At 42.9% G+C, this 65,383-nt stretch overlaps 1 protein-coding gene across 3 annotated transcripts; it reads left to right on the forward strand.

The window, feature by feature from the left end:
* Positions 1–1,333: 1,333 nt before the first annotated feature.
* On the forward strand, positions 1,334–60,303 carry LOC115155020 (integrin alpha-X). 3 transcript variants are annotated; one of them, XM_029701804.1, is made up of 30 exons: positions 1,334–1,511; positions 1,689–1,821; positions 7,739–7,833; positions 8,264–8,319; positions 8,708–8,822; positions 9,029–9,159; positions 9,384–9,529; positions 9,956–10,109; positions 10,390–10,522; positions 10,749–10,822; positions 11,088–11,217; positions 13,476–13,624; positions 13,783–13,932; positions 16,321–16,521; positions 28,378–28,514; positions 41,197–41,357; positions 41,513–41,670; positions 46,129–46,257; positions 47,018–47,085; positions 47,176–47,308; positions 48,337–48,450; positions 48,529–48,608; positions 48,779–48,865; positions 48,960–49,020; positions 49,162–49,263; positions 49,572–49,643; positions 49,762–49,869; positions 58,722–58,820; positions 59,239–59,349; positions 59,558–60,303. In XM_029701804.1, the coding sequence occupies exons 1-30, from the start codon at positions 1,457–1,459 to the stop codon at positions 59,690–59,692; spliced, it is 3,477 nt and encodes a 1,158-aa protein (XP_029557664.1). In that variant the 5' UTR covers positions 1,334–1,456; the 3' UTR covers positions 59,693–60,303. The 3 variants fall into 3 exon arrangements, with proteins under 3 accessions (XP_029557664.1, XP_029557663.1, XP_029557665.1); XM_029701803.1 differs by having other exon boundaries at positions 1,336–1,511; positions 59,555–60,303; XM_029701805.1 differs by lacking the exons at positions 1,334–1,511; positions 8,264–8,319 and having other exon boundaries at positions 1,699–1,821; positions 59,555–60,303.
* Positions 60,304–65,383: the final 5,080 nt, after the last annotated feature.

Genomic DNA, 65,383 nt, shown 5'->3' on the forward strand with positions numbered 1-65,383 from the left:
GCAAATACTGATACAAATGGTTATTGGAGGGCACAAAGACAAGGAGTTCAATCAAGTGACTCAGAGTTTTCCATGACCAGTCAAACTGCATTTTTCACCGTTTAACATAATGACATGGTGGGTGTCAGAGTGTGTGTGAGGTCATCACCAGTGACGTTGGCTGGATTCTCTGTCCACAGTGACTCAGGCACAACGATGTGCTCAAACATGCCAGCGCACAATGTGTGTTTTACACTCTGTTTTGTTACACAGAGAAAATGGGGAAGGAGGAGGGAAGAGAGAGAAGAGGGGGGATAGTGTGGGTTGTTTGAGTAGTTACTAACTGTAGCCTGTTTGGTTTGTTATACAGGAGATTAACAGGGACAATAGATTTGATACCTGGCAACCTTTGACTGCGTCTCTCCACAGACAGTTACAATATGAGGTTGAGAAGGAACCTGCAAGTAAGCATTTCGTTGGACGATGTACACCATGTGTATCCCGTACATAGTTAAATAAAGGTAAAAAAATAAAATTAAAATAAAAAAACAAGACTAATAATACTTGAAACTTGAAACTGAAACGTGAATTAATAGACGCTACAGTAACTGACCCAACTGGATAGGACTGGAGACCTCTCTGGTTCAGTTTAAGCTACGTCTCACTGAGGAGAAAATTATTTGAGAATAAACAGTATTTTGTAAGATGGGAAGCAGACCACTGTTAAATATGATTTCACTTCAGTTTTTACTTGTGCTCATGAAGTAAGGAAATAGTATATTCAGCAAAACTTTCCCAGCATGTTGTAGTCTTTGTCACGCTAAGACAGCTAGTGAACTCTCTGGTGAACTCTCTTTAGTGATTATCATTTATTTTCATATCACAACAACAATATAACAGAAAATATACTACAAACTTCTGCAAGCAGGGATGTCCTCCAGTCCTGGCGTCAGCTATTTATTTCAAGAAAAGGAGACACCGCCCTCTAGTGCACAACAGGTCAAGTCACACTGTTGCACTTGAGGACGGGAGCTGTCCAACCAATCAATCAATCAGTCAACCAACCAACCAACCAACCAACCAACCAACAAACAAACCGATCAATTGATCAATCCATCAAATCACATTGGATGGCCCCTTTTACAAGATAAAGTGCTTTAGAGTAGACCCAGAGCTGGAGCTATGCACTGGGCACCCTTGCCCTCCCCTCCCCTCCCCTCCATAGAACAAAGTCACGTTTTTTACTCCCATCCTCTCCTCAGTCTCTCCTGCACCAGTCAGCTCTCACCACCGGGTGGCGGTCACAGACAGTTGTAATCCTTTTAGAACGTCCCTGTAAAAAAAAAGGCGCATTTACGGAGCGAATCACTCCATTATCGTGAAAGGTTTCACCACATGATATTCTTCGAGCCGGTGCTCTCCTCATCTTCTCTGCGTTCACAACTATGCGAGGACTGTAGCGCGGACTTCAGTCGACATGGACAACAAACTGGAACACATCCAGTTTTGGTGTTTACTGGGACTTTTGCAATGTAAGGTTATATAGCCAAATCTACATTGTATTAGTAGAATACATTTATAGTAGAGTTATAGTTAAGCGTTTCACCTGGCCTGCCTGAGTAATTGACTATCATACTTGCTGTAGACACTTTTGTAAAAAAAAAAAATGTATAAATTAAAATGTGTTTGTTCGTTTTTTGTTGTTGCAGTAGCACCATTGACAGTGGGGTTCAGCTTCGACATTCGCTATCCCAGAACATTAAGTGTCCCGGACTCGGAGGCAGCAGGGTCCCATTTCGGTTATCGTGTCTGTCAGTTTGGACCGGCGCAGGGAGACAGCAGGCAAGTTACTAATCATTAAACAGTCAAACCACTGGGTTCAGATCTCACAATTGGATATTAATCATCATAATATCACTGTGGTTGTATGACACCAGGATAAGATTTAGACTATTAAACAGTGCTCTGTTCAATATGTTACTCATCTGTTTTGAGAAAAAGGAGGAATTGATGGTGAAGACACTCTCCCACTGGTGGGAATGTTCATCAGAAAATGGTTTACACTTTCATACTGCACATTTCTCTCATGACTAAGGACTAGACAAGTCTACCAAGGTAAAAATGTGTTTATATTGGATATTCAGTTTTCTCTCATCAATAGCTATTGAACCAAGACTATGGTCTTGGACTATGAAGATGGTGTATTCTGAATCAGGGGTGGATGGAGAACAAACCACACCTTTTTTTGTGAAAAAAAGGACATAAGAATAATCTTACGGCTTTCAATCTTCAATAGCTCTTACACAAAGCGTGCCACGACTATGATAATGATATATCCTGAACCGGTGTAGGATCGACACAGATCCACGTTTACTTTATTTATTTTATTTTTAAAGAAGAAAAACATTTTACGGCTTTCAATCTTCAATAGCTCTTACACAAAGTGTGCCATGACTATGATTTATTTTTTTTATATTTAAAAAAATGTAACTAGGCAAGTCAGTTAGGAACACATTCTTATTTACAATGACGGCCTAGGAACAGTGGGTTAACTGCCTTGTTCAGGGGAAGAATGACAGATTTTTACCTTGTCAGCTCAGGGATTCGATCTAGCAACCTTTTCGGTTACTCGGCCAACGCTCTAACCACTAGGCAACCTGCCACCCCATATATACAGTGCCTTCAGAAAGTATTCACACACCTTTACTTATTCTACATTGTGTTGTGTTACAGCCTGAATTCAAAATGTATCTACACACTATAACCCATAATGAAAACATTTTTGTAGAACTTTTCTGAGTCAGTACATGTTAGAATCCATTTTGGCAGCGATTACAGCTCTGAGTCTCTCCGAGTAAGTCTCTAAGAGCTTTGCACACCTGGAATGTACGATATTTGCACATTATTATTTTTTTAATTCTTCAAGCTCTGTCAGGTTGGTTATTGATCATTGCTGGACAGCCATTTTCAATTCTTGCCATAGATTTTCAAGCCAATTTAAGTCAAAACTGTAACTAAGCCACTTAGGAACATTCAATGTCATTTTAGGGTGGCAGGTAGCCTAGTGGTTAGAGCGTTGGGCCAGTAACCGAAAGGTTGCTAGATTGAATCCCTGAGCTGACAAGGTAAAAATCTGTTCGGCTCCTGAACAAGGCAGTTAACACACTGTTCCTAGGCTGTCATTGTAAATAAGAATTAGTTCTTAACCGACTTGCCTATTTAAACAAAGTTAAAAAAGCAACTCCAGTGTATATTTCACCTTGTGTTTTAGGTTATTGTCCTGTAGAAAGGTGAATTTGTCTCCCACTGTCTGTTGAAAAGCAGACTGACCCAGGTTTTCTTCTAGGATTTCTTTGCCTGTGCTTAGCTCTATTCGGTTTCTTATTATCCTTAAAAACTCCCTAGTCCTTGCTGATGACAAGCACATCCATAACATGATGCAGCCACCACCATGCTTGAAAGAGTGGTACTGAAGAGTGGTACTCAGTGATGTGTTGGATTTACCCCAAACATAACGCTTTGTATTTAGGACTACCGTAATTTTCGGACTATTAAGCGCACCTGAATATAAGCCGCACCCACTGAATTAAAAAATATATATTAGTTTGAACATAAATAAGCCGCACATGTCTATAAGCCGCAGGTGCCTACCGGTACATTGAAACAAATGAACTTTACACAGGCTTTAACGAAACACGGCTTGTAACAAAAATAAATAGGCTTTAACGAAACACGGCTTGTAACAAAAAATTTAAAATTAGCAGTAAGCTTTAGTTGTCTTTTTGCACTGAGTCAATTCCTCACGCTGCTGTTTTCAACGTCTTATCATCGACTCATTAAGACCAAGCTCCCGTGCAGCAGCTCTATTTTCTTTTCCAACAGCCAGATCAATCGCCTTCAACTTGAAAGCTGCATCATATGCATTTAACATTTTAGTCATTTAGCAGACGCTCTTATCCAGAGCGACTTACAGTAGTGAATGCATACATTTCATACATTTTTTTTTTCCTGTGCTGGCCCCCCGTGGGAATCGAACCCACAACCCTGGTGTTGCAAACACCATGCTCTACCAACTGAGCTACAAGGAAGGCATTTCTCCGTGTCTTTGCCATGATGAGGGTGACAAAATGACTACCGTAATCAGAATGATGGGAAGTTTGAGAGCGCTCGATTTAATCTAAACAGTAAACAAAAAAGTTGTTTGACCTTAACCCGTTCGGCAATTTCATTGGTCCAATGAAAGCTTAATGCCGCCAAAAAACTGAGCACGTCACAGAATGTGTTTTTTTGGAGAAAAAAAAATTGAAAGCGGGAAAAATCCATATATTAGCCGCGTCATTGTTTAAGCCGCGAGGTTCAAAGCCTGGGAAAAAAGTTGCGGCTTATAGTCCGGAATTTACGGTAAGTTAATTTTCTCTGCCACATTTTTTTGCAGTTTTACATTAGTGCCTTTTTGCAAACAGGATGCATGTTTTTGAATATTTTTTTATTCTGTACAGGCTTCCTTCTTTTTACTGTCATTTAGGTTGATATTGTGGAGTAACTACAATGTTGTTGATCCATCCTCAGTTCTCTCCTATCACAGCCATTAAACACTAACTGTTTTTATGTCACCATTGGCCTCATGTTGAAATCCCTGAGCGGTTTCCTTCCTCTCCGGCAACTGAGTTAAGAAGGACGCCTATATCTTTGACTAGGTGTATTGATACACCATCCAAAGTGTAATGAATAACTTCACCATGCTCAAAGGGATATTCAAGTCTACTTTTTTACCCATCTATAAATAGATGCTCTTCTTTGAGGCATTGGAAAACCTCGCTTTTTGTTTGTTTAATCTGTGGCTGAAATTCCCTGCATAGTCGTGGCACACTTTGTGTAAGAGCTATTGAAGATTGAAAGCCCCCATGGCGCTTCCATGGGGCAGAAGTCAGTGTATTATTGTTATTCTGGATTGCCAGATTGCTAGCAAGAATGAGAAGAAACTGCGATGTGGGGAATCGTAGGTGGCTCGTTTCATCTTGTTCTTGATACCTTGTCTTGTTTTCAGGTGTTTTGACTGATTTCATGTTAATGCTAATATGGCTAAAATTCTAGCTAACCAACAACCGAGGTCTAGATTGAATATAGGCCTAAAACGTCAACAAACAGTATTTTATCAGTATTTCATCACTGTCCTCTAATGATTTTGTCCAATGTAACTTTATTGATACCAGTGATGTCCGCTGATTGGCTAAATACCCAGGGTGTGAGGTGGTTGGATTTGTCAACAAAGCAGCATGACAGATATATGATGCCAAGTTTTCAAACTACCGGTAGATTCTTTGAAAAGATATATAAAGTGATCTGTGCGTTTGAACAACAGCATAAAAAGACATTTCACTTTTCCATGTAAAAAAACAAATGACAACTGCTACACATGCTGCCAATGTTTTGAACAGATTATAGTATACTACATAGAACGAGCAGCCAGAGAGAACCGTCGTCACCAGTTACCACAGCTACAAAGTCATAAAGCTTGCCTATTTCTAAAATGTATGTTCTTAAAATGTGAACACCTCTTCTTTGTCTACACCCATTCAGCATCGTTCACACCCTCTTAAGCTTTAGCCCCACCCATCGCGTTTCGCTCTAGGAGCGTTCAGAGCGCACACTTGACGCTCTGGCCAATGATTTGTTTATGTTCAAAAATGTTATGGAGGATCAATATGATGTTGTCTGTGATTGTTTCTGTTGAATTGTGTCTTTGTTTTGTATGTTTGAAATGTTCTTGTCTGTATGCCTAAAACTGTACATGTCAACATGTTTACACAGGGCACAGCCGTAAAAGAGATCCAGGTCTCAGTCTGTTTTCCCTGTTAAAATAAAGATTAAAAAAAAAAAAAAAGGTCTGGATAACATGAAAACAGTCTAACCAGCTCTGCTGGCAACAATTTCATTACATTTTTTTGCAGATGTGTACTGACACCGGCCATATTCAACGGGTGTTGTACAAACGTCACATAACGTTAGCTAACGAGCCAGCCAGCCAACGTTAGCTAGTTAAACAGCAATGAACACAGTACCAACAATGCCACAGTGCTGGGAGCTAACCAACTAGGTTCAATGTTAGCTAGCTAACATTAGGCTCTAACTAGAAAAGCAAACGGCTCTTGGATACGAATAATAACGTCAGCTAGGGAGCCAGCCAGCTAACGTTAGCTAGCTAACAGTACACTTTAGCGTGAAATGAAACCACTTAGTCAAAATGTAATATGTGAAAATGTAGCTAGCTAACACTATACTATCTTACACGTATACATCATGCATGATGGAGGCATCTCCCTGTCATGAAGACCATGCCACGGTTGCCCTTAGTTTGAAGATGTAATCTGGAGACAGGTGTTTCCTCCATCTATTTAGCTATCATACTCAAATTCCACTGATTTCAAAACTTGATCCTCCAGAAAGTGGAGAGTAACACTTATGCGGCTCCACTACACAATTTTTTTTTAATAGCCGCGTTCGACATTATTACCAACACAGACTGACCACAGAAGCCTTCTATATAGCAGACCAATCCGAACTCCTCTCTCGGCATGTCCAGCCCACTCATTATCTCAGCCAATCATGGCTAGTGGGAAGGTTGCTGGCTTTTTCTGTGGTTTAACCAACAAGGTTCATAATTTAACAATTGTATTCATATTTACAGATGGCATACGAGTTTGTTATTAAGGCACATGAAAGTTCACATGTTCCAGAAGGCATTTCTGGCAACAACTTCTGATTAAAACATTTTTTTAAGTTCAAACGGCTCTCCTGTGAAGTAGTGACTTGCGACATACGCCTAGTTTCCTGAATTCGGTCACAAATGTGATTGATTTTCAACCTAACCCTAAGCTTAACCCTAATATTAACAACACTGCTAATCTTAAGCCTAACCCTAACCTTAAATTAAGACCAAAACGTACATTTTTGTTTTCAGGAATTTGTACGATATAGCCAATTTTGACTTTGTGGCTGTGGTAGCTAGTGGAAACCAGGGAGATCAAAACAAACATGTTGATGCAATAAGTGAAAACACATGATCTAACTGGGGATTGCTAGCTATCATAGTGTCACAAGACTTTCATTTTGAAATAACTTCATATTTCCCAGTTAGACGGATATTGGTTTCGAAAGACTTGAAATTGGAAGCTAACTAACTAGCAAGCTACCAGTGAGCCATAGCTAGCTGCTTATCAAAGGTAGATAACTGGTTAATTTGCCCAGAAAATCGGCCAAACAATTTCTCAATGTTTCTCAAAATTACTGTAGCTGGTTAATTCATTTCATCATGCTTTGTGATACACCTGGTTGCATGCTGTTTTAGTCCTCACAACATGTCGCCCTGTCACCTACAGTAGAACTTGACTAACAAAATGGGGGGAAACAAAATTGGCCATGCTTTTTTGTCCTACCAGATACACGATGAGAAGGTTCTAGCTAGTGTATTGCTCAGCAGACCCAGAAGTTCTGACTTAACAGACGCACATTTACTTTGTGCTGTTATAATTTATGCTCTAAAATCCTACAATCCAAGCAATGTTAGCACGGTCTATGAGCCCACAGAAGCAGAGCTGCTACTGCTAGCAGTCACTGAACAATATATTCTTAAAACAGGAAATGTTACACATAACACACTTTCATGAGCATTTAAAACATAACCAATTAACCTCTCCTCTATTCTCTCCACCCCTTCTCTCTGTCTCTCTATTCTCTCCATCTCCTCTTCTCTCTGTAGTGTGTTGGTCACAGCTCCTTTTCAAGACAATGGGACAGGAGTGGTTTACAGATGTTCTTATGACAGTGGCACTTGCAAAGCTCTACCTGTACAAGGTAAGATGCATGCTCACTATAACCAGTTTGTGTGGACCAGTCAGAGTCAGAGTTCTCTCTCTCTTATATATATATAAAGCTCTGCTCTACATATATATAAAGCTCTGCTGTTGTGTTATGTTCAGTTATAGTAATTCTCAAGTCCAGAATACATTTCCTCTTTTCACACAACAATTGCTTCACTGGTTAGTCTCACATCTTGTGGGAGTGTGGGTGTTGTTATTTTGTGTTGTGTGTTGTCATTTTGTCTCATGTCATGATTTGTGGGAATGTTTCACTTACCTCATGTGCTTATGTCAAGCTGAGGTTCAGATTTTAGTAGGCTTGTATTGACAAATTGGTGCAAAATTATTTTTGATACAAGATTTTTTTATGTTCGTATAATTGTATGTTAAATCCATCTATATTCACTTATTTTGTTTTATTTTAGTGGAGCCAGGAGTTTCATTAGGATTGTCACTAGCTTGTAATGCTGACAGAGCTATGGTGAGTTGCACATCCTTGACTCGCTGTCTAAGTCGGAGTGCTATTTCAGTTCTGACCTTATGAATTTGGGCTTGAAAACTGGCCCTTTCAATTTCCCTTCCCCTCTGCAATTAGAATCAGGAACTAGCTGCTCTTCACAAACATCCTGTGCTACGTGCTTACCCTCTTGTGCCATTTACAGTAAATACATTGTGACCCATAGTATGACCTGACTCAGATACATTGTGAGCTATGACCAATGACCTGACACATGAACTGAGTAATGCTAATTAACTCACTTGATTCGCCATGTGGTTGCTTCCACTGATCTCTATGTATTCTTTGTTTGGGCCCAGCCATTCCTGAGATGGCATTGTTGTAAAGTCTCCTCTCCATTTCTCTGAGCTAGGTGTGTGGACCACGTCGGATCCATGGCTGTGATACTCTAAACTACCTCCAAGGACTTTGTGTTGAGCTGGGACCACAGCTTATGGTCTCACAAACACTGAAGCCTGCCTTTCAAGGTTATACTATTTGTTTTAGAGGATGACGTGGTCTGTATTCAATTGATTAAATGATCAATGTCTACTTCAGGTTTTGTGATAATAACTGTAACTGACATCAAAAACGAACATGTTTGCATTACACGGGACAAGATGTTTCTTTCTGTGAAAGTGCTATATAAATCCAATCTATCAACCAACCAAAATCAATCTGTTCTGTGCTGCAGAGTGCCGTGAGTTTGGCTTGGATGCAGTGATTCTGTTTGACGGATCTCAGAGTATCATAACCAGAGACTTTGTCACCATGATCAACTTCATCAAAAACATTATTCGGATGTTCACTGCCCCCCGTACACAGGTGGGTGTATGGACCTTCTCTGTGCCCATGTCTGTCCGTTCTGTGACGCAGAACTACTGATTATACCACCCTCTTTCTTATCGGTATCTATTGACTCTGTTCCAATATCCACACTAGTAGAATGCATGCCCAATACACTAGCTTTGTTCTAAATAGTATGCTAGTATTGACTCTTTGGACATTGGTCTCAATGGGAACCATAAATGTGTGTCCACTCCTCCCAGGTGGCAGTTGCTCAGTATTCGACAGACACCAGTGCTGTCTTCCACTTTGAGGACTTTGTGTCTGACCCTAACCCTGACACCCTGATGCGATCCGTGGACCATTTCCAGGAGGCGACATACACCCCATCAGCCATCCGCTATGTTCTGTGAGTCAGCGGTTGATCTCTTTGGTAAATGCAGAGGTGTTAGCGAAAAAATGGCTCATATGAACGATTAATAAAACTGTAGTATCCAATTTGTATTTATTTATCCTTAATTTAACTAGGCAAGTCAATTAAGAACACATTCTTATTTACAGTAACGTCCTACCAAAAGGGGGAGCAGTCATTGGTAAAGTCAATCAATAATCAATCCAATTTATTACAAGTTGCAACAGGGAGACACTACCAGCACAAAAGCAGAGTAATGTCTAACTGGCCTCTTTGAGACAGGCCTTTTATATTTGTGCTGCTCACGATTGCCAGGAGGGTCACTAATTTAATCAGTCTACTCTAAAGTACTCTAAAAGTCCCCGTCTCACTCCCCTCCCTCTACACTTTCTCTACTCTGTCCTGTACTGTCCCCGTCCTCAGAGAAGAGATGATGACAGAAGAACGGGGGATGAGGAAACATTCCAGGAAGCTGTTGGTTGTGATAACAGACGGCAAATCTAACGACCCTAAAGAGACCTTTAACTCTGTCATACCATTGGCCGAGATGAAGGCCGTCATCAGATTTGCCATTGGGGTGATTTCATTAATCTTTTACTTGTGAGCTGCATACAAAATGTCACCCTATTCCCTATATAGTGCACTACTTTTGACTAGAGCCCATAGGGTCAAAAGTAGTGCACTGTGTAGCGAATACGGTGCCATTTCGGACGAAGCCGTGGTGTTCCTCTGGCCCTTCTGGTAAGATGATATGGCTGTTAAGTGTTAGATTGGTCTTCATTTTAAGTGCCATCTTTCTCTTTTTTGCTCTCTCTCCCCTCCCCCTCTTTCTCTCCCTTCCTCCTTCCCCCTCCCAGGTTGGGAAGCAATTCTCTAGACAAGAGCTTGAGGAGATTGCGTCTTTCCCATACTTTGTATTTGAGACAAACAGTTTTGATGCTCTGAAATCCATTCAGAATGAGCTTAGGGAGAAGATCTTTGCAATTGAAGGTAGAAAAGGATTTGTATTTAAAAAACACAACCTATCCATTGAAATGATAACTACAGTATTTGCTATATCTTAATTTAAACATTGGATAAGGAATGTGTACCTTTTACATAGACACCTAATTTGGAAGTTTGTGTAATATGTCAATTCTAACAGTTTGAAAATGCTTTGTGTCTAGGAAACTGGTATATTGGTTTGTTGATTATTCTCCTTGTTTTGCATGTTCAGGAACTAACTCGACCAACTCCAGGTCTTTTGAACAGGAACTGTCCCAGGGAGGCTTTAGTACCACTCTCTCTGGGGTTAGTGACTGCTCTCTGTCTAGAAAGTGTCTACTAAAGGCCAATATTATTGTTTTTGATTATTACAGAATATCCTTTCAATGTTAATGTCATGTTTAACCAATGTAATGCTTCCCATTTCAGCAGGGTCTGGAGAGTTCTTGCTTAAGAGCATTTGTACTTACTTCCATGAAATATTTATATCACTTTAAATCATATTACAGTTTAAATGTAAAGTATGGTTAAGTAAAGTAACACATGAAGTACTTTTCTCTCTCCTGTGAAGGATGTGTCTCTGTTTGGGGCAGTAGGGTCATACTCATGGTCTGGGGGCATTGTGGAGGCAGCCAGAGGAGTGAATGCCACGTTCATCAATGCCTCTGCACTGGAGACAGACATGCAGAACTCATATCTGGGTGAGAATGAAGGACTATGGGAAATACACTACTCAAGCTTTTACAAAAGACATCACCAATTCCAGTATACCAACATCACCAATTATAAAATCTAAATAATACCGGCACTTAGACAACAGATAATCGTGAGAGGAGTGTATGCCTATATTGTCAAAAAGACATGCAGAACTATGCCTACAGAACTATGTACTGTATGTATACAATCTCCCACCACTACTGAGCAAAAGAGCAGTGTAAGGAGTGGGAGAAGCATGTGGTGAGGAAACATGTATTCACTACAAATATGACATGTCAGCAACTTATTATATAGATATACTGGAGATGTTCAGAAACTGACACCAGATAGAGAACCTACTAACGTATCACCACTCAAAATGATTGCTCATATCTCATCTCTATTTTGTGTTGGTGTGGGACAGAGACATTTGTTTTTATGAAACTGTAATGTATATCACTATAGTCACTATTTCTATAGGCACTTCTTTCATGTTCTGTTCAGTGTTGGTTCTGGATGGTTTGTGAATAGCTCACTGTTTGTGGAGATTATAGAATGATAGCCTGTTTATGTGGTGCCTATTGTAACTGTTCACAGATGTGTGGGCACAGTGCTCTACTGTACTCTGATGTACTCTTTACTCACCTCTGACTGTGTTGCCCAAAGTGACAGCAATCAGATCATAAAGTTTGCAGATGATATTACCATCATAGGGCTTATCACTAACAGTGACAAGACAGCATATAGACAAGAAGTGTCTAACAGCGTGGTGCAGTGAAACAACCTTGAGCTAAATGCAAAGAAAACGAAGGAGATGATTATGGATTTCAGGAAGCATGGGGGAAATCACATTGCTATGAGCATTAATGGCACTGACATGGAGCTGGTGGACTGTTTCAACCATCTCGTCCAATATGACATGGAGCTGGTGGACTGTTTCAAGCATCTCGTCCAATATGACATGGAGCTGGTGGACTGTTTCAAGCATCTCGTCCAATATGACATGGAGCTGGTGGACTGTTTCAAGCATCTCGTGAAATATGGCATGGAGCTGGTGGACTGTTTCAAGCATCTCCTCCAATATGACATGGAGCCGGTGGACTGTTTCAAGCATCTCGTCAAAGCACTTCATGGCTACTGACCTGAGTGCTACGGGGCGGTAATAATTTAGGCAGGTTACCTTCGCTTCCTTGGGCACAGGGACTATGTTGGTCTGTTTGAAACATGTAGGTATTACATACTCAGTCAGGGAGAGGTTGAAAATGTCAGTGAAGGCACTTGCCAGTTGGTCCGCGGAATGCTTTGAGTACATATCCTGGGAATCCTTCTGGCCCCACTGCTTTGTGAATGTTGACCTGTTTAAAGGTCTTGTTCACATTGGCTATCGAGAGCGTTATCACACAGTCAACCAAACAGCTGGTGCTGTCGTGTATGGTAGCATTTAGCTCGTCCGGTAGGCTCACATCACTGGGCAGCTCGTGTCTGGGTTTCCCTTTATACTCCGTAATAATTTTCGAGCCCTGCCACATCCAACAAGCGTCAGAGCCGGTGTAGTAGGATTCAATCTTAATCCTGTATTGACGCTTTGCTTGTTTGATGATTCATCTGAGGGCATAGCAGGATTTCTTATAGGCGTCCGGATTAGTGTCCCGCTCCTTGAAAGCGGCAGCTCTAGCCTTTAGCGCGATGTGGATGTAATCCATGGCTTCTGGCTGGGATATGTACGTACGGTCACTGTGGGGACGACGTCACCAATGCACTTATTGATGAAGCCAATGACTGAGGGGGTATACTCCTCAATGCCATTGGATGAATCCCGGAGCATATTCCAGTCTGTGCTAGCAAAACAGTCCTGTAGTGTAGCATCCGCGCCATCTGTCCACTTCCGTATTGAACTGATTTAAGTTTGCCTGCATTAAAGTCCCATCTCAAGGATGATCAATGGAAACAGGATACACCTGAGCTCATTTTTGAGTCTCACAGCAAAGGGTCTGAGTACTTATTTATTTATTTCTGTTTTAAATTTGTTATACATTTGCAAACATTTCTAAAAACCTGTTTTCACTACACCATTATGGGGTGTGTATTGATTGAGGAAAAAATTATATAAAATCTGTTTTAGGGTGTAATGTAGGGTGTAATGTAACAAAAAGTCAGGGGTTCTGAACACTTTCCGATGGCACTGTATGTATTACTTTTAATACCTGCAAATGGCAAATAAGCTTCTTAAACTTGAACTCAAATGCTGTATGTGTCTGTACAGGTTACTCAGTGGCAGTGGCAGAGACAGTGAATGGCAGTATATATTTTGCTGGAGCTCCCAGGTTCAACCATACTGGGCTGGTCCTGGTCTTCCAGAGGGATCCTCTCCAACAGGAGTGGACTGTCACTCACAGGATACCTGGATCTCAGGTGAGAGAAAGACCAGAGAGGCACCCTATGCCCTATTGACCAGAGCCTATGGGGAAATCAGAAGACCCTAAGAAGGCAACCAGAATGCAAAGTCGTCATTACCATGTTGCTCTTTACCTAATAATGTTTCCCTCCACTGTTTCTCTCTCTCTCCCTAGCTTGGTTCCTACTTCGGGGCAGAGCTGTGTGTGTTAGAGAGCCATGCTGGGCCAGGGGAGGGCCGTGCTGGACTGCTAGTTGTTGGAGCTCCTTGGTATCACACCCAGGATGTTGGGGGAGAGGTCCACGTCTGTACGCTGGAGACTGGAGTAAGAGTGGCTACATAACACCCCATACTTACACGAAGGACGGAATTAAATAGAACACTGTATTGCAGATCTATGTTTTGGTCAATATCATACTAAACCAACCAATTCAGTAGTAGATTAATTGAAATATAATTCATAAACTGAAAATGTGCATTATCAATTCATGAATGATTATGATTCAAGTTGACTATTTTCATCTGAATGACTCTAACCAACACTGCTGTGTTCATATACAGCTTACAAAACACTCAAATACTACAGTACAGAATTTCAGACACACATTTCACAATTGCCGTTACAGCTTCCTGTGTGTGTGTGTGTGTGTGTGTGTGTGTGTGTGTGTGTGTGTGTGTGTGTGTTGCGTCAAAAGACAGGTATTCATATTCAAGGCATTCACATTTTCAACTGATTTCAAAGATAAAACACCAGCAGGGGGCGAAAGAGTGTATGCATTGTGGAACCCATCATTAGCTTGTGTTTCCCTGGGGAACATATATACTGGTGCACCTTTGTGATAGCAGGTGGTGAAATGTTTGGTGAAAAGGCATTTCACTGGAAGTCCTTCATGGAAGAGGAGACTCTCATTCATACACATTCAGCTCATTTAGGATTCTGGAGACTGAACCGGTTATCAACCTAACTAATTAGCTAACTAACTAACTAACTAACTGACTAAATAAATAAAAGAAGTCAGAAGAAAATTGAGTTGTCCCTTGCGTCCTTCAGTCCTTAAAGAGGCCTTTTTCAAGTTTGGGCAAAGAGCTGCAGTGTGAACCATACACAACGTGTGTGTGTGTGTGTGTGTGTGAGAGAGAGAGTGCGTACTGCGTGTGCACAGCACGTGTGCGGTTGTTGCTTCATGCACACATGAAATCCTTGAAGTGTTGTGTTCATATACAGCTTATTGCACACATTGCACAATTGCAGTTACAGCTTCCTGTGTGTGTGTGTGTTGCTTCACTTTTTCCCACATTTTTTTACATTACAGCCTAAAAAACAGAAGATTTGCTGTGAGACTCGAAATTGAGCTCAGGTGCATCCTGTTTCCATTGATCATCCTTGATGTTTCTACAACTTGATTGGAGTCCTCCTGTGGTACATTCAATTGATTGGACATGATTTGGAAAGGAACACACCTGTCTATATAATGTCTCACAGTTGACAGTGCATGTCAGAGCAAAAACCAAGCCAGGAGGTCGAAGGAATTGTACGTAGAGCTCAGAGACAGGATTGTTCAGAGGCACAGATCTAGGGAAGGGTACCAAAACATTTCTTCAGCATTGAAGGTCCCCAAGAACACAGTGGCTTCCATCATTCTTAAATGGAAGAAGTTTGGAACCACCAAGACTCTTCCTAGAGCTGGCCACCCGGCCAAACTGAGCAATCGGGGGAGAAGGGCCTTGGTCAGAGAGGTGACCAAGAACCCAATGGTCACTCTGACAGAGTTCCTTTGTGGAGATGGGAGAACCTTCTGAAGGACAATCATCTCTGCAGCACTTCACAAATCAGGCCTTTATGGTAGAGTGGCCAGACGGAAGCCAGTCCTGACTAGTCACGATCGAGAGAAAGATGAACGGAGCAAAGTACAGAGATCCTTGATGAAAACCTGTTCCAGAGCACTCAGGACCTCAGAAGGTTCACCTTCCAACAGGACAACGACCCTAAGCACACAGCCAAGACAACGCATGACTGGCTTTGAGAGAAGTCTTTGAATTTCCTTAAGTGGCCCGGCTAAACTTGAACCCGATCAAACATCTCTGGACAGACCTGAAAATAGCTGTGCAGCGGTGCTCCCCATCCAACCTGACAGAGCTTGAGATGATCTGCAGAGAAGAATGGGAGAAACTCCCCAAATACAGGTGTGCCAAGCTTGTAGCGTCATACCCAAGAAGACTCGAGGCTGTAACCGATGTCAAAAGTGCTACAACAAAGTACTGTGTAAAAGGTCTGAATACTTATGTAAATGTGATATTTCCGCTTTTTTTTAATAAATCTGCCTAGATTTCTAAAAAACTATTTTACTTTTGTCATTAGGGGTATTGTGTGTAGATTGATGAGGGAATTTAAAAATAAAAATCAATTTTAGAATAAGGCTGTAACGTAACAAAATGTGGAAAAAGTCAATACTTTCTGAATGCACTGTATATCAGTTCCTTGTAATTTGTATTATCATGAGTCATTTCACTGTTTTTTTGGTCATAGTTAGTTTGAAACTGTATCAAATTGTGTTAGACCTGCTCAGCCACACTACTGCTGCCAATTCAATCAATTGGGCCATTTATATTGTGTAAGCCGTATCACTGTATTACTGTTATTGATCACCCATCCTACCTCCTTTGTTTGCTGAAGCGCGGATGCCTACCTGAATTCGATTTGATTCCATTCTAGGCACCCAACTGCTCCCTCACCCTGCGTGGAGTCCAGGGGAACGTCCATGGTCAGTTTGGGACTTCTCTGTCCCCCTGTCCAGACCTGAATGGGGACGGGTTGCCGGAGCTGGCTGTAGGAGCCCCACTGGAGGACAGAGGACATGGGAGTGTTTACATCTTCCTGGGACGCCCTTGGGGCATCCAGGCCAAATACAGCCAGGTCAGTACTAAATAGACAGCCCTCTTTGTTTCTGTCTAAACATTCTGAAATAAGCTAAAAGCTTGTATGTATTTTGTATATTGGTTTTTGTCTCAACCTGACTTTCATTCTGTTATATTATTCTGTTCTAAACACTGCATCCCCCATAACACACAGGGACAATTGCAACCATCGATGGCCACTAGATTATCACCAGCTGATCTTTTGTTATACCAGTAATACTCTCTAAAATCACCCGCACAGCTGATCTCAATTGCAACCACTATAGGCCACCAATTGATTAGGGCGGCAGGTATCCTAGTGGTTAGAGCGTTGGACTAGTAACCGAAAGGTTGCAAGATCGAATCCCCGAGCTAACAAGGTAAAAATCTGTCATTCTGCCCCTGAACAAGGCAGTTAACCCAGTGATCCTAGGCTATCATTGAAAATAAGAATTTGTTCTTAACTGACTTGCCTAGTTAAATAAAAAGGTAAAATACATTTAAAATAAAAAAATATCACTATCTGATCAAAATTTGTTGAGTCTACATATGGTAATAAAACACATGGAAACCATGTGTTGTATTTGATACCATTCCACTCTAGCCATTACCACGAGCGTATCTTCCCCAATTAAGGTTCCACCAACCGCCTGTGCTGTATAGATGGGTTGGTTGTTTTCCAACAAAACCTATGCATGCACAACTATGGGGCAAAATAGACAGGGTTGGCTTCGATTGTTGACAAAATTGTAACTATATTTAGTCTCCAATGTTTCATAGGCACAAGATATGTTAATGTGGGCTATTTTGAGCACTTTTCTGGAATGCTTGCTTGTTTTCATTGCTTTACTGGGAAGCTTAGCTGAAGTAGATATTTGCATGTTATTTATGTTAGTGCAGGGTGAGCTGCACACAGTGGACTTCCTACCAGGGGACACCGCCTCAGTGCTAACAGCACAAATGTGACCGACCAGCTCAAATCGATCTTATGGAGCAAAATTTGAAATTGTGTTTTTTTACATTGGATAAAAGTAGAGACTCAGAGCTACAAAATGGTATACCATACACTACAGTTGAGGAACAATGGGAAAGTAATTTTGCTTTGAAAGTTGATTAACTTCTAAACTCACTTTTGAGAAAAGTGTCTTTGAATGTTTTGGTACTACTATTGGAGAGCCCTTCTTTGTCTACACCCATTCAGCATTGTTCACACCCTCGTAAGCTTTAGCCCCACCCATCTCTTTAAGGGTTGATCCGAATGTACTAACAGCAGCAGTCAAGCACCCAAGCTAACTTTTTAGCTACTTCCAGACATCTAAGTGAAAGCGAACAGCTCACTGAGCATTACTTTCCCAAGCAGAGCTGGTTAGGTTGTTATGTTATCCAGAGTTTTGGTGACTGCAACTGTGCTGTCAGATTGTCCGTTCGTAAATTCAGAGCTTTTCACGTTCAGAGCGCACACCGGACGCTCTGGCCGATGAGTTTACTGACACCGGCCATATTCAACAAGTGTTGAGCATTCGTAAATCATCAGTTATTCTGCGCTCTCTGGCAAGAGTGCTCTGAAATCCGAGTAGATGGCCAGACTGAATTTACAAACGTACCCAAAATGGTTACTTGCAGAGTCTTTTGTTAAGATATGTAGCTAGCTACGTAAACAATTAACCATAATCACCACTCATGACGTAACGTTAGCTAGCAAGCCAGCTAGCTAAACAATGAACCATAATCACAACTCATGATGTTACTACCCTGCATGAATCTGCAGGTAGCTAACCAACCAGGTTCAATGTTAGCTAGCTAACAGGAGTTTTAATACACAATACATTTTAAAAAGAGCAGCGTTAGTTAGGATTCCCTAGACGTACTGACCAGCTCAAATAGACGGATTTGTGCTATATGGCAGACCAATCCAAACTCATCTCTCGGCATGTCCAGCCCACTCATTATCTCAGCCAATCATGGCTAGTGGGAGGGTTGCTGGCTTTTTCTTTGGATAAACCAACTCGGCTCGCAATTTAACAATTGTATTCGTATTTACAGATGGCATACACATTTGTTATTAAGGCACATGAAAGTTCACATATTCGAGAAGGCATTTCTGCCAAAAAATGCATTTTGCTAAAAATAATCAAATTTTATGTTCAAACGGCTCTCCTGTGAGGTAGTGACCCGCGACATATGCCTAGTTTCCTGAAACGGGTCACAAATCTGGTTCAAAGGCACATGATTGCTGCATACAATAGCGATAGGATCAGCAGAGGCATTGAGGGCAGTAAGAGGGACATAAATTAGTTTACTTACATTGTGTCTCAGCGATACAATGGTAGGGATTAACTGAGCTGGGTTTGGGTCATTGATAAGTCATTGTCTCAACGCAGCCTTATAAATGCTGCAAAAGCATCCAGGAACCCAAATGACTTGGATGGATCCCATCCTCCTTATAAAACGTGTTTTGCTTTCAAAAGGTATCGAAATTGTCAACAAAAGTTACACCCATTGAGCTGCAATAATCACATAGCCAGTTGTGAAGAGAAAGAATCCTGTTAAACCGTTCAATGCCACGATTCAGAGAAGGCACAGGGCCAGATATGATGGGTCTTTTGTTATTGTCTGGTAGAGAGTCAATCAGCACTTTGAAATCCAATTTAAACTGTTCAGAGCTGCCCTTCATAATATAATTAAAACCCACAAGGACTACGATAGAATCAATGTCCATATCCTGGCGAAGTACATTCGGGAGCAGCTTAGTAATAGAATTTACTCGAGCTCCAGGATAGGACATTGTTTTTGCACCAGGAACAGTCACATTTCTTACCATGGAGCTGCCCAAAATCACGGCTGGCGAGAAGGATGAGGAAATCCGCCCACTCCCATGCTTCACAGGATTCGGAGAACCCTTTAAGGACGGGCGAGAGGCAGGATAACTTGAGCCCGTAGCTCCCGGTGCCTGGTGCAGGCCTCCGACAGATGGAGAAGCCCCGCTTGATCCAGAGCAGGGAAGGAAGGTTGCTGACGTCGACTTCGAAATCGTAGGGGAAGGAGTAGGCACAGCGTTTGCAGACAGAAGTATCTCCAGCGACAAAGGTGCAGGAAGATCAGGCTCCAGTGTGGGGAAACTATTCGTTGTTTGTATCCGCTCCAGGCCTCTCGTTGGGAGTGTAGATTGCTTTGTGGGAGGCCACTGTCTTCGGCTTCCACGGCTCGTGACATACGACCATCATTGATTGCCATGCTCCTCTTGCTGTGCTCCTGCGACCCCGCTATCAGACGGGGGAGGAAAGGCAGGAGATGGCTCCCCTAGAAAACAAACTCCAGGCAACACCGGCCAGTCGGATAACGACAAAGCGGAGATGCATCCAACAAGCGCGAGCGCCGCCCAGCCACCGGCACAGAAAATGTTTCTTACGTAGGCTAGCGACCTGCGGGATCAAGGAAGCCACCTCAAGCCTTTAATCCTCGGCAAGCAAACAATTGCCACATTGGAACTCTGAGTGATCCAGTTTGTCCTGAAACAAAGCATAGTAGATACAGCTCCTACTGCGCTGGAACCGTTAAATTTACTTCTCTAGACAAAGAGGGCTCCATTACAAAACTCATGTGACTAGTTTCGTTAGCTTGGTGGCTAGCAGCTTAGCTAGGTTAGCAGCTCTTTCAAGCAGACTTTAACCTGTCAGTTAAGTGGGATTCTGGGACAAGAAATAGTGGACCTATCTGTTAAAAGCTAACTGCGTCCTGGAATCCATGCAAAACAAGTTCGGTATTTATGTTTAACAAAGATTGGTTATGTTTAGTTAAAATAACAAACCAAGTGTTTACAGCATACAGTGTTCAGCTTTTGATGTCTTCATAGGGCCCCTTCCACCTGGTGAGGAACTTGCTTTCTGTGGTAGGGAGAAGGAGGAGCACATGGTCACCAGGGTTGATCTCACATGCTTGCGCTGGGCGGTCGTAAGACCATTGTTGTACTCTTTGTGCCTTGTGCATATGCTTGCACACACTGGGCATCACCCAGGGGGTAATGGGGTCTCAATGATGGGTAGCAGAATGAGAGGAGCTTGAGTATGCCCTACTGGGGCAGTCCGGTGACAGGTGGAACACCGCTGACAGTAACGTGGGTCTTCACCTACTTCTGTAACCCAGTAGAGTAGCCCTTGACGAACGGAAAAGTAACGAGTCACCAAAGGCTGGTCTCCTAGGGCTTTACCAACCACCTCCTGGACCCTTCTGAGGGCACTTGCGAGGTTTTGGTTCCTCAGTTGGGCATCACCGAAATGGCCCTGTAACAGAGGCCTCCAACATTTCCCATTTCCACTAGCTGCTTTGTGCAGATCATAGGGAAGGCCTCTCATAAACTGGTCCAGGACAACTTTGCGTTGTGTGAGAGAGAGAGAGACTCCACTTGAGTGACTTCCAGCCTGCACGCTTGTGCCAGTCAGTTGATTAGGGAATGCCTTGCAGGTGTGCTGATTAGTAATCCTGCACAGGTGTTTGAGTGAGCAGAGCTGTGGTGCTGTCTTTGGCTGCACCCAGTGCCGCTGTCCATGGTACTGAAGTGAGCACACCTGTTCCAGGATTAGACTCCCAATTATCCGACCATCTTTGGTCACCGCCTTTCAAAGTGTGCTGCATTATGGGGATATAAATTGTTCTACTTGCGTCTACATGTCGACTGCATGACCTTTACAAAAATCATGTGATCAAAAGTCATGATGTTTTGCAGTCGACTGCCAGTTCCTGCAGTTACTCTTTACCAACTTCATCCTGCAGCCATCGCCTGCATTGTGGGAGGCTCTATCGTCAAGCAATCATTAGGTGTTTTTTTACCAACCAGGGACTTGACTTAAACAGGAACCAACTTTGCCTCAATTAATATGATGGATATATACAAATGAATGTGATATTTGAGGGTCTCTCATTGATTGTACAATGTACACACATTTTTTTGTGAGTGTGTGTGAAATGACGGTTAGAGACATGTTCATTTCGACATTGTAAAGAAAAACTTTTATTAACAATGGCAACACTGCCATGTTGTTCTGAGCCTTGCTGTTGGAAAACCACATTAGTGTCTGACTTCTGGCTGTTACAGATGCACCTCCCCTGACTTCACTCCTCGGGCTTTCGTTTACAGTTGGTTGCTTTTGGTTTACCACTTAAACCAGCCCACGGACATCTGCCCCATTGAAGCGTGTGCATCGTTTTTGTGACATTGTCAGCTCACCCGTCTATAAATCGACAGAAAACAGCACACTTTTATAGTCAATAGTTTATACTCTCATCATTACAACATACTTTTGTTGTCCAACGATTTAAGACTGGGTGTATAAGGCTGCTGTCCCAATAATAAATATTCAGAGAATCTCTCCCATCCTTAAAAAAGTCAGCACACAAACGAGCTGAGTATCTGGATATGTGTACAAAATAAAATTAATGCACAGTATAAATACAAATGACACTTATGAACACAGTAGAAACTGAAACAGGTTAAGTTATAGAGTAGGCTACAAAACTCATCTCCGAATGGCATAACGCATTTATTCAAACAGGTCTGGACAGGGTTGATCTTTACGCATGGGTGTTTACAACAGGCCAAAGTTTTCTTTATAATGTTCATGATTGAGAAGGCAAATATTTTACACTCTCTAAAGAAACTGGCATGGGGGGCTACAAAGGAGCATGCATGTAAAGCAAATAAATAAAATGTAAAGCAAATACTATAGAGGGAAAAAGTGTAAATCTAAAAGTTGCCTAGTCATTCTTCGTATTGTACATAAATAAAGGTTAAATAAATTAATTAATTAACTAGGCAAGTCAGTTAAGAACAAATTCTTATTTACAATGACGGCCTACCAAAAGGCAAAAGGCCTCCTGCGGGGACGGGGGCTGGGATTAAAAATATAAATAAAATATAAATATAGGACAAAACACACATCAAGACAAGAGAGAAAATCACAACACTACATAAAGAGAGACCTAAGACAACAACATAGCAAGGTAGCAACACATGATAACACAACATGGTAGCAGCACAAAACATGGTACAAACTTTATTGGGCACAGTCAACAGCACAAAGGGCAAGAAGGTAGAGACAACAATACATCACACAAAGCAACCACAACTGTCAGTAAGAGTGTCAATGATTGAGTCTTTGAATGAAGAGATTGATATAAACTGTCCAGTTTGAGTGTTTGTTGCAGCTCATTCCAGTCGCTAGCTGCAGCGAACTGAAAAGAGGAGCGACCCAGGGATGTGTGTGCTTTGGGGACCTTTATCAGAATGTGACTGGCAGAACGGGTGTTGTATGTGGAGGATGAGGGCTGCAGTAGATATCTCCGATAGGGGGGAGTGAGGCCTAAGAGGGTTTAATAAATAAGCATCAACCTGTGGGTCTTGCGACGGGTATACAGAGATGACCAGTTTCAAGCTTTGTTGTAGAGCATTTAACACAACATTTGGGGAGGGGCCAGCTGAGTGTAAGACTGTATCATCTGCATATAAATGGATGAGAGCGCTTCCTACTGCCTGAGCTATGTTGTTGATGTAAATTGAGAAGAGCGTGGGGCCTAGGATCGAGCCTTGGGGTATTCCTTTGGTGACAGGCAGTGGCTGAGACAGCAGATTTTCTGACTTTATACACTGCACTCTTTGAGAGAGGTAGTTAGCAAACCAGGCCAAAAAGCCCTCAGAGACAACAATACTCCTTAGCCGGCCCACAAGAATGGAATGGTCTACCGTATCAAAACCTTTGGCCAAGTCAATAAAAAAGCAGCACAATATTGCACAGAATCATTGGCAATGGTGACATCATTGAGGACCTTTAAGGTTGCAGTGACACATCCATAACCTGAGCAGAAACCAGATTGCGTTCCCAAGAGAATACTATAAACATCAAGAAAGCCAGTCAATTGATTATTGACAAGTTTTTCCAACACTTTTGATAAACAGGGAAAAATAGAAATAGGCCTATAACAGTTAGGATCAGCTTGATCTCCCCCTTTTAAATAAAGGATGAACAGGGGCTGCCTTCCAAGCAATGGGAACCTCCCCAGAAAGGAGAGACAGGCTTGGCAATGATAGGAAGCAGCAAACGTAGATAAGAAAGGGTCTAAACCATCTGACCCAGATGGTTTTTGGGGATCAAGTTTAAGGAGCTCCTTTAGCACCTCGGACTCAGTGACCACCTGCAGGGAGAAACTTTGTAGAGGGGCAGGGGAAAAAGAGGGAGAAGCATCGGGATAGTCGCATTAGAAGGGGTGGGAGATGAGGAAATGTTGGACGGGCAAGGAGGCATGGCTGAGTCAAATAGGAATCCTGACTTGATGATTAAAGAGCTCCACCATGTGCTTCTTGTCAGTAACAACCACATCATCAACTTTAAGGGACATGGGAAGCTGTGAGGAGGAGGGTTTGTTCTCCAGGTCTTTAACCATTTTCCAGAACTTCTTGGGGTTAGACCCACAGAGAGAGAACTGCTCCTTAAAGTAACTAACTTTGGCCTTCCGGATAGCGTGACTGCACTTAGCTATGTGCCTTTTTGCATCAGTTTAGACATCTTCTGCTCTTTATTGCTATAGAGATTTGTCTAGAAAATTCTCAAACAGAATAGCTTATAATATACAGGGTTGCTTTATATTCCAGGTGTCAGATTCATATTTACAGTAGTATAGGCCTAAACAGTAGCTTACCAAAGGGGAGAAAATGTGACATGCTGGGAGAAGAACGACTGTGGTTTGGTTTCCTCCAAATCATTGATCAGTGATAATTCATTAACAGACTCTCTTTCACTTATTGAAAGTTGATAGACTTACGTAATAGAATTTACATTATAGAATTTAAACTGACCTATTAATGTATAGAGCTAGCCAGCTTGTAGTCCTAAAAAACATAAATGAGTTATATCTGGTTCATTCAGCCATTCCTATGAGCAAAATGAATGGGGAAAGAAAATAAGGCCTGAGGTTAACACAGGCTTATGAGATCTTTTATGTTTTGTGCTATGAGACAATATCAGCCAGTTAACATGACTTTTAGGAATTATGAAGCTTTTATGTGCGTTGTGTTGTTTTATTACATAGGATATTACAGTTTTTAACTTCCCGTTGATGGGATAGTCTTGAACGGAGCTCATCCAGTTTATTTTCAAGTGCGTTCGCCAGTAGAACGAAGGGTAAAGGCAGATTATCCACTCGCCGACGCAGTCTCGCAAGTCATCCGGCTCTTCGACCTCTGTATTGGCGACTCCTCTTTGTACGAATGATGGGGATTTGGGCCAGGTCTGGGAGGAGCAGTATATCCTTCATGTTTGACTGATTAAAGAACAAATCCTCGTCCAGTTTGAGGTGAGTAATCGCTGTTCTGATGTTCAGAAGCTATTTTCGGACTTAAGAAATGATGGCAGAAACGTTATGTACAAATGGAATATACCATCTATATAACCAATTGTCCGCCGCCATTATCACAGTCTTATGGCTTGGGGGTAGAAGCTGTCTTAGAGCCTTTTGGTCTGAGAGACAATTTTCCGGTATCGTTTGCTGAACGATAGTAGAGTGAGCAGTCTATGGCTGGAGTCTTCGGCAATTTTTTGGGCCTTCCTCTCACACAACCTGATATAGAGGTCCAGGATGGTAGGGAGTTAGGCCCCAGTGATATACCCTCTGTAGCGTTTTGCGGTCGGTGCATTTGCCATACCAAGCGGTGATGCAGCCAGTCACACATGTTGCTGCGTTCCATATTCCACATTTACATTGGTCTTCAATAGCTTTCTTTTTGCAGAAGGGTAGCCTTAATGTAGGAATAATTCAGCTATAATTTGGCTAAGTAATTGTCTGCAATTAAAAGTGTTAACTAAATCATTGTAATTGACATGGGCTGCATTTCCAGTTGAATCCTTTTATTTCAGTTGTAAAATGTCATATTCTTCCATTTATCGTTTTCCTATTTCGATTTTGCTGTTCCTGACAGGTTACACCATTTTCCATGCCATTTCCACTGTCTAGTATCAAGCTGGCTTGACACTGTAACAGTGTCAGATCAGCTGGTGTACTAGTTTATTGCGCTGTTCTTTTCATTGCAACCACGGTTATTTTAGCTTTGAGCTCCGTGTAATCTCCCATTAGTAGCGTGTTAAGAAATCCCTGTAAACCTCTTACATCTAGACGTTCCGCTAGCGGAACACCTGCTCCAATATCCAATGATAGGTGTGGCGCGAATTACAAATTCCTCAAAAATCCCAAAACTTCCATTTTTCAAACATATGACTATTTTACATCATTTTAAAGACAAGACTCTCCTTTATCTAACCACACTGTCCGATTTTCAAAAAGGCTTTACAGCGAAAGCAAAACATTATGTCAGCAGAGTACCCAGCCAGAAATAATCAGACACCCATTTTTCAAGCTAGCATATAATGTCACAAAAAACAAAACCACAGCTAAATGCAGCACTAACCTTTGATCTTCATCAGATGACACGCCTAGGACATTATGTTATACAATACATGCATGTCTGTTCAATCAAGTTCATATTTATATCAAAAACCAGCTTTTTACATTAGCATGTGACGTTCAGAACTAGCATTCCCACCGAACACTTCCGGTGAATTTACTAAATTACTCACGATAAACGTTCACAAAAAACATAATTATTTTAAGAATTATAGATACAGAACTCCTTTATGCACTCGCTATGTCCGATTTTAAAATAGCTTTTCGGTGAAAGCACATTTTGCAATATTCTGAGTAGATAGCCCAGCCATCACGGCTAGCTATTTTGACACCCACCAAGTTTGACCCTCACCAAACACCGATTTACTATTAGAAAAGTTTGATTACCTTTGCTGTTCTTCATCAGAATGCACTCCCAGGACTTCTACTTCAATAACAAATCTTGGTTTGGTTCAAAATAATCCATAGTTATATCCAAATAGCGGCGTTTTGTTCGTGCGTTCAAGACACTATCCAAGGGTGACGAAGGGTTACGCGCCCGATGCATTTCGTGACAAATAAATCTAAATATTCCATTACCGTACTTCGAAGCATGTCAACCGCTGTTTAAAATCAATTTTTATGCTATTTTTCTCGTAAAAAAGAGATAATATTCCGACCGGGAGTCGTTGTTTACGTTCAAAGACGAAAGAATAAAAACATGGGGTCGCCTTGTGTACGCACCTCCAGTCTCTGTTCTCTGATCGACCACTATCAAAATGCGCTAATGTTTTTCAGCCAGGGCCTGCAAAGCCACCATTCAGCTTTATGCCGCCTTCTTAGAGCCCATGGGAGCCGTAGGAAGTATCACGTTACAGCAGAGATCCCCTGTTTTGGTTAGAGATGATCAAGAAGGCCGAGAAATGGTCAGAGAGGGCGCTTCCTGTTTGGAATCTTCTCAGGTTTTGGCCTGCCAAATGAGTTCTGTTATACTCACAGACACCATTCAAACAGTTTTAGAAACTTTGGAGTGTTTGCTATCCAAAGCTAATAATTATATGCATATTCTAGTTTCTGGGCAGGAGTAATAATCAGATTAAATCGGGTACGTTTTTTATCCGGCCGTGAAAATACTGCCCCCTATCCATAACAGGTTAAATATTGCATCTTCGTTGCAATTTATTTATTTATAGGGGTCAATGCACGTTAATCAACATCAATATTACAATAATGCAACATCCATGCCAAAAGCTAATTTGCACCCTTAGTCCCTGGGCAGGTAAGGGCCTTTGCACAGCTACTATACAAATACTCACTAAAACAATACAAAATACAAATACATTACATCTAATAATATATCATTCTAACGACAACAACACTATCATCAACTGTTGTCTTACATATGAGGAACCACAGATAACTCATGTGTACAGGTTTGCATAGATTTGAGCCATGCTTTCAATTTAAATTTAAAAAATACAATAATCAGTGCAGTCTCTAAAGTCCATGGGCATTGCATTTCAGTATCTTGTAGCTCTAACAGAGAAGGCCAATTGACCAATTTCACTGTGCCCTTGTTATCTTGGCGGTGCTTTCCTTGAGCATGATTTGCCGGCATAGGGGTGGAGACCATACAGGATCTTAAAGGCAAGGCTTGCATCTACACACTGCTTAAAGCTATCCAGACTAAATACATTATGTTTGTGAATGATGTGACAATGGTGGTAACTGTTTGGTTTGTTTGTAGAGTGATTCAATGGGTTTCAGAGTAGTAGCTCCTGCTTGTGACCAGCATGTGAGACAATATCTCAGATGTAAGAAGACCATAGCATGCAGGAGGCAGGGCCTCCAGAGGAAGGAAAGGTCTGATCAACCTAAAGTTGGATCATCCAAACTTAACCGTGTTAAACACCACCTTCACATGTTTCTTAAATGTCAAGTTGGAGTCCAAAATGACGCCGAGATACCTGAAGTTAGACACAACTTTCAGATTCTCCCAATTAACAAGAACAGCTTGTTGAGAAGAATCAATGGATTTCTCAGAGATGTACATACAAACAGTCCTGTCGATATTTAAATGCAGGCAAGAATCAGTCATCCATTTAGAAACATATACTATAGCTGTGTATTTTTGAGTGTACATGAATAACTGTATCGCCTGCATACATCTGCATGTTAGCTTTTGGGCAAGCAAGTGTGAGATAATTTATATAGATTGTAAACAGAAGGGGGCCTAATATTGACCCTTGTGGGACCACAATGTTATAGTAAAGAGAGTCTGACTGAGTGTCCACCAAACAAACCCTTTGACTTCTGTTTGTCAGATAGGAATACATCCAACTAATGACTTCAGTGGACACATTAAGGGAGGATAGTTTGGATAGGAGGACCTCACTATCTCTCTCACACTGTCTCTCTCTCTCCCCCCTTACTCTCTCCCTACATCCAGAGGATCCAGGGAGGGAGCGGGAGAGCGGGTAGAGGGCTGCAGTTCTTTGGGGTTTCGGTGCACTCTGCTGGGGATCTGAACTCAGACGGACTGGCTGATATGGTGGTGGGAGCTAAAGGAGCCGCTTTCATATTGAGGTAGGTTCATAAACACTCAGTAAGAAAAAAGATTACAAAGGAATTTATTCCTACATACACTATATATACAAAAGTATATGGTCAGCCCTTCAAATTTGTGGATTTGGCTATTTCAGCCACACCGTTGCTGACAGGTGTATAAAATCTAGCACACAGCCATGAAATCTCCATAGACAAACACTTGCAGTAGAATGGCCTTACTGAAGAGCTCAGTCACTTTCAACGTGACACTGTCATAGAATGTCACCCTTCCAACAAGTCAGTTCGTCAAATTTCTGCCCTGCTAGAACTGCCCCAGTCAATTGTAAGTGCTGTTATTGCGAAGTGGAAAGGTCTAGGAGCTACAATGGCTCAGCCGTGAAGTGGTAGGCCACACAAGCTCACAGAACGGGACTGCTGAAGCATGTGGCTGGTAAAAGTTGTCTGTCCTCGGTTGGAACACTCACTACAGAGTTCCATACTGCCTCTGGAAGCAACGTCGGCACAATAACTGTTTGCCGGGAGCTTCCTGAAATGGGTTTTTGTAAGGATTGACGCTGGTAGACGAGAAGCAGGTACAGGGAGTGAACATTTAATTAACAATGGGCATGAAACAGGACAGGACAGCGTCTGGACATGAACACATAATGACATTTAATGCTGATGCAGGGATCGAGCGGGGGAGCAGACAGCTATAGACGGGGTAATCAACAAAGGGAAAGAGTCTAGGTCAGTCCAATGAGCGCTGCTGCGCGTAATGGTGGCGACAGGTGTGCATAATGAAGGGCAGCCTGGTGCCCTCGAGCGGCAGAGAGGGAGAGCGGGAGCAGGCGTGACAGTACCCATCCCCCTCTAGGGGCGCCACCTGGCATCCCACTTGGGCGAGCCTGACGGGCCGGGCAAGGCATGGATGCTGGACAAGCCAGTTGGGGCGTAGAAGCCCGACGAACAGGCAGAGGCGTGTGAGCCTGGCGAGCTGGCACAGGTGTGGGAGCCTGACGACCTGGCTGAGGCGTGAAACCCTGATGATCCTGCTGAGGCGTCGGAGCCTGACGAACCGGCTGAGGCGTGGGAGCCTGATGGGCCGGCTGAAGCGTGACGTGGGGTGGGCGCCTGCCGAGCCCACCGAGGCAAGAAGACCTCTCGAGCCAGCTAAAGCGTGGAAGCCCGATGAGGTAGCTGAGGCACCCCCGGTTCCCTCGGCGACTGCACCCAGACCCGACTTCACCAACCAAAAAACAAAACTCCCTGATGCTTCTTTTAGTGTTGTCAGCTTTCTGTAAGGATCGACACTGGTAAGCAAGAAGCAGGTACAGGGAGTGAACATTTAATTAAAAACGGACATGAAACAGGACAGCGTCTGGACATGAACACATAACAAACGGGTGAGTAGACAGTTATAGACGGGGTAATCAACAAAGGGACGGAGTCCAGGTGAGTCCAATGAGCGCTGCTGTGCATAATGATGGTGACAGGTGTACGTAATGAAGGGTAGCCTGGCACTCTCAAGCACCAGAGAGGATGAGCGGGAGCAGGCGTGACAGGTTTCCATGGCCGAGCAGCTGCACACAAGCCTAAGATCACCATGTGCAATGCCTAGCGTCGGCTGAAGTGGTGTAAGCTTGCCGCCATTGCACTCTGGAGCAGTGGAAACGCATTCTCTGGAGTGATGAATCATGCTTCACCATCTGGCAGTCAGACTGATGAATCTGGGTTTGGCGGATGCCAGGAAAACGTAGAGGTAGAGGAGGAATAATGGTCAGTTTTTCATGGTTCAGGCTAGGCCCCTTAGTTCTGTGCTTCCAACTTTATGGCAACGGTTTGGGGAAGGCCCTTTCCTATTTCAGCATGACAATGCCCACGCACACAAAGCAAGGTCCATACGGAAATGGTTTGTCGAGATCGGTGTGGAAGATCTTGACTGGCCTGCACAGAGCCCTGCCCTCAACCCCATCGAACACCTTTGAGATGAATTGGAACGCCAACTGCGAAGCAGGCCTAATCGCCCAACATCAGTGCCCGACCTCACTAATGCTCTTGTGACTGAATGGAAGCAAGTTTCCGCAGCAATGTTCCAACATCTAGTGGAAAGCCTTCCCAGAAGAGTGGAGGCTGTTATAGCAGCAAAGGGGGTACCAACTCCATATTAATGCCCATGATTTTGGAATGAGATGTTCGAACGAGCAGGTGTCCACATACTTTTGGTCATGTAGCGTATCATTATCTGATAAAGAAAAATCTACTAATGTAACAATGGATGTGGAAATTGCCTTTTACATTGTAGAACTCATTTATTGGTTGTAATTGCCAATTGGTTAATTGTGTGGTCCTGGGAGAGGCCAAGTGCTTATATGTAATGCCATTATATGTAAACACACAAGCTAGCTGGTCTGCGCATGCTCTGGGGATAAGGCTAGGGATGCTGTCTGGGCCGGCAGCCTTGCGAGAGTTAACACGTTTAAATGTTTTCCTCACATCGGAGAAGGAGAGCCCACCGTCTTTGGTAGCGGTTCGCTTCAGTGGCACTGTATTGTCCTCAAAGCGAGCAAAGAAGTTGTTTAATTTGTCTGGAAGCAAGACGTCAATGTCTGCGACGGGGCTGGTTTTCCTTTTGTAATCCGTGATTGTCTGTAGACCCTGCCACATACGTCTCGTGTTTGAGCCGTTGAATTGCGACCCCACTTTGCCTCTATACTGACACTTTGCTTGTTTGATTGCCTTACGGAGGGAATAACTACACTGTTTGTATTCGGTCATATTCCCAGTTACCTTGCCATGATTAAATGCGGTGGTACGTGCTTTCAGTTTTGCGCGAATGCTGCCATCAATCCACGGTTTCTGGTTAGGGAAGGTTTTAATAGTCACAGTGGGTACAACATCTCCTATACACGTCCTTATTAACTCGCTCACCGAGTCAGCGTATATGTCAATGTTGTTATCTGAGGCTATCCGGAACATATCCCAGTCCACGTGATCGAAGCAATCTTGAAGCGTGGAATCCGATTGGTCAGACCAGCGCTGGCTAGACTTAAGCACGGACGCTCCCAGTTTTAGTTCCTGCCTATAGGAGGGGAGCGACAAGATGGAGTCATGGTCAGATTTGCCAAAATGAGGGTGGCGGAGGGGTGAGGCGAGTTACTCGCTCGTGTACTGCAATCGATATGCTGATAGAATTTATGTAGCCTTGTTCTCAAATGAGCTTTCTTAAAATCCCCAGCTATAATAAATGCCCTCAGGATATATAATTTCCAGTTTGCATAACCTCTCTAGGGTAGGGGGCAGTATTTGCACGGCCGGATAAAAAACGTACCCGATTTAATCTGTTTATTACTACTTCCCAGAAACTAGAATATGCATATAATTGTTTGATTTGGATAGAAAACACCCACAAAGTTTCTAATGGTGTCTGTGAGTATAACAGTATAACAGTTTGAATAGTGTCTGTGAGTATAACAGAACTCATATGGCAGGCAAAAACCTGAGAAGATTCCTTACAGGAAGTGCCCTCTCTGACCAGTTCTTGGCCTTCTACACTCTCTTTATTGAAAACTGAGGATCTCTGCTGTAACGTGACACTTCCTACGGCTTCCATAGGCTCTCAGAAGGCGGCAAAACGCTGAATGATGCCTTTGGAGCCCCTGGCTGAAAAACAGTAACGCATTTGGATAGTGGTCGATCAGAGAACAATGAGACTGAGGCGCGTGCATGAGCCAACACCATGTTTTTATTTTTTAGTCTTTGAACAAAAACAGGGTTTCCCGGTCGGAATATTATCGCTTTTTTACGAGAAAAATCGCATAAAAATTGATTTTAAACAGCGGTTGACATGCTTCGAAGTACGGTAATGGAATATTTTGACATTTTTTGTCACGAAACGGGTCGGGCGCGTCACCCTTCGTCACCCTTCGGATAGTGTCTTGAACGCACGAACAAAACAGAGGATATTTGAACATAACTATGGATTATTTTGAACCAAACCAACATTTGTTATTGAAGTAGAAGTCCTGGGAGTGCATTCTGACGAAGAACAGCAAAGGTAATCCAATTTTTGTTATAGTAAATCTGAATTTGGTGAGGGCCAAACTTGGTGGGTGTCAAAATAGCTAGCCATGATGGCCGGGCTATCTACTCAGAATATTGCAAAATGTGCTTTTGCCGAAAAGCTATTTTAAAATCGGACATAGCGATTGCATAAAGGAGTTCTGTATCTATAATTCTTAAAATAATTGTTATGTTTTTTGTGAACGTTTATCGTGAGTAATTTAGTAAATTCACCAGAAGTTTGCGGTGGGTATGCTAGTATTGAACGTCACATGCTAATGTGAAAAAGCAGTTTTTTGATATAAATATGAACTTGATTGAACAAAACATGCATGTATTGTATAACATAATGTCCTAGGAGTGTCATCTGATGAAGATCATCAAAGGTTAGTACTGCATTTAGCTGTGGTTTGGGTTTATGTGACATTATATGCTAGCTTGAAAAATGGGTGTCTGATTATTTCTGGCTGGGTACTCTGCTGACATAATCTAATGTTTTGCTTTCGTTGTAAAGCCTTTTTGAAATCGGACAGTGTGGTTAGATTAACGAGAGTCTTGTCTTTAAAATGGTGTAAAATAGTCATATGTTTGAGAAATTGAAGTAATAGCATTTCTAAGGTATTTGAATAACGCGCCACGGGATTCCACTGGCTGTTGAGTAGGTGGGACGATTTCGTCCCACATACCCTAGAGAGGTTAAAGTCCAGTGAAGTTTGTTGATGGTCATCTTGGTATCCGCTTGCGGGGTGATATACACGGCTGTGACAATAACGGAGGAGAGTTCTCTTGGGAGATAATACGGTCGGCATCTGATTGTGAGGAATTCTAGGTCAGATGAACAAAAGGACTTGCGTTCCTGTATGTTGTTACAATTACACCATGATTTGTTTATCATGAAACTTACACCCCCGCCGTTCTTCTTACAGGAGAGATGTTTATTCCTGTCGCGCGATTCACTGAAAATCCCGTTAGCTGTACTGACTCCGACAGCATGTCCCAAGCTAGCCATGTTTCCGTGAAAGCGTATGTTACAATCCTGGATATCTCTTTGGAAAGCAACTCTTGCACTAATTTCGTTGACTTTGTTAGCTAGGGACTGGACACTAGCGAGTAATATACTCGGAAGCGGTGGGTGGTGTGCGCGCATCCGAAGCCTCACTAGAAGACCGCTCCGGCTCCCTCTTCTCCGACGGCATTGTTTTGGTCGTTCTCTGGAATAAGTTTGAATGCCCTGGGAGTTATAGTTCTTCCCGGATGTATGTAATAACACTTAAGGTTTTCTGGGCTAACAATGTAAGACATAATACATAAAAAAAAATTAAATACTGCATAGTTTCCTAAGGACTGGAAGCGAAGCTGCCATCTCTATCGGCGCCATGACTGCTTGTCTTGCTTGCTAGCTAAGATCTTGAAAATATGATATTGGCATCATCAGACCAATCAAAGCTACAATAGATATAAAGTGATTTGACTTCATTTTATATGTGGCTAATGACCTTGAGCCTTGGATGGACACTTCTAATGTAACTTTATGGCAGCACCCAAGGGGCTTGAATTTTCAAGCTCTCCCTGTAGGTTTTGCGGTGGCATAGTGTCCCCATGAGTGACAGAACACGGAGCCAATCACGGTGCAACTAGAGAACATTACCAACCACTATGCTCTGTATTTTCCACTGGCTGCCCCACCACCACAGAAAGCACTGAGCTAGGCTAAAACAACTGCATTTTGGAGCTGCTCCACCACCACAGAAAGCACTGAACTAGGCTGAAACAAGAAAGCTAAAAAGAGACCATGTCTGTATGCAGCTTTATTAACTCAATCATCTATTTTTATTACATTGTTTGCCAAAATAACATGCAAAACAGGCAACAACAAAAACCTGCATATATATATATATATATATATATATATACATACATACATACATACATACATACATACATACATACATACATACATACATACATACATACATACATACAGTACCAGTCAAAAGTTTGGACACACCTACTCATTCAAGGGTTTTTCTTTATTTGTACTATTTTCTACATTGTAGAATAATAGTGAAGCCATCAAAACTATCAAATAACACATATGGAATCATGTGGTAACCGGGTCAATATCACAAAACTGTACCATGCAACATTTAAAAATATAAAAAAATGTATTCCTTTTATGTTTTACTATAAAAAATAAATATTTGACTTGTAGAAAAACATGTTTGCCAAGCTCCAGCACTTAGAGTTATACACTGCTCAAAAAAATAAAGGGAACACTTAAACAACACATCCTAGATCTGAATGAAAGAAATAATCTTATTAAATACTTTTTTCTTTACATAGTTGAATGTGCTGACAACAAAATCACGCAAAAATAATCAATGGAAATCCAATTTATCAACCCATGGAGGTCTGGATTTGGAGTCACACTCAAAATTAAAGTGGAAAACCACACTACAGGCTGATCCCACTTTGATGTAATGTCCTTAAAACAAGTCAAAATGAGGCTCAGTAGTGTGTGTGGCCTCCACGTGCCTGTATGACCTCCCTACAATGCCTGGGCATGCTCCTGATGAGGTGGCGGATGGTCTCCTGAGGGATCTCCTCCCAGACCTGGACTAAAGCATCCGCCAACTCCTGGACAGTCTGTGGTGTTGGTGGATGGAGCGAGACATGATGTCCCAGATGTGCTCAATTGGATTCAGGTCTGGGGAACGGGCGGGCCAGTCCATAGCATCAATGCCTTCCTCTTGCAGGAACTGCTGACACACTCCAGCCACATGAGGTCTAGCATTGTCTTCCATTAGGAGGAACCCAGGGCCAACCGCACCAGCATATGGTCTCACAAGGGGTCTGAGGATCTCATCTCGGTACCTAATGGCAGTCAGGCTACCTCTGGCGAGCACATGGAGGGCTGTGCGGCCCCCCAAAGAAATGCCACCCCACACCATGACTGACCCACCGCCAAACCGGTCATGCTGGAGGATGTTGCAGGCAGCAGAACGTTCTCCACGGCGTCTCCAGACTCTGTCACGTCTGTCACGGGCTCAGTGTGAACCTCCTTTCATCTGTGAAGAGCACAGGGCGTCAGTGGCAAATTTGCCAATCTTGGTGTTCTCTGGCAAATGCCAAACGTCCTGCACGGTGTTGGGCTGTAAGCACAACCCCCACCTGTGGACGTCGGGCCCTCATACCACCCTCATGGAGTCTGTTTCTGACCGTTTGAGCAGACACATGCACATTTGTGGCCTGCTGGAGGTCATTTTGCAGGGCTCTGGCAGTGCTCCTCCTGCTCCTCCTTGCACAAAGGCGGAGGTAGCGGTCCTGCTGCTGGGTAGTTGCCCTCCTATGGCCTCCTCCACGTCTCCTGATGTACTGGCCTGTCTCCTGGTAGCGCCTCCATGCTCTGGACACTACGCTGACAGGCACAGCAAACCTTCTAGCCTCAGCTCGCATTGATGTGCCATCCTGGATGAGCTGCACTACCTGAGCCACTTGTGTGGGTTGTAGACTCTGTCTCATGCTACCACTAGAGTGAAAGCACCGCCAGCATTCAAAAGTGACCAAAACATCAGCCAGGAAGCATAGGAACTGAGAAGTGGTCTGTGGTCTCCACCTGCAGAACCACTCCTTTATTGGGGGTGTCTTGCTTATTTCCTATAATTTCCACCTGTTGTCTATTCCATTTGCACAACAGCATGTGAAATGTATTGTCAATCAGTGTTGCTTCCTAAGTGGACAGTTTGATTTCACAGAAGTGTGATTGACTTGGAGTTACATTGTGTTGTTTAAGTGTTCCCTTTATTTTTTTGAGCAGTATATAATTATTAACACATATTTTCAGTGAATCAGCCATACGATATGTCCACCCTGTTACGGACATGCACTAAACTGTCTTTAATTACTGCATTGGACTATTTTAATAATATTTACATTTTCATTAAGCTATTGTGTCCCCTTGTCAACCCTGTCCATTTGTTCTGGTCAAATTATAAAGAAATAACAGATTTTGTATACAATGTGTGGTTTTATACAGAACTTAATCTAATTTGCACATTATCATTCTAAATTGAGATATATTGGTTTTCATTATATTTTATCCAAGTTTATAATTGTGTGGTGTTGGCCATGTCTTACTCTTTAAAATACATGACACAAATCCTTGATATTTGACAAGATAACAGGGTGGACAGCTATAACGGGACAGAACATAAATTAAACAACACTGAATACCAAACACTGAATAGACATCTACATAGTAATTCATGTAGTAACAACATTGGAACTGCTATTTAGTTACATATTCATTGTGAAAAACAACAACACAAAAATACATTGCCGATACAAAATCATTGGAATTAGCATTAAAACACATTCCTGTCCCTCTCTTCCTCTCCCCCTCTCTCGCTCCCCCTCTTTTCATCTCTCTCCCTTTTCACCCCAAATGCTCTTCCACATACTTCCAGGTCGATTTTTCCATCTGCACAGAGCGTTTATTAACAGCCTGTGGCTCTGTATCAGACAAATGATCTGTGCATCAGAGTACCAACAAATATCTTCCTTTGGACTTGGCCAGAATAATTTGTTGATGCCATTCCGGTGCATGGCCTTCACCTTAATGTTATGTTCCTCTACATCCATGATGATCCCAGGGTATCCTTCATGGTCATAATTGACAACACACCATTCCCCTACGTGATTAAGTTCAATGGTGCCAGGTCGCCATGTGGTGTCAGCCTTGTCATGAGATGCAGAGAGCTGGTTAGATGCTGCAGGGTCACCCAGAGTTGCCTCTGAGCTGAAAACAAGGACAGTCCAACATGCCACTATCCTTCTTGTACAGACAAGTAATGTCCCTGTATTTTATCTGGCCTGGTGAGACACTGATAAACTGATGAATCTTCATCGTTCCTTCAATGGCATCTAAGGCAAGCATCTGAGGTGAGAAGAGATAGCATATGATATAAAGAGTAACAGAAACCTTATACATTTCAATACTCAACCAGCTACTGTACAATAAAAATGTATGTATGTGTGTATGGGGAGGAAGGAGGGTTACCTCTGCTCTTGCCTCAACATCACTCTCAGTAATGAAGAACATCTCCACAGAGGAGTTAAGACCCTTTAGGACATTGTACAGGGCTTGTGCATCTGGGATATCCTTTCAATGGTGCACTGCTCTGCTCTATCTGCACATCTCTTGAGGGCCCCTTCAACACCATCTGGTGCCTCCTTGCCATAGCTGGCCTCAAAGAAATTCCAGTTGACCTCTTGAAAGCCTTGTTTGTGTGGTTCTGTGGCGAGTAGGTAGAAGTTCCCTTTTTGCTTGTATTGTGTAGCCGGCTGACTTCATGGTACCTCTGCTTCAACATGGCAAGAACCGGATCAAGGTGGGCCCAAATGGTGGGTGGATCATGTCTCTGTGATGGTGAAATGGAGCAAAACACATTTGGTGGTTGGTCTGCAGCAGTGTAGAGCACTGCAGTGTGGAGAGTGGCTTGCTGGTGAGATCCTCCAAAATGCACGGACTGGATCTCTTGACTGTATTTGCATGAATAGTTTTTGCTGAAGTCAATGTGCAGCAAGCATTTTATTGTTCTTCAGACTCTCCCTAAGCTCCCTATAGGCCCTGTATTGCCACTTGATATTAAAGATGTGTTGCCTAAACATGGCGAGCCTATCTTGAAACTGACTGACCAGTTCAGTTTCTGTTATTGTGACCTCCCTCTTCACGGTTATCATGGAGCACTTCTCTTCATCTTTTTGGATCTTCTCCAAGGTCCATTGTGTCAGAGGAACTACAGGAGGTTTCAGAGTTGGATGAGTGGTGAGGAAGAAATCCTTACATTCACCATAAGCACATAGTTTTGATTTCGGGTCACACATACTTGAGTTGACCATGTCCTCAAGGTTTTTGGTGGACAAAAGCCTAAGGCTGTGAAGAGAATTTGCCATGAACTGTAAATTCTCATGGGTTTTGCACTGACAAGTTTCACGATCAGTTTCATTGGGCGTAACAACCCCAAATGGCCTGAGGCGGCAGAAGGTGGTATAGGACAACTGACCTAGTTCCTCAGACAGGGATTTGCTGTGCAGATTTTTCATTGTGTCAGTAAGAAGCCTCTTCAGCATTTTGTTCTTTAGTCGTGTGATGGTTTGTTTGTGGCTGGTCGTTATACGACTTACATCATCCTGGAGAAATAAATCCTTCCTTCTGTTCTGCTTCCCTTCCTTGTCAAAAAAGAGCAAAGGTCCCCAAACACAGTTTGTTTTGATATCTTTAATGGGAGATGTGTGAAAGAGAAGAGCCCTCTTAATAGGTGATGTCACATTCTGATGTCTCAGCGAAGCTTTAACTGTTGAACGAGGCAATACACATGCCTGTTCTCCCCTAATCCTTGCATACCTCTTGAATCTCTATTTCTTCCTTTCTGCAGGCTGCACCCTGTCACTGAGTTCAGCTATTGCCTTCTTCTTCCCTGTCTCTTTATCTTTCCTCCATTTCTCCTTCTCTTTCTCTAGATACTCTCTCCTTTCTGGGTCAGCATTACGTCGTTCTCTGTATTGCCGCTGTCTTTCAGCTTGACTAAGAGGAGGTGCCATTCCTTCAGAAAGACCTGATTCAGCTGATATGTATTTATTCTTAAAATACTATACATGCTATATATACTGGAATTATGTAATACAATTTAAGAACAAAAACACATATTTTGCAACACATTATTGCAAGATATCCATTTGTCCACCCTGTTGAGTGCATGTCCACCCTGTTACGTGTACATGGATAACAGGGTGGAAAATAACAGGGTGGATATTTTGAGTAAAAAAATAGCAACTATGCCCCAAGTGATTATGATGAAGCTAGGATAATGGCTGCCACTTGAAAAGGAATTTGCATTGTTGGACAAATATATTTAGAAATTATGAAATTCGATTAACATCTTTTGTATTTTTGCTTAACAGGGTGGACATGTCATGCTTTCTCACATCACATCACCAACATATAATGATGAAAATCTAATACTATGAAATCTAGATACTCACCAGGTTCACTACAGTTGTTTTCCCGCCAAGGAAGTGACATAATTTCCTGTTTGTGACGTCATTGTAGAAAATATATATTTTCTTAAAGTGCCAGTAACCACAATGTAACATGTGGACAACAACTTTGAGGACGTACAGAAAATAGTCAATATTCTTTTAAAAAGTACAGCATTTAACATAGAAAGACTATACACAAGATAACATTTAATGAAGAAAATTGGAAAATTAGGAAATGTTTTTTTTATGTATAATTTTATTCCTAATTATTCTCGTTGAAGTTGAGCAGCACTTGGGACATTGAAAAACTGCTTCCTTCCACTGAAATAAAATAGTCTAAAATGTATAACATTTACTTTGAAATCTATGTCATTACGCTTCTATTACCATGAAGGCATACACACTTAAGGATCCTTTGAAAATGTTAAATTTTGATCCAGTGTATATTTTTTATATACAATTTTGAATGATTTATCTTGAGGACAAAAAATAACACTTTTAGTGATTTTGACCCAACCAAAAAAGGGTTAAACAAATCAAAACATATTTTATATTTGAGATTTTTCAAAGTAGCCACCCTTTGCCTTGATGACAGTTTTGTACTTTCTTGGCATTCTCTCAACCAGCTTAATGAGGTAGTCACCTGTAATGCATTTAAATGAACAGGTGTTCGTGTGGAATTTATTTCCTTCTTAATGAGTTTGAGCCAATCAGTTGTGTTGTGACAAGGTAGGGGTTGTTTACAGAAGATGGCCCTATTGGGTAAAAGATAATATGGGTGGAAAAGTTTTCCAGGTGACTACCTCATGAAGCTGGTTGAGAGAATGCCAAGAGTGTGCAAAGCTGTCATCAAAGCAAAGGGTGGCAATTAGAAGAATCTCAAATATAAAATATATTTTGATTTGTTTAACACTTTTTTGGTTACTACATCATTCTATATGTGTTATTTTGTAGTTTCGATGTCTTCACTATTATTCTACAATGCAGAAAATAGTAGAAATAAAGAAAAACACTTGAATGAGTAGGTGTTCTAAGTCTTTTGACCTGTAGTGTATATATTATTTTTGCTAAACAGGTTGGGCTCAAAACAGGTGGGGCTCTCCCCCACCTACCCTGAATGACAGGTCGCACTAATTGTTGCACAGGTCGTAGAGGCAGGCAGGTAGCTTTATATAACCCCCAACTGTCGCAATCCAAATAGTATGGAGATTCAGTTTTAGAATTTCCTGCCTGGGCTATGTGGATAGTGGAATTATAACATTAACACGTCATGGTATTTTGAGGTAGTTGTTGTCCCACAACTCCCGCATATCAACCAATCACCATCCAGGATCTAAACAACCCATTTTATAATATGGCATATGGGAGAGTCACTCTCTTTCTGTATTTTTTCGTGCTTTATTGACAGACAGAGTATAAACAGTGGGAGATAGGTGAAAGGGCAGACAGTGAGGAGGGAGCATGTTTAAAAGACACAAGGTGATCCAATGTTTCTCAATGTTTTGGACCCCCTGATTTGACATGGTTTAGAGCAGGGCAACATAAAATTGTTGTTTCTGTAGTAGTAGTAGTAGTAGAGTCTTTGACCGTTTGATCTGTTGAGTCCTCTTGTCCACCCCAGGTCCCAGCCAGTGATGCGTGTGTTGGTGTCTGTCACCATGGACCCTCCCATGATCTCCCAGAACTCCTTCCACTGTGCCGTCCCCATGGCCCTTAACACTCCCGTAACCACAGCCACTCTGTGTGTCACTGTCAGTGGGGCCCATGTGGGAAACATACAGGGTACAGATTATCTCCACACTACAACACACAGCATAACACACTCTACTTTGAGTTGTATTACTGGAATGAGAGGAATTTGTTATATTGGCTCGGTTTGTTTGTCCATTAATCTGGACAAATATCACTGCTGTAACTGGTATGTTTCTCTGCCCTAGCTTCTCTCCAGGCGTCAGTGTCTGTGACAGTGGATCTACTGGAGGATCAGACCAGGACCAGGCCAGCCCGTCTGCTCTTCTACCCCAGATCAACATCCTCCAGCTGGGATGAAACAGTTACAGGCACTGCCTGCCACAACTTCTCCCTCAGTATCCCGGTCAGTGGTAGCTTCACACCACTTTCTATGTGTGTGTAGAAATGTTCCACCTTTAGTCACAGGCTTCATCAATGGGTGCATAGACGACGTTGTCCCCACTGTGATTATATGAAAGTATCCAAACCAAAAACCATTGTCACGTCCTGACCAGTATAAGGGTTATTGTAGTTTGGTCAGGACTTGGCAGAGGGTATTTGTTTTATGTGGTTCGGGGTGGTGGTTTATTTAGTAGGGCGTTTGATTTATTATTTCCGGGTTTTGGTTTATGTTCTATGTTTTGTACTTCTATGTTCTTTCTGTGTTGGTATATTTCTATGTTTAGGTTAATGGGGGGGTTGGACTTTCAATTGGAGGCAGGTGCTTTCTCATTGCCTCTGATTGAGAGTCCTATATATGGGTAATTGTTTGGTTTAGTGTTTGTGGGAGATTGTTTCTTGTTTTGCCTGTGTGAGCCTTACAAGACTGTTTGTTGTTCTTCATTGTTTGTTATTTTGGTGATCACTTTATTTTAAAATAAATCAAGATGAGCATCCACATTCCTGCTGCGTTTTGGTCTTCCATTCCCGACGACAACCGTTACAACCATAGATTACAAGGAAATATCCGAGCTGGGCTAAAGGCTAGAGTTACCACTTACAAGAAACGGGACACGGACAAGGACACAGACAAGAAAGCCCGCTACGACCTCTAACAAGACATTAAACATGCAAAAGGTGTCACGGTTGTCGTCGGATAAAGCGGACCAAGACGCAGCGGGGAAATGTGCACTCATCTTCTTTATTAATAGGACAAAGAAGGAAAAAAACTAAATAAACACGTACACAAAAGACACAACGATGAATAACAGTCTGGTAAGGCACAAGGCTATACACAGAACAATCTCCCACAAAACACAAACAAAACACATACCTATATATAGGACTCTCAATCAAAGGCAACTACAAACACCTGCCTCCAATTGAGAGTCCAACACCCAATTACCTAACATAGAAATGCTAAACTAGAGAGAACATAGAACATAACCCGGAAATAATAAATCAAACACCCTTCTAAGCAAACCACCACCCCGAACCACATAAAACAAATACCCTCTGCCACGTCCTGACTAAACTACAATACAAATAACCCCTATTACTGGTCAGGACGTGACAAAAGGACAATATAGGACGAAGGTGGAATCCTATTACACTGGCTCCGACTCTCGTTGTATTTTGCAGGGCTTGCAGACGATAATGGAGTAGAAAGGAAAACCCAGCCGTGAGATGTTAAATAAAAAATTAAATAAAAAAATGCCCAACGATACAGAACTACCAAACGAGCTAAATGCCTTTTATCCTCGCTTTGGGGAATACAACACTGAGTCTTGCGTGAAAGCCCCCGTTCTGGGTGACTGTGTGATCTCGCTCTCTGTGGCCGATGTGAGTAAAACATTTTAATAAGTCAACACTCGCAAGGCTGCTGGAACAGACTTAATACCAGGGCACATTCTCAAAGCATGTGTAGACCAGCTGGCAACTGCCTTCACGGACATTTTCAATTTCTTCTTGTCCAAGTCTGTAATCCCAACATGTTTCAAGCTGACCACCATTGTCCCTGTTCCCAAGAACTCCAAGGTAACCTGCCTTAATGACTATCAGCCTGTAGCACTCACATCTTTAATTATGAAGTCCTTTGAAAGGCTGGTCATGACACACACTGATACCATCATCCCAGACACCCTGGACCCACTCCAATTTGCATACTGCCCCAACAGATCCACAGCAATCTCAATTGCACTTCACACTGCCCTCTCACACATGGACAAGAGGGGAAATAACTATGTGAAAACGCTGTTCATAGACAGCGGCAGGTAGCCTACTGGTTAGAGTGTTGGACTTGTAACCGAAAGGTGGCAAGATCGAATCCCCGAGCTGACAAGGTAAAAATCTGTTGTTCTGCCCCTGAACAAGGCAGTTAACTGAATGTTCCTAGGCCGTCATTGTAAATAAGCATTTGTTCTTAACTGACTTGCCTAGTTAAATAAAGGATAAATAAAAATAGACTACAGTTCAGCGTTCAACACCATAGTCCCATCTAAGCTGGGCACCTTGGGACTGAACACCTCCCTCTGCAACAGGATCCTGGACTTCCTGATGGGCTGGCCCCAGGGGGTGAGGATAAGCAACAACACCTCCTCCATGCTGTTGTGTGCTTTGTAGTCCCTGTTCATCCACAACTCAAAAACCATCATCAAGTTTTCTGATGACACGATGGTGCTAGGCCTGATCACCAACAGTGATTAGACAGCCTACAGGGAGTAGATCAGAGACTTGGCAGTGTGGTGCCACGACAACAATCTCTCCCTCCATGTCATTAAAACCAAGGAACTGATTGTGGGCTAGAGGGGCGAGCATGCCCCCATCCACATCGATGGGGCTGTAGTGGTGTGAGTTGAGAACTTCAAGTTCCTTGGCATACACATCACTGGGGCTCCTGAGTGCAGCGGTCTAAGGCTCTGCATCTCACAACCGGCTGTGATTAGGAGTTGCATAGGGCGGCGCGCAATTGACACAGCATTGTCCGGGTTAGCGTTTGGCTGGGGTAGGCCGTTAATTGTAAATAAACATTTGTTCTTAACTGACTTGCCTAGTTAAATAAAGGTTACATTTTTTTTAAAGTAAAAAAGACAGCGCCTCTCCCCCTCAGGAAGCTGAAACGATTTGGCATGGGCCCTTGCACAACCCTTGACCACAAAGCGCTACAGAGGAAGATATATTCAGAGGAAGGTCCACTGGGGAGCCAGGCCCAGACAATCAGAATGGGTTTTTCCCCAGAAAAGGGAGGTATTACAGACAATAGGTATTACAGGTGAAGAAGCCAGATGTGAAGGTCCTGGGCTGGCGTGGTTACACGTGGTCTTCGGTTGGGGGGCCAGTTGAACGTACTGCCATATTCTCAAAAACAACGTTGGAGGCAGCTTATGGTCGATAAATTAACATTAAATTATCTGGCATCAGCTCTGGTGGACATTCCTGCTGTCAGTATGACAATTGCACGCTCCCTCAAACCTTGAGTTATCTGTGGCACTGTGTTGTGTGACAAAACTGCACATTTTAAAGTGGTCTTTTATTGTCCCCAGCACAAGGTGCACCTGTGTAATGATCATGCTGATTAATCAGCTTCTTGATATGCCACTCCTAACAGGGAGGTAAAACGAAAAACTAAGATATACGATTTTTGTGCGTATGGAACATTTCTGTGATTTTTTTTGATCAGCTCATGAAACATGGGTCCAACTCTTTACATGTTGCGTTTAAATTTTTGTTCAGTGTAGTTAATGTAATGGTTACTTCATCTATCCGCACTGACCCTATCTTGCACTGACTCTATGCACACTCACAAGACTATACATACACACTATATACACACTCACACTACTCTGACACTCTCCACACAAAACCCACACACATACACTACATGACCAAGAGTATGTGGACACCTGCTCGTTGAACATCTCATTCCAAAGTCATGGGCATTAATATGGAGTTGGTCCCCTCTTTGCTGCTATAACAGCCTCCACTCTTCTGGGAAGGCTTTCCAGTAGATGTAGGATCATCGCTGTGGGGACTTGCTTTCATTCAGCCACAAGAGCATTAGTGAGGTCGGGCACTGATGTTGGGCGATTAGGCCTGGCTCACAGTCGGCGTTCCAATTCATCCCAAAGGTGTTCGATGGGGTTGAGGTCAGGGCTCTATGCAGGCCAGTCAAGCTCTTCCACAGCGATCTCGACAAACCATTTCTGTATGGACCTCGCTTTGTGCACGGGGGCATTGTCATGCTGAAACAGGAAAGGGCCTTCCCCAAACTGTAAAAGTAAGCATTTCACGGTAAAGACTACACCTGTTGTCTAAAGGTGCATGTGACAAATAACATTTTATTTTATTTTAAATTAGTGCATGTTGATGTGAGTTTTGTCCCTGTGTGCATCCTTTAGGTGCATATGTGTACATTATGTTGCATGTATGTAGTTGGCTCCATACACACTCAGGTTGCACAGGGGGGCAGAGGCAGCAGCTGGCCCAGTGGTTAAGAGCGTTGGGCCAGTAACCCGAAAATTCGCTGGCTTGAATCCCTGAGTCGACTAGGTGAAAAATCTGTCATTATGCCCTTGAGCAACCCTAATTGCTCCTGCAAGACGCTCTGTATAAGAGTGTCTGCTAAATAACTAAAATGTGACTGTGAATGTACAATGCATTTGACATAATGGGTGTGATACGACAGACATTTATTTTATGAATTTGTCTTCACAAAACAAATTTACACGACCATTGTGGAGACACCATACAATGGTTGTACAACTTGTATGGGTTTGTATTTACACCTCACTTCTCCCAGTCTGTCTGCACTTGGTAAATGCTTAGTGTGTTTTTGGGGTGTTTATTTGAGTGTTTTGGTGTGTTCTCTGGGTCTGTCCTCCAGGAGTGTATATCAGACTACCGTGAGGTGCCTCTGTCTGTTCAAATGGCTGTGGAGGGCCTGGAGGTACCAGGGACAGGAGGACTGAAGTCAGTCCTGAGCCCAGACAACCCAACCTCTTTTGCACACATGGTGAGCCCTCTGTGTGTGTGTCTGTGTGTGTGTGTAATTTGGTTGTGTGTCTGTGAATGTGCTAGGTAAAGCCCCGCCTTATCTCAGCTCACTGGTCACCATGCAGCATCCACCCGTAGCATGCGCTCCAGCAGATATATTTCACTGGTCATCCCCAAAGCCAATTCCTCCTTTGGCCGCCTCTCCTTCCAGTTCTCTGCTGCCAATGACTGGAACGAACTGCAAAAATCACTGAAGCTGGAGACTCATATCTCCCTCACTAACTTTAAGCACCAGCTGTCAGAGCAGCTCACAGATCACTGCACCTGTACATAGCCCATCTGTAAATAGCCCATCCAACTACCCCATCCCCATACTGTATTTATTTATTTATTTATTTATTTATCTTGCTCCTTTGCACCCCAGTATCTCTACTTGCACATTCATCTTTTGCACATCTATCACTCCAGTGTTTAATTGCTATATTGTAATTACTTCACCACCATGGCCTATTTATTGCCTTACCTCCCTTATCTTACCTCATTTGCACACACTGTATATAGACTTGTTTTTCTACTGCATTATTGACTGTATGTTTGTTTATTCCATGTGTAACTCTGTGTTGTTGTATGCGTCGAACTGCTGTGCTTTATCTTGGCCAGGTCACAGTTGTAAATGAGAACTTGTTCTCAACTAGCCTACCTGGTTAAATAAAGTTAAAATATAATAAATGTAAAAAAATGTTGAAGTTTTTGCAGCAGTTTGTGATTGTTTCTTTCAGATCTTGCTGGAGAAGGTTTGTGGCGAGGACCATGTGTGTGTCTCTGACTTATCAGTCAACGTCACCAGGTGAAATATGTCAAATATTTGTCAAATTTTTCATTGTATTAATTGAACTGTTTGCTAAACGGTCTCTCTCTCCCCTCCTATCTTCTCCAGTCCAGAGGTGGTGTGTAGCCAAGGTTTCCCAGTAGAAGTGTCTGTAGAGGTGGCTAACAGTGGAGAGGATTCCTCTGAGGCTCAGCTGACACTGGTCCACCCCTCCTCCATACCCTTCGTTCGTGCCAAACGGGTAAAACCCACCACTGTCGGGAGGGATGGAGGCAGGTGTAGGATGAAGGGCTAGAGAGATATATGAAGGGGTGTGATGGAGAGATTTAGTTGTGAGCAGGGGTGGGAAGGATGGAGGGATGAAAAGATGGGATGGATTTAGTTGTGAGCGGGGGTGGGAAGGATGGAGAGATGAAAGGATGGGATGGATTTAGTTGTGAGCAGGGGTGGGAAGGATGGAGGGATGAAAGGATGGGATGGATTTAGTTGTGAACGGGGGTGGGAAGGATGGAGGGATGAAAGGATGGGATGGATTTAGTTGTGAGCGGGGGTGGGAAGGATGGAGGGATGAAAGGATGGGATGGATTTAGTTGTGAGCGGGGGTGGGAAGGATGGAGGGATGAAAGGATGGGATGGATTTAGTTGTGAACGGGGGTGGGAAGGATGGAGGGATGAAAGGATGGGATGGATTTAGTTGTGAGCGGGTGTGGGAAGGATGGAGGGATGAAAGGATGGGATGGATTTAGTTGTGAGCGGGGGTGGGAAGGATGGAGGGATGGAAAAATGGGATGGATTTAGTTGTGAGCGGGGGTGGGAAGGATGGAGGGATGAAAGAATGGGATGGATTTAGTTGTGAGCGGGGGTGGGAAGGATGGAGGGATGAAAGGATGGGATGGATTTAGTTGTGAGCAGGGGTGGGAAGGATGGAGGGATGAAAGGATGGGATGGATTTAGTTGTGAGCGGGTGTGGGAAGGATGGAGGGATGAAAGGATGGGATGGATTTAGTTGTGAGTGGGGGTGGGAAGGACGGAGGGATGAAAGGATGGGATGGATTTAGTTGTGAGCGGGGGTGGGAAGGATGGAGGGATGAAAGGATGGGATGGATTTAGTTGTGAGCGGGGGTGGGAACGATGAAAGGATGGGATGGATTTAGTTGTGAGCGGGGGTGGGAAGGATGGAGGGATAGAGATATGATAAAGTGTTTGCTTTCATCAGCTGGTTTAGTTTGGTTTTAATCATGTCACAGGTAATATTTCAATCTGTTATAGCCATCAGGACCAGGCCAGGTGGCTGTTTGGTGTGTGTCCAACACCACAGGACTAGAAAACATCACACACACAGTGTGTCCCCTCAGCTCTACTGTCCTGAGACAGGGGGCACGGGTAAATATCATTCAGCCTACTGAATTTTTGTAAAGCTGAGAGAGAAAATATTTTGATCTGATTCTGCCCTTCCCCCAGGTGACAGTGTTGATGTCATTCACAGTGTTTGAGCCATCCTGTATGAGAGAAAGACTGGCTTTAAATGTGTTTGTTACTACGTGAGTCACCATCTCCACGGATAGAACTTAACCAGTGATGGGGAAAAAATGAAATTATTATTTTCTATTTTACTCTATTCCATTCATCTATCTAATCAGAATTTGTAGATCATAATTTGTGTCATGGTAAACGTCAACACTGTTTGTGTATTCATTCTTCTGTCCTACAGTGATAATGAAGGGCAGGGCACCCTTCAGGATAACTATGCGAGCTCCTCTGTAGATGTCAAACTTCCTATCAATATTGTTGTGAAAGGGTGGGTGCATACAATTTTCTCTTCAGACAAAGTTTCAATATGACAATAGTGACTGAGACAGGATAAATGATCTTTACTTATCATTATATTTCAGAGGATACTCCTCCCAATACATAACTTTCCCAGACAACAAACTTCTGGAGCACATATACATGGTAGGAATAAATCCTACTGTGCATGGTACTGCTGCCTACTGGTTCTGTATACATGTCTATCTCTATCTGTTAGTATTTCAATGATACTTCTTTCAGTATCCATCCTGTTATATCTCCCCATGTCCTATCTCCATCTCTGAGGTGGAGAATATAGGAAATGTTGCAGCACCGGTCAATGTAACATTTGTGATTCCAGTGGAGTTGGACTCTGGTTACCTGTGGAATGTGTCTCTTCTTCAAACAGTGAGTGCAGCCTGGGTCCTTTTCATTAGGGTACACCTTTTTGACATTGGAAGCGAAAATGTGTTTTCGTTATTGGGCAAGTTTAGATAGTACCTTCGTGTTTCACTCACTTGAAGCATTTACTTCTGTTTTGTGCCTGGTCTGTAGCAGACACAGGTCATCTGACAGCATCTAAAATAGTCAAGCAGCACTTTCCTCAGTCAATCAGCATGAAGTACCAGTGGCAGGATATGGTATTTGGTTAGTTGCATATGTCTGGCATTATACGTGTTCTTATTTTTGTGTGCACGTCTGTGTTTGTGCCAAAGGATAACAGCAGAGGAAAGTGTGAGAGGAAGGAGGTATTCTCTAAACAGGAAAAAAACACTCTGTTTTATCAGGTGAGATAGACCTCTAAAAGAGACATAAACTAAACAGAAACATGGGTGTTTCTCTAATCACTTGTCATTACAAGTACAGTCATTTCTGCTCTAACCCTTATGATTGGGTCTACCACAGCACTGTAGTGGGGTCATCTGTCATCTGGTTGGCTGCACCATAGGACTGTCATCCAACAATCAGCCAACCATCTTCAAGTTTGTTGGGAATATCAGTAGAAGCTCAGAGGTAAGGATAATCGTAACTTCATACATACATTATTCAACAACATGAAAGGTATGTAAGCATAGGTGTTGTATGGGCTAGATGAGGCAGCTATATATAGATTGCTCTGGTATGGGTCCATGTCAAGCAGATGAGGGGCTAGATTCTATCAGATCCGCGTCAGACGACACCCGCATAGCGGTTGTTTTGGCAGTGTCAAATTTGTCACATGCGCCGAACTCAACAAGTGTAGACCTTACCGTGAAATGCTTACTTACAAGCCCTTAACCAACAGTGCAGTTCAAGAAGAGTTAAGAAAATATTTACCAAGAAAGTAAAAAATAATAAAAAGTAACACAACATAACAATAACAAGGCTATATACAGGGGGTACCGGTACCGAGTCAGTGTGGAGGCTATATACAGGGGGTACCGGTACCGAGTCAGTGTGGAGGCTATATACAAGGGGTACCGGTACCGAGTCAATGTGGAGGCTATATACAGGGGGTACCGGTACCGAGTCAGTGTGGAGGCTATATACAGGGGTACCGGTACCGAGTCAGTGTGGAGGCTATATATACAGGGGGTACCGGTACCGAGTCAGTGTGGAGGCTATATACAGGGGGTACCGGTACCGAGTCAGTGTGGAGGCTATATACAGGGGGTACCGGTACCCGAGTCAGTGTGCGGGGGTACAGGTTACTAACGAGGCTATATACAGGGGGTACCGGTACCGAGTCAGTGTGCGGGCGTACAGGTTTGAGGTAATTTGTACATTTACATTTAAAGCATTTAGCAGACGCTCTTATCCAGAGCGACTTACAAATGGGTGCATTCACCTTATGATATCCAGTGGAACAACCACTTTACAATAGTACATCTATATCTTTTTTGGGGGGGGGGGTTAGAAGGATTACTTAATCCTATCCCAGGTATTCCTTAAAGAGGTGGGGTTTCAGGTGTCTCTGGAAGGTGGTGATTGACTCCACTGTCCTGGCATCGTGAGGGAGCTTGTTTCACCATTGGGGTGCCAGAGCAGCGAACAGTTTTGACTGGGCTGAGCGGGAACTGTGCTTCCGCAGAGGTAGGGAGGCGAGCAGGCCAGAGGTGGATGAACGCAGTGCCCTTGTTTGGGTGTAGGGCCTGATCAGAGCCTGAAGGTACGGAGGTGCTGTTCCCCTCACAGCTCCGTAGGCAAGCACCATGGTCTTGTAGCAGATGCGAGCTTCAACTGGAAGCCAGTGGAGTGTGCGGAGGAGCGGGGTGACATGAGAAAACTTGGGAAGGTTGAACACCACACGGGCTGCGGCGTTCTGAATGAGTTGTAGGGGTTTAATGGCACAGGCAGGGAGCCCCGCCAACAGGGATTTGCAGAAATCCAGATGGGAGATGACAAGTAACTGGATTAGGACCTGCGCCGCTTCCTGTGTGAGGCAGGGTCGTACTCTGCGAATGTTGTAGAGCATGAACCTATAGGATCGGGTCACCGCCTTGATGTTAGCGGAGAACGACAGGGTGTTGTCCAGGGTCACGCCAAGGCTCTTAGCACTCTGGGAGGAGGACACAATGGAGTTGTCAACCGTGATGGCGAGATCATGGAATGGGCTGTCCTTCCCCGGGAGGAAGAGCAGTGAGTGTTGAGGATCAGTGTTGGAGACGTGTTGTTGCCTACCCTGATGGGCCGCCCCCAGGTGGTAAGGAAGTCCATGATCCAGTTACAGAGGGAGGTATTTAGTCCCATGGTCCTTAGCTTAGTGATGAGCTTTGTGGGCACTATGGTGTTGAACGCTGAGCTGTAGTCAATGAACAGCATTCTCACATATAGTTGAAGTCGGAAGTTTACATACACTTAGGTTGGAGTCATTAAAATTTTTCAACCACTCCACACATTTCTTGTTAACAAACTATAGTTTTGGCAAGTTGGCTAGGACATCTACTTTGTGCATGACACAAGTTATTTTTCCAACAATTGTTTACAGACAGATTATTTCACTTATAATTCACTGTATCACAATTCCAGTGGGTCAGAAGTTTACATGCACTAAGTTGACTGTGCCTTTAAACAGCTTGGAAAATTCCCCAAAATTATGTCATGGCTTTAGAAGCTTCTGATACGCTAATTGACATCATTTGAGTCAATTAGAGGTGTACCTGTAGATGTATTTCAAGGCCTACCTTCAAAATCAGTGCCTTTTTGCTTGACATCATGGGAAAATCAAAAGAAATCATCCAAGACCTCAGAATAAAAATTGTAGACCTCCACAAGTCTGGTTCATCCTTGGGAGCAATTTCCAAATGCCTGAAGGTACCAGGTTCATCTGTACAAACAATAGTACGCAAGTATAAACACCATGGGACCATGCAGCCGTCATACCGCTCAGGAAGGAGACGCGTTCTGTCTCCTAGAGATGAACGTACTTTGGTGCGAAAAGTGCAAATCAATCCCAGAACAACAGCAAAGGACCTTGTGAAGATGCTGGAGGAAACAGGTACAAAAGTATCTATATCCACAGTAAAACGAGTCCTATATCGACCTAACCTGAAAGTCTGCTCAGCAAGGAAGAAGCCATTGCTCCAAAACCGCCATAAAAAAGCCAGACTACGGTTTACAACTGCACATGGGGCAAAGATCGTACTTTTTGGAGAAATGTCCTCTAGTCGGATGAAACAAAAATAGAACTGTTTGGCCATAATGACCATCGTTATGTTTGGAGGAAAAAGGGGGAAGCTTGCAAGCCAAAGAACACCATCCCAACCGCGAAGCAAAGGGGTTGACAGCATCATGTTGTGGGGGGTGCTTTGCTGCAGGAGGGACTGGTGCACTTCACAAAATAGATAACATCATGAGGGAGGAAAATTATGTGGACATATTGAAGCAACATCTCAAGACATCAGTCAGGAAGTTAAAGCTTGGTCGCAAATGGGTCTTCCAAATGGACAATGACCCCAAGCATACTTCCAAAGTTGTGGCAAAATGGCTTAAGGACAACAAAGTCAAGGTATTGGAGTGGCCATCACAAACCCCTGACCTCAATCCCATAGAACATTTGTGGGCAGAACTGAAAAAGCAAGGAAGGAGGCCTACAAACCTGACTCAGTTACACCAGCTCTGTCAGGAGGAATGGGCCAAAATTCACCCAACTTATTGTGGGAAGCTTGTGGAAGGCTACCCGAAACGTTTGACCCAAGTTAAACAATTTAAAGGCAATGCTACCAAATACTAATTGAGTGCATGTAAACTTCTGACTCACTGGGAATGTGATGAAAGAAATACAAGCTGAAATTAATCATTCTCTCTACTGTTTTTCTAACATTTCACATTCTTAAAATAAAGTGGTGATCCTAACTGACCTAAGACAGGGTATTTTTACTAGGATTAAATGTCAGGAATTGTGAAAAACTGAGTTTAATTAGGGCTAGGCGTCCCGATGGCGTGTGAAACTGGAGGGCGCGCAATTAAAATAAATAATCATACAAATTATTGATATTAAACATTTAGGTACATATAAGTGTCTTATATCGGTTGAAAACTTAAATTCTTGTTCATCTAACTGCACGGCGCAATCGATTTCAGTAATCCACTCGTTCAACATGCAGAGAAGGGAATCCGAAAATCTACCCCTAAACTTTTTCAACATGTCAAAATACATTTCTATTTACTCCTCAGATACCCTAAAATGTAATCAAACTATAATATTTCTTACAGAAAGCCGTATGTTCAATTGCAGGTGCATCCTGTCTTCATGGCGCGCGCAAACATGAATCTCCAAGATGTTGTCCCTGTACTTAAACTGATATTTCTTATTAGTTTTTGAAGTTCCCAGCCTGAAACCTTGAACATAGACTGCTGACACCCTGTGGAAGCCATAGGAATTGCATCCAGGGAGCTAATTTTTAGTATGACCTTATACTTGCCATTCTAAGAGGATGGTCTCTCTCATAAAAAAACATCCGGTTGGTTTTTCTTTGGATTTTCTCCTACCATATCTATTGTGTTTTATTCTCCTACATTAGTTTAACATTTCAACAAAGTGCAAAGTCTTTTCTTTCTAATGGTACCAATTATATGCTTATCCTGCCTTCAGGGCCTGAACAACATGCAGTTTACTTTGGGAACATCATTGAGGCGGAAATTGAGGAAAAAAGGCCCTAAGCCCTAAGAAGTTATTAAATAAATGTATTTAGCTAAGGTGTATGTAAACTTCCGACTTCAACTGTAGGTGTTCCTTTTGTCCAGGTGGGAAAGGGCAGTGTGGAGTGCGATTGAGATTGTGTCATCTGTGGGTCTGTTGGGGCAGTATACGAATTGGAGTGGGTCTAGGGTATCCGGGAGGATGCTGTTGATGTGAGCCATGACCAGCCTTTCAAAGCACTTCATGGCTACCGACGTGAGTGCTACGGGGCGGTAATCATTTAGGCAGGTTACCTTCGCTTCCTTGGGCACAGGGACTATGTTGGTCTGCTTGAAACATGTAGGTATTACAGACTCGGCCAGGGAGAAGTTGAAAATGTCATTGAAGACACTTGCCAGTTGGTCCGCGCATGCTTTGAGTACACGTCCTGGTAATCCATCTGGCCCCGCGGCTTTGTAAATGTTGACCTGTTTAAAGGTCTTGCTCACATTGGCTACCGAGAGCTTTATCATCCAGAACAGCTGGTGCTCTCATGCATGCATGCTTCAGTTTTGCTTGCCTTGAAGCAAGCATAAAAGGCATTTAGCCCATGTGGTAGGCTTGCGTCACTGGGCAGCTCACGTCTGGGTTTCCCTTTGTAGTCCATAATAATTTTCAAGCCCTACCACATCCGACGAACGTCAGAGCCGGTGTAGTAGGATTCAATCTTAATCCTGTATTGACGCTTTGCTTGTTTGATAGTTCGTCTGAGGGCGAAGTGGGATTTCTTATAGGCGTCCGGATTAGTGTCCCGCTCCTTGAAAGCGGCAGCTCTAACCTTTAGCTCGATGAGGATGTTGCCTGTAATCCATGGCTTCTGGTTGGGATATGTACGTACGGTCACTGTGGGGACGACGTCATCGATGCACTTATTGATGAAGCCGATGACTGAGGAGGTATACTCCTCAATGCCATTGGATGAATCCCAGAACATATGCCAGTCTGTGTCGGAGGTGGAACTGCGTTAAGGAGCCCTCAAACTAGGTTAGGTTTGCTCCTAGCAGAACTTGGCTAGGCAAAGTGAATGTCTGTGCCTCTCATACTCCTTTGAAATACTGTCGCTTGAAAAAAAAAAGCTGCAATATTACTGTTTGTCCCTCTTTGGATGCCATAGCAACAACGTAGCCAGTAGACACTTCCTGTAAATAGTCAGAATTAATCTAAGATAAATCAAGAAATCTGTTTTTGCAGGGGAGGTCTCAATTGCGCAATTTTACATCTAACTAAAACGTTTGGTGCAGTTAAAAAATATATATGAGAACTTGTTGTCTATCGTTGAATGACAATAAACAATTAATTAGAAACTCCCATCGATAATTCCCACTCCTACTAGGAAAAGTACTGTTGGCCAATCCCGACGAAGGGGCGTAGACTTTGGCTACATTTATCTTAAGTCATCCCTTAAAGTGTACCTTTTAATTGGCAACAGACTCACTAGAATAACATAGAGAGAACTGGTTCAGAATATAGGGATCAATAAAAGAAAGCATCTAAATATACTGCTCAAAAAAATGAAGGGAACACTTAAACAACACATCCTAGATCTGAATGAAAGAAATAATCTTATTAAATACTTTTTTCTTTACATAATTGAATGTGCAGACAACAAAATCACACAAAAATAATCAATGGAAATCCAATTTATCAACCCATGGAGGTCTGGATTTGGAGTCCCACTCAAAATTAAAGTGGAAAACCACACTACAGGCTGATCTAACTTTGATGTAATGTCCTTAAAACAAGTCAAAATGAGGCTCAGTAGAGTGTGTGGCCTCCACGTGCCTGTATGACCTCCCTACAACGCCTGGGCATGCTCCTGATGAGGTGGCGGATGGTCTCCTGAGGGATCTCCTCCCAGACCTGGACGAAAGCATCCGCCAACTCCTGGACAGTCTGTGGTGCAACGTGGCGTTGGTGGATGGAGCGAGACATGATGTCCCAGATGTGCTCAATTGGATTCAGGTCTGGGGAACGGGCGGGCCAGTCCATAGCATCAATGCCTTCCTCTTGCAAGAACTGCTGACACACTCCAGCCACATGAGGTCTAGCATTGTCTTGCATTAGGAGGAACCCAGGGCCATCCGCACCAGCATATGGTCTCATAAGGGGTCTGAGGATCTCATCTCGGTACCTAATGGCAGTCAGGCTACCTCTGGAGAGCACATGGAGGGTTGTGCGGCCCCCCAAAGAAATGCCACCCCACACCATGACTGACCCACCGCCAAACCGGTCATGCTGGAGGATGTTGCAGGCAGCAGAACGTTCTCCACGGCGTCTCCAGTCACGTCTGTCACGTGCTCAGTGTGAACCTGCTTTCATCTGTGAAGAGCACAGGGCGCCAGTGGCGAATTTGCCAATCTTGGTGTTCTCTGGCAAATGCCAAACGTCTTGCATGGTGTTGGGCTGTAAGCACAACCCCCACCTGTGGACGTCGGGCCCTCATACCACCCTCATGGAGTCTGTTTCTGACCGTTTGAGCAGACACATGCACATTTGTGGCCTGCTGGAGGTCATTTTGCAGGGCTCTGGCAGTGCTTCTCCTGCTCCTCCTTGCACAAAGGGGGAGGTAGCGGTCCTGCTGCTGGGTTGTTGCCCTCCTACGGCCTCCTCCACGTCTCCTGATGTACTGGTCTGTCTCCTGGTAGCGCCTCCATGCTCTGGACACTACGCTGACAGACACAGCAAACCTTCTTGCCACAGCTCGCATTGATGTGCCATCCTGGATGAGCTGCACTACCTGAGCCACTTGTGTGGGTTGTAGACTCCGTCTCATGCTACCACTAGAGTGAAAGCACCGCCAGCATTCAAAAGTGACCAAAACATCAGCCAGGAAGCATAGGAACTGAGAAGTGGTCTGTGGTCCCCACCTGCAGAACCACTCCTTTATTGGGGGTGTCTTGCTAATTGCCTATAATTTCCACCGGTTGTCTATTCCATTTGCACAACAGCATGTGAAATTTATTGTCAATCAGTGTTTCTTCCTAAGTGGACAGTTTGATTTCACAGAAGTGTGATTGACTTGGAGTTACATTGTGTTGTTTAAGTGTTCCCTTTATTTTTTTGAGCAGTGTATATGAATATTTGTCTCCGTTTCAGCACCAACTGGTAGAAAAAAGACTCTGATACTCTTATTTAGACACATTTTAGGGTTAGGAAAGTATGAATCATAAAAAATAGGGTGGTTTGATTCATCCTGAAAGTTGCCATATTAATGTTCAATGCATGAAATATTGGAAGGTGGACAATAGAGGTTGGACAAAAGTCCTATAGATTTACACTAATATTCACTAATTATTGAAATGTATGACAACGGTCTAGTCGTCGTGAACCGTGCGCCAGGTTTAAGCTGCTACATGTAGTCTGAGTTTCATAATGATTCAAATAGCCTACATATCCCCAATTATTGCACAACGTTAGCCTAATATGATCCATTGCTAGCGACCATCAATAACAACTACACAGATGTGACAGAGGAAAGAAAGGTAAACAGAATGGAATGACGCTAAATGTAGGCTACAAATTGAAGCAAACTTACACTAAAGTGACAGTTATAAATGTAGGCTACAAATTGAAGGAAACTAACACTGAAGTGACAGTTATAAATGTATGTGTGTAATACTGACGGTGGCTCCCAGTAGTGGCTAATATTTAACATGATACAAATTGTTAAATATAACTGAGAAAAGCCCGGGCCTCAAATGCCTCCCTGCAAATTACTAGGGCATACAATAACATTTCTGAATAAAGGCACAGCTATTTATAGCCTACCTCGCTGTGGAAAAGTTGGCTTCCATTTGACTGGTTAAACATTCATCTCCAGGGATCATAAGTAAAAATCATCTAAAACAATGTGTATTCACAATCCCCTTCTCCAGACGGATTACACATTAACCTAGTTCTTCTCAATAGGTTTTATCAATGTATAAATGGCAGTGCTCGTAGATCCTCACATGTACAAAAACCAAGAAGACAGCCAGAAAGATCTTAATTTATATGACTCACACGGTGGAGGAACATATTACCTGCAGCCTACTGTACATGGAAAACATCTGTGAGAATTTGTCTATAATATTCACATGTTGACACCCTTACGGTCTGACTGTCTAGCGGGCTGGGTTTAGGATATTTACTAGCCCATACTAGTGACAAATCTAACTATGTTATCGACATATTTTGCCAGCAAGAAAGAAATAGCCGCAAATTCATTCAGAAATGGAGGAAGAGAATAGCTAGCTATTGCAAGAAACATTTATAATCCTGTTGAGCAAAATCCACAATCCAACCCTCCAAAGAAAGCCTGGCTCCGGGGCTTCTCAGAAATAAGTGCTACACTCGCTTTAAAGGTAATTTCTGATTGTGCCAACATATCCAGCATTTACCGTGAATGCAGTCTCCGCTATCGCAGGATCATTGTCTTTAAATTTCTATTGTGCTATAGTGATAAACTTCGGCGATACGGATTGAATCGAGCCCTACACTCTCTTTCGCCATTTTGAACTTCTAACACGGTAGGGATAATACGGAAGGGAGTGGTTTGTGACACACAAGAGCAGCCGCTCACCTATTTGTCAGCTTCTACCGCAGTTCCACCTCCAACACAGCCAAAATGCCCACGCGGGTTAGCGCTCCATCTGATTGAATCAAGGCTGAGATTCACGTTATGAGTTGTTGTGGTTCAGTTTCAGTAGTGTTGTTTGTTTCCCAGGGTTCAGCGGTGCAGGTGGAGGTGGTCAGTTGGGGGTCGCTGTCCTTCGACCAGAGTGTCTACTCCCAGTACCCTGCCATTGGTTCTCAGAGTGTGAAGGTGAGCCAATCATTTCAAATGCTCTCTAAGGGCTCTATTCCATCAGATCCTCTTTAGCCGACATCTGCATAGTGGTTGTTGTGGCGGTTGGAACTGCGTTAGAGCTGTCAAATCCACAAGCGGCTCCTGGCATTATACCTAAAGTGGACATTGCCATTGGTTGCATGGAGTCGCGTTAAGAGGAATCCCATGCAGTCTTGTTTACAAGTTCAAACATTGGAATGTGAGATGTTATCTACACCTCGATTAGGCTGATAGAAATTCATATTATTTGGTTTCATGGTTTTCAATTTGAGCGCATTATTTCTATAAAGCCTACACTTTCTCGTTCTGAACTTCTAATGGGATTGGGACAGGTGGCTTCATGACAATGATCGTTCTTATTTCTTCCACTCACTCCATCATATCTCTCTTCTAGATTCTGTCCATTCTGGAGACAACCCCTGAATCCCACACTGCTCTCATTGCTTCTATCAGTGTTGTGTTTTCACTGTTGCTACTGACGATAATCTCTGGGGTTCTCTACAAGGTGAGACACTTCTCTAACCCTAAATCCTAACATAACCCTAGCCTCATGTCCGCATCCCAGTTCAACCCCAACCGCAACCACAATCCTAACCCTGTCTGGTTCAGTGGTTCTGGAGTGGGGAGTCTGTCTGTACGAACAACATTATGTATACATCATACAACCATATAAATATATATTGACTAAAGATTGTTGCTTTTTTTCTCAGAAGGGTTTTTTCAAGAGCAGAAGAATTGCCTCTGGTGGTGTAGATTATAGTCCAGCTGTTCCTGGTCGGACTGCAGCCCCTGGTGATGACCATGGTCTGACCTCTGATATTACCTCACTGGGGAAGAACACCCTGTAGCCCAGCGGCGGTCAGTGCCGTTTAAGTTGTGGGAGGAAGATTTCTTTCATGAGCATGGCCTTATTTCTATTACAGCATATTGGATGACTGTCATTCATATTCCAGCGCAATGTAACATCGGATAGGTTTAGGCTACTACATGATACTAGAATTTTCCCTGTACCCATCATGAGGGTTCTACAACCTAGCCTATGAATGAAACCTTACAGCGTAGGTGCACACAGGTCAAGAGACACATTTGAAGTGACAGACAGTAACACATGGACAGACAGTGACACCTTGCACACTCTTGCCTTCATCTAGCTGATACAAGGTGTAGTCATTAGTCCAACATTTGCAAACAAAAGTTTCTATTGGACAAATTCAAGTATGTTTATCCCTGTTTTGTTCCGTTTAAGAAACGTGTTTCAACAGAATCTGTGGAATGAATACACCCCTGATCACGCGTAAACACAGTTCACTTTCACAGCAGCCACGTTGTATTCCTTCTCACATCTATGCACTCTCCTCCACTCATCTCTTTCCTTCACTTGTGGACTCCAATGCACATCAACTGTATGTGACCAGGTGAAAAAAGCTTTCCAAGCCAAACCGCTACACACAGCCTATAGCTAATAGAACCAACGTGTAAGTAAACCCGCTACAATCATGCAGTAACGTTAGTGTACAGTCAGTATTTTTTTTAACCTTTATTTAACTAGTCAAGTCACTAAAGAACAAATTCTTATTTACAATGACGCCTACTTGTAAAGCCCCCCCGGCCAACTCCTCCCCTAACCCAGACGACACTTGGCCAATTGTGTGCCGCCCTAAGGGACTCCCGATCACGGCCAATACTCCCGATACAGCCTGGGATTGAACCTGGGTCTGTAGTGACGCCTCTAGCACTGTAATGCAGTGCCTTAGACCGCTGCGCCACTCGGGAGGCCATAAGCAGTTACACCAGTGGGCCTTGGTGGCAATAAGGAGAATATAACACATTAGATCTGGTAAAAGATAATACAAAGAAAAAAACGTGTTTAAAAAAATATATGGTTTTATCATCTTTGAAACGCAAGAGAAGGGCCATTACATGACTTAGGACTCTAGGCGTAATTTAGATTTTGGCCACTAAATGGCACCAGTGTATGTTGCATTACTGTTCAAAATGTTGCATCAAGTCTGCCCAAATGTGCCTAATTGGTTTGTTGATACATTTTCAAGTTCATAACTGTGCACTCTCCTCAAACAATAGCATGGTATTATTTCACTGTAACAGCTACTGTAAATTGGACAGTGCAGTTAGATTAACAAGAATTTAAGCTTTCTACCATTATAAAACATGTCTATGTCCTGGGAAAGGTTCTTGTTACTTACAATGTCATGCCAATCACATTAGCACACGTTAGCTCAACCGGCACGGGGGGGGGGGCAATCCTGTAGAGGCTCTAGCTAACATAGCATCCCTCTGTTTGAGCAGGGTGTTTCAGTAGGCTAAACTAGCTAGCTGCATTTGCTCGCTAAGTAAGTGAAACTGAGAGTGATTTTTTTTGTGGCAAATCTCTCTCTATTTCTCTTTTGCTTCTCCTTCATTTTGGAAGAAATACATTTGTTAAAATCTGGTAAACTATTGTCTTTCTCTGTCTTTGAATCAACTACTCACCACATTTTATGCACTGCAGTGCTAGCTAGCTGTAGCTTATGCTTTCAGTACTATATTCATTATCTGATCCTTTGATTGGGTGGATAACATGTCAGTTCATGCTGCAAGAGCTCTGACAGGCTGCTGGACGTCCTCCGGAAGTTTTCATAATTACTGTGTAAGTCTATGGAAGGGGTTGAGAACCATGAGCCTCTTAGGTTTTGTATTGAAGTCAATGTACCAGGACGGAAGCTAGCTGTCCTCCGGCTACACCGTGGGTCTACCCTACAGAGTGCTGTTCTGGTTACTGTAGACCTTCTTTGCAAAATAGTGTTTTAATCAATTATTTGGTGACGTGGTTATATTTAGTATAGTTTTATCAAAAGGATACATTTTTAAATGTTTTACAATTACATTTTTTATCAAATTCACTGAGGAGGATGGTCCTCCCCTTCCTCCTCTGAGGAGCCTCCACTGCTGTAGCTGTATTCTGGGCTGACCCACCCAGCCACCTTAGCCTTTCTGATACCTCTGTCAGACACCATGCCTACATTTTGATTCTCTCCCGAAGTGTACACTCATACATCTCCAAGTGTGCACTCATATTTAAAAGGAATGGATTGGTATGAGGAATATGGTGGAAACCTGTTTTTTTGCCTGTTTTGCATGTTATTTTGGCATTAATATGTGTCACAGTTTGCAAACAATGTAAAATAAAACAATTATTGAGTTAATAAAGCTGCATACAAACATGGTCTCTTTTTTGCTCTCTTGTTTCAGCCTAGCTCAGTGCTTTCTGTGGTGGTGGGGCAGCCAGCAGAAAATACGGAGTGTAGCGGTTGGTAATGTTCTCTAGTTGCGCCGTGATTGGCTCCGTGTTCTGTCACTCATGGGGACACTATGTCACCGCAAAACCTACAGGGAAAGCTTGAAAATTCAAGCCCCTTGGGTGCTGCCATAAAGTTACATTAGAAGTGCCCATCCAAGAAGGCTCAAGGTCATTGGCCACAGGTAAAAGTACGTAAAATCACGTTATATATCTACCATAGCTTTGATTGGACTGATCATGTCAACATCATACATTGGGCTCCTGAGTGGTGCAGCGGTTTAAGGCACTCGCAGTGCTAGAGGCATCACTACAGACCCTGGTTCATTTCCAGGGTGTATCACAACCAGCTGTGATTGGGAGTCCCATAGGGCGATGCACAATTGGCCCAGCATCGTTCCGGGTTATGGTTTGGCCATCATTGTAAATAAGAATTTGTTCTTAACTGACTTGCCTGGTTACATAAAGAAAATACTTTCAAAATCGTTGCTATCAAGCTAGACAAGCAGTCATCGTCGGCAATCTAAAGGCAAATCCTTTTTGATCCTTGACATATGAAGAGAAATTATAGATAAAACGTATCGGTGCTCATCGGCCATAAATGCGCCACTGCAGCCCCTGGTTTGATCCCAGGCTGTGTTACAGCCGGCTGTGTTACTTCGGTTGTCAGCTCGACAGTGTTTCCTCTGACACATTGGTGCAGCTGGCTTCCGGGTTAATCGAGCAGTGTGTCAAGAAGCAGTGTGGCTTGGCTCTCAACCTTAGTCTAGTCCGTAAGGGAGTTGCAGCGATGAGACAATATCCTAAATACCAACTGGATATCACGGAAAAGGGGGTAACACCATGGGCCAGAAAAGTTTTAATACATTGGCTATGCTGTCAATACAGCATGACTTCTGCCACGTTCAAAACAACTGGAAACTCGGAAATCTACGACTTCAGTGAGTTCAAGACAACTGGGAACTCGGATAAAACTAGCTCCGACTGGGAAAATAATTTTGAACAGTCATCCAACGCGGAATTCCAAGTTGAGTCCAAAAATCTATGCTGCTGCATAAATGATTTAATATCCCTCATAACCTACCTACTGTTCTGACTTAATGGTGCACATGTAGCCTATAACCTGTTTAGATAAATGTAATCATAGAATATTTTAAGAACTTTCATTTTCTGTTTATATGCCCCCTTTATTTGTCCTACAGTTCTGACTTGGTGTACAGGGAGAATACTGCAAGAACATCCCATGTTCTGAATTCTGTCACTGTACATTTCAAAAGTGCTGAACAAATAGTTTTGACTACATCCGTCCTAGCTCGCTCATGAATGTCTTAAACGAAATTACGAATTTCCTCTTATTCTCTCGTAGGTTCCCTTATGCAACAGTTTGTACGGCTCAATTGTCAGTAGAAACCACATTTGTTTAAGCAAGTCAGCCATATCAGCTATGTTTTCTAAAAAGGCAGTATATGAGGCTGAATGAACTGTTTCACTGCCAGACAAGGCTCCGCTGATAACCAGGTGTAGCAGTGGTAAGGTGTTGGGACTCTGCTGTTGGGACAGCTTTATGTAGGCCCTAACAGTTTGTGGGCACCGTTTGTTACCGTTATAGTGAAATGAATGTATTGTGTAGTGGCTTTGCTGGCATGCATTAAAATATAAAGAATATATGTTTTAGTTTGCCCCACATGCTAAAATTGCCACTGCCTCCATCCATGCTTGACCAAATCCAATGCCTTAAACTGCATGGGGGGTGTGAACGCGTGCACACTTCTAGAGAAGGGTAGAGAATCGGAACGCAGCCCAAACCTGCTGAACCCCTCTGGTGTAACTATCTCCCCAGGTACTTATCTGCACTGTGATTAACAAGGCCTATCTGAAATCCTTTGTGAAGAGCCACAGCCATCAGAGTAGCGATCTTCACAGAATTGAACAGCGCCATTCCTTTTGTGGACAATATTAAGTTATACTTTTTGATACAATGTCTTTCATATACTGTACAATTCCTTTCATCCATTTCTTTGTATGTTATATTAACTCATTAAGCACAGTCTTTGTTAAAAGTCCTACGGTTTGTCTTACAGCAGGGAAACTTGTCTCTTACAGTATGTTTATAATGAAAATATAAAACAATATGACCAAACACAAGTTCTTCCTTTATTATCATCAATGCTACATTCATTTTGACATTAACATGATCGAAGAAGTAGCCACAAGCCAATCTCTATTGATTATGGTACATATTTAGCAACACGACACACCGGTATGATCATTAAATTAATTTTAGAAATAGACCTGCAACCCCTGGCGAAGGCAATTGGAATATCAGGCACTAGAGTTGTTTGTTGGTGGTTGAGTGTGTGCGCTGCACCACTATTCCCGCAGGCTTGTCAAAAAAGTGACTGTATGGTTGTGACAGTAGACTTCCACAAACAGGCTGTCCCCAAAAACACTTACGTAAAACCGTGAGTTACACACTCAAACTGTGAGTACAATCCTTTCCAATCCATATGAAGAGAAATGTAGAATACATAAAACAGTAGGGAACAAATGATCACCGTGCACAAACGAGTGAAGTGGTGAAAAAAACTAAAAGATCATCAAGGACAACAACAACCACCTGCCTGTTCATCCCACTGTCATCCACAAGGCGAGGTCAGTACAGGTGCATCAAAGCTGGAACCGAGAGACAGAAGCTGTTTTTCAATCTCAAGGCCATCAGACTGTTAAACAGCCATCGCTAACATTGAGTGGCTGCTGTCAACATACTGACTCAACTCCAGCCACTTTAATAATGAAAAATTGGATGTAATAAATGTATCACTAGTCACTTTAAACAATGCCACTTTATATGTTTTCATACCCTACATTACTCATCTCATATGTATATACTGTACTCTATACCATCTACTGCATCTTGCCTATGCCGTTCGGCCATCACTCATCAATATATTTATATGTACATATTCGTATTCGTTCCTTTACACTTGTGTGTATAAGGCAGGTGTTGTGAAATTGTTAGATTACTTGTTAGATATTACTGCATGGTTGGAACTAGAAGCACAAGCATTTCACTACACTCGCATTAACATCTGCTAACCATGTGTATGTGACAAATAAAATGTTATTTGAAAAGCAGAGAAAACAGAAGGGCAGATGGTTGATTGCACGGAATGTGACGTATTGACACCGGACCACAATACCAAGGTCAACTGTCAAAGGACATTAGAATATTCAACAAAGAACT

The sequence above is a fragment of the Salmo trutta genome, chromosome 19 (genome assembly GCF_901001165.1).
Source record: "Salmo trutta chromosome 19, fSalTru1.1, whole genome shotgun sequence".
In the NCBI taxonomy this organism is placed as follows: domain Eukaryota; kingdom Metazoa; phylum Chordata; class Actinopteri; order Salmoniformes; family Salmonidae; genus Salmo; species Salmo trutta.

Excerpts from the sequence above, each read along its gene's own strand:
- LOC115155020 (XM_029701803.1), top strand. The coding sequence starts at position 1,457 with ATGGACAACAAACTGGAACACATCCAGTTTTGGTGTTTACTGGGACTT. Across the intron at positions 49,264-49,571 it reads ATGTGTCTCTTCTTCAAACA|GATAACAGCAGAGGAAAGTG; the intron begins GTGAGTGCAGCC and ends TTTGTGCCAAAG. Across the intron at positions 59,350-59,554 it reads TCTCTGGGGTTCTCTACAAG|AAGGGTTTTTTCAAGAGCAG; the intron begins GTGAGACACTTC and ends TTTTTTTCTCAG.